At 37.5% G+C, this 54,288-nt stretch overlaps 2 protein-coding genes across 2 annotated transcripts; both read right to left on the minus strand.

The window, feature by feature from the left end:
• Positions 1-396: 396 nt before the first annotated feature.
• Positions 397-34,014, minus strand: LOC117983657 (homeobox protein aristaless-like). Its single transcript, XM_034970276.2, has 5 exons — positions 33,855-34,014; positions 11,337-11,583; positions 10,410-10,455; positions 2,231-2,421; positions 397-1,350 (listed from the first exon to the last, which is right to left on the minus strand). Exons 2-5 carry the CDS (start codon positions 11,537-11,539, stop codon positions 1,005-1,007), a joined length of 786 nt encoding a protein of 261 aa, XP_034826167.1. The 5' UTR covers positions 11,540-11,583; positions 33,855-34,014; the 3' UTR covers positions 397-1,004.
• On the minus strand, positions 18,273-22,747 carry LOC138402368 (uncharacterized). Its single transcript, XM_069498663.1, has one exon. It carries the CDS (start codon positions 22,732-22,734, stop codon positions 21,577-21,579), a length of 1,158 nt encoding a protein of 385 aa, XP_069354764.1. The 5' UTR covers positions 22,735-22,747; the 3' UTR covers positions 18,273-21,576.
• Positions 34,015-54,288: the final 20,274 nt, after the last annotated feature.

Raw genomic sequence — 54,288 nt, forward strand, 5'->3', positions numbered from 1 at the left:
GGCGTGAATCTCGCGATCATTGCTGTCAAACGTCCGGCTAGAGAGAGACAGCAATACCCATAAAGCAAAATAAGAAGAAGAGGAAGAGGACAGCAAATGAACTATCGTATTGCTACTGCTGTCGCGTTGCTATAAATTTTTGGTTTAAATTTTTATATTTGGTTTTAGTAATAGGTAGGTACAGTAGCCGGCAGGAAATATTGTACATCGACCTTTAGAAAGAGATAACGGTTTCGTAGAGATTTGTATCTGTCGTTGAGACCGATAAAACGTCACATAGGTATGAATAACAGACAACGAAGCCGAAATCTCTTTCTAAAGGTCAATGTACAATATTTCTTGCCGGCTACTGTTTGCTTGAATAATGATATATTAAAGAAAAGATTAATTATTTAAATAATTATTTTATTTATACAACCACTTACCCATACGTTTTACATTGGACGGAATTTATACATTTACAAACAATAGACGCAGTCGTAATTAACTAAGAACATAAATTAAACAAGGCATTTATTAACACAATATATAGGAATCATTGACAGAATAATTATTATGAATATGAATAATAATATATTACTAAATAGCTAAAGAACTTAGAAATAATATTTTATAAGTCTTCCCTTCACTAAACCTAATTAATTAAAATTATAAATAACACAAAAGTTGTTTATTTAAACAGACTGAATAGCTTATTTTTTAGGTACTGTAACTGTATTACAAAAACAAAAGATTTTATTGAGACATTCGTCAAAAACATACCTAAAGGTATGCCTAAAATTATACACTTAGCTAGTAAATAAAAGAAAATAAGTAACGCGTAGATAAACAGCTACTTAAAGAAGTAAACGGAAATAGAAAATCGTTACTCTTATGGAAGTCTTGCTAAAACGCATAAAGTTTTCAAAAGCTTAACAAATCAAATACCATGGAAAATAATAATAAAAATGGAATAGTAGATTTCTTAAAACTACCCTTAAAATAACGTATGTTTATCCAAATCATCAGCATATCAAATCTGCTCTTTGTCGCAACAACTCTAGTCTAAGTTCATGTTCCCTCGCCGCTAATCTTAACGCTGCTATACTAGAACTCCTGACATCCTCCGACGGTGGTAGAGTCTCACTCCCTGGTGATATTGGGGGGGAAATCGACGGGGCTGGCGATCGGGTGACTTCGGGCGATAGTCGGGAATGTTCGGGTGAATAACGAGGTAGTTCGGGCATGGGTAGGTTGGCGAACAGAGAGTGGAAGTGAGCGGGCGATGTAGCGTATAGTGGGGCCCCGAAAAGTGGCGGGCGAGAGAGCGACGGAAGGTACTGCGCTCCAAATAATGGGGAGTTGGCGTACCTGTTTAAAAAATAAACATAATATTAAAACAATAAGTATTAAGTAATAATTATTAATAAGTATTTACTCAAGTCAAACGTACCACAAGGATCGTCAGTATACGAGTATTAGGTATATTACAATAAAAATACATATTTGCCTTTGTAAATACAATAAAACATCTATGTGATAATTTTGTAATAAATATTCCAATTAAATGATTTATTAGGTATTATAATGACTTTTTATGATACATGTAATAATCACAACTAACGCCATTGTAGTCTTCAAGTAATTATTTTTTATCTTTTAATGAGATACAACATTCAGTTGGCCTTTGACTGTTGTATTATTTGTTATTCTAGGTCTATAAATAAGCCAATCGATCTATATCTCCATTTTCTACGACCTAAAACAATTAATATAGAAAAATTGTATTTATTTCAAAAGTTATGGCCCTTGAAAATCTCTATTTTAGGGCAATTTTTGAGGCAACTTCGTGCGTAAATAAACTATATAAGAAACTAAAAATTGGAAAATTAGCAACTTCATATCACACTTTACTTCATAATCATTTCAAATGTCGTTAGTTTATGTAAAAAAAAGTTTTCTTTTGCCAAAAATAGGCGTAATTCCAAACGTCTCGACGATTTGAAATTTTCACTTTCCGAATCTTAAAAATCTTGTATCTCAAGCAAAACTCATTCACCCGGCCTCTCTCGGGGAAAATGCGGTTAGAGGGTGCACGCATAGATAACTTTTTTCCGTCATCTATGGAAACAGCACTATTTTAGGCTCCATTCGCCAACAAGTCGCTGCGATGAAGCGGGCTCTCAAAGAAGATTGACTTCAACGACTTTAAAGGTTACGCGCACTCATGTTTTACTGGAATACAACATACCTGAAAGACGCTAAAGCTGTGTCAAATGGCTTCCTCAATCCGAAGCCAAGCTGACTCAATGAATGCGGCGGGACAGGCATATTGTTCGTCGGCAATGGCTGCCCGCTGCTCAAGTACCCGCTGTACGGATGCGCGTGTGGCCCCACCTTCTCTTGCTTACGCCACTTCGCCCGCCGGTTTTGGAACCACACCTGATAGACAAGGGAATGATCATTCAATAAAGTTTCACTTGATTTAATTAAATCTTGATACTGAGTCGTCGAGTTATGTGTGTTTCGCTCGGACTTACAGGTCGTAGCTAAGAGCGAGCGAAACAGACAGATAACTCGATGACTCAGTTTAAAATGCGTCGACTATAGCTCCGGAGTCGGGTTGCTCCCGTGTTACTTCTTTCAATTATGGCCTACTGTCGATGAGGTAAACTTAGGAAGGTGATGGGACTCATAATGGGGTATAGCCCACTAAACAAGCACCTTTTCGTTGAAGGTGTCACCAACAGTCCTCTGTGCAGGACCTTCTTGGAGGTTGATGAAACACCGACGCATGTGCTGTTAGAGTGCATGGGCGTGGCAGAACAACGCGAGCGCCATTTGGGAGTGAGGATTTCGGCAGGAAGGGGCAATGCTCGCACAACAGACGGAAACGTTTAAGTGCGGAAACCAACACAGAGAGAAGAAATAAAGAAAGACCTCTTGTCGGTGTCGTGCTGCATGCTGCCGTGAAACATACCGACCTATACTTGAGCCAAATTGGCTATGGAACCTACTAATGAAATTGCCAAGCAACCTATGGCAGCATAAAACCCTTGCAGGATGAATTAAGTAAAAGCCAGTTTGTTTTTCCCCAAACTAGGTACCTGCAGATTTTCGAAAAAGTAGTCACGGTGACTGTTTTGTCCGTTCTTTTGCATAATATGTACATTTTACACTTTACCCTTTTATACTTTGCCCTTCTCACTCTGAGAGGAGATGCGTGTGTTATATTACGATAAAATTGGATACATAATTATTATGCTAAAATTCATCTAATCATAAACTTGGGAGTCTGAAGTAAATGTTTGTTGTGATGTTTAAAACAGAATCGTTATTCCGTTTCCGGATACAATGTCAATGTTCCTAGTTTCTTACTGTCATCATACAATACAATAGTGTAAAACTATTATTGTTTATTCTTGTTTAATTTGGTATCTAGGAATATGAAAATATGAAAAATAATATTATATAAATTATCAATACATGTCACTAATTATTCATTGTAAATTAAATATTGTCAATATACTAAGAGTGACATTATATTAAGCTATTGTCAACATACAGTTGGCAATAGCTATTATGTGAAATAATAATGTTGTGTAAACTGACAATTTAAGTCGCTTATTATTATTGTAAATTATTAATACGTAGACCATCAATGTCACTGATTTTATTATTGTAAATTGGGTGTGTCAACATACCTTTTGTCAACAAACCTAAAATAAATAATGATTAATATTAAGATCATGTGATAGTCGATATCCGCCTTGTTTGCGATGGCAGTGTTATAAAAGTACCCTACCTCGACAGAGAGGGGACAGTCTTGTATCGACAGCCCAGAGCAAACACAGCGGACTTTACTGAAGTTAAGTATTCTTATATTGTATTATAATGTAATGTAATCATTTGCCTTTTATAGGTTACCTGTTGTAACTGTGTACCAAATATGTACCTACTACTTTACTCAACGTTCTAATGTTTTAAAAGATGTGTGTTATGGAGTTTTTTTGCCCTTTCTTCCCCATGACTAAACACCTTAGCGAAATGGGTGGTAGATTCATTTTAATATAAATAGATCAATGCTGAACAAATACAATTCAGTTATTATTCGACTTGGTTGGTTTTACTTCTGTATTTATCACCTACCCTCTTGTGCTGTTTATTTTATACATTGAGATAAAAGTAAACACTAGGTTGTTAGCTTCTAATTATTATAGAAGCCTGTTTAGATGATTAGGATTCTTACTTTGAAATAATACAGCAGATGCTTTGCTTGATTTTTAATTACTTAGTATTTGGCCTTACCTGACAAATAATTGATAAATGATAACTTTTATTAGTAATCATTGGATTTAATTTATCATCACTATTAAAGCCCACTGTCTTAACTTCTCTTTTTATACTAAATTTCACACGTGCTCTGTAGTGAGCCGGCGATGGGTTGATCATGATGATGATGATGATGATGATGATATATTTTATTACTTGATAGATACATCAATAAATAATGTCATCCTGGTACGGCGGTAACTACAGATTAGATTGTAAAGGCTACGCACGCATTAGTTTTAATGAGACCTCAGTTGACAGTGAACAGCTTGAATATGGACTGATTGATTGACATATTTGTGCTAATGATTTTAATCTCTTACTCTACCCTGGAATGTTAACAGTTTATTATTTTATTAATAGCGATAAAATTTTATTTCGATTAATAGCCTCATCTGGTGACAGAAGGGCTGGCTCATTTTTTGCGCAACGGATCAGCCTGGCTGTCCAGCGCGGAAATGCAGCCGTTTCTTTGGCACCATTCCACGTGGGCATGATTTGTATAGTAATTAGATACGGCAAGCTTTAAGTTATATTGTAATATTTTCAAAAAATTTTTTTTAATAATATATACATAGAGATACCTACTGGCATAATCAGCGAAGCACGGGTAAAACAGCCATGGCAATGTACCTTTATGTAATAACTATAGTGTGATGTCAAAATCTAAAGAGATAGCAGGCGGGTCATCTAATGCTAAGTGATTACCGCCGCCCATGAACATTTGCAGCACCCGAGGAACCGCCATTGCGTTGCCTGCCTTTCAGGAATTTGTTGGTCCGCGTCATTGAATAACCCCATGTTGTAATCTAGTGGGGAAATTGCCTTACCGTATTACTTATGCGTATACGCATAAGCATATATGCATATATATATATGCGTATATGCATGCGTACTTTAATAATAATGAGGCATAGTACCTACCTAGTAGGTCAAAAAAAGCTTTTTTCCGAATCAGAATCAAATTAATTTACAACGGGCAACCTTAATGCATAATTCAAGCGATTGTAAATAAAAATCTATTAGAATAAATGTATTTTTTTGATTTTATTAAAATAATGATCAGTGACACTCGGACAAACATCCTGGCAATCGAGTTAATTATACTATAATTTATACACACAATAATACGAACATAATAAAATATAATAACATAGGAATCAACGAAATGAACATTGAGCAACATGAGCGCGAGTGGTGTAATCAATGCAATGAATTTTAAAGTTACTACATTACAAATGCATTTTGTTAAATTAAGTCTGACTCACAGACCACGGGATTGTTCATCATGACTATCTATTCCACATAGTCATCTAAATATATAAAAGGAAAAGGTGACTGACTGACTGACTGACTGATCTATCAACGTACAGCCCAAACTACTGGACGCATCGGGCTGAAATTTGGCATGCAGATAGCTATTATGACGCAGGCATCCGCTAAGAAAGGATTTTTGAAAATTCAACCCCAAAGGGGGTGAAATAGGGGTTTGAAATTTGTGTAGTCCACGCGGACGAAGTCGCGAGCATAAGCTAGTTCATAATAAAATATTGGAAAATATTTGTCTGAGCATTAATTCAACAAACAATATAATAATTAATGTCTAAGTAGTTAAAGATTAAATTACCAAGAAAGAACCTGCAGCGCGCGTTTGGAACCCTCGTAGCCTTAGTTTTAAGTTCGCGTAATAATTATCACCATTATATCATCTTACAAATGCAACAACCAACCATAATGAATAATTATTTGTTTTTTTTATTTGACTATTTGATTTAATTTTGAATAAGTTATTTGACTTTGAATTTGAAAACCTGAACGTTTGGGCAATGTCCATCATGATCAACTTTTCTTCGGCCTACTACTTAATACGGTAGGGCGATTGTCTAAAACCTGCATCAATCATTATTACAATCTCAATTATTCCGATTGGCTGAATTTGAGTGATTCTTGTTGCAACAATGCATTGTAGCCAATAGTGAGCGAGCGTTAACCAATCAGAGATGATTGCAATCGTGACATTGTAGCTGTCATTCTCCCGCAATCGTGCAGCGGCAGGCCGATTGCGAATCGACTGCATCTATCATTTAATGACAGCATCAATGTCAAAATATGGTTTTCCTATCACGGTTCATTGAGACAGTCCACAAAGGATAGATGTGGACAAAAAAATGTTTTGACAGTTCATTTACACTATCGATAAAATTTATTGTATGAAAAATGCTATTGCGGACGCGTTTTGAAGTTTGATGTCATATAAGAATCTCGACAAATGTTACGTCAAATGAGGTTTTCATTGAATCAACTCGAGAGGTGTTTTTATCAGTGACATAAGCTATCCGCAAATCGTTTTACTACTCATATTAATTAAAATAAAGTTATTAAAGGGATTTAAAAAGGCTATAGTAATTCTTCTGCTAAATAAGAAATCAATTATTAATTTTCGAAGCTAGTATAATAGTATAAAAGCATTTTTAGATTAATATAAGTCTCATAAGTACTTTTAAAAGAATATGTGATGACTCTTTCATTAGTAGGTTTGATGCACAGAGTACATTAAATATAGAGGTATACTAACACTGAGAAATGAGAATCACAGAGTACTTTTTCACGCACCTATAACTTCTTGGAGTTATGTGCATTTTAAGTAAATAATTAAATATCATTGCTTTAACGGTGATGTAAAACATCGTGTGGAAACCTGCATGCCTGAGAGTTCTCCAAAATGTTATCAAAGGTGTGTGAAGTCTACCAATCCGCATTTGGCCAGCATGGTAGACTATGGCCAAAACTCTTCTCACACTCAAGAGACCCGTACTCTATAGTGAGCCAGCGACAGGCTGACCATAATAGTATACCTTTGACTCCTTTGAGAACAATATGGAGAACTCTCAGGCATGCAGATTTCCTCATGATGTTTCCTTCACCGCTAAATCAAGTTAAGTATAATTAATTGTTTAAAACGGACATAACTCTTAGAGATGCGTACCTAGGATTGAACCCCCAACCTACAATTATTCAGAGGTGGACATCCTAACCACTAGGCTCTTTGGGGGACTTCTTCTAAAATTATTCCCCAAAGTAATGTCCAAAAGTCGAATCATTTTCTGATTTAATTGATTTAGCTTTGGAAATTACTTTGGAATTTAAATTATTTAGGCAAATAAAACAACAGTTTGATGATTTTTTATGTTTTCTTTTATTAAAGTAGATTAGATTCTGACATTTTAATTATATCACCATCTGCTTCTCATAAATCTAATCTGGCACCGTTCATTATTTTATTTGTCTCTGCACGGGGTCCAAGAGCTCGAGTTCACAACATATCCCAATCCATATCTTTGTCAGGATGAAGAAATGAATGCAGCACTGTATCACCTTTGCCTGAAAAAAAATTATGATAACTGAGTAAGTGACCGCTGACTGTGTTGCTTAATCTATACCACTAGGCACTACCAGCTTCTGTTTAGGTATGACGTTGTCTGCGAAGACTTTAGAATCAGTGTATATGGTATCTTTGTTACTAATTTAGCTAATCCAAATTGTTTCTTTAAATATTTGTGGTGCGAAGGAGTAAGAAACATCCAAACTTTCATATGAAGAGCAACGTTTTAGGCAGCTCTAGATACATAAGGAAACATACTCGAGAAAGCACTTGTAGTGTGGAGGTACTTACTATGAAGTCATAACCACCAGTAGCAATGGACTCAATTTGTATAATAGGTACCTACTTTATGAAACGCTGTTAAAACACCTCTAACTTTTCGGAGTTTAATACCATTGTAACAACTAAATATCACTTGCTTAGCTGTGAAGGAAAAGGAAGATCGTGAGGAAACCCGCATGAGAGCCTTTACTTGTATTGAATGATAACGTTTGTTAACTTACGAGTTCTAACTTCTACCACACCTCGTCACACAACAACTTCTCGAAGCAGCCACAGTCCGTCAATAAGGGTCCCAATACTTAGGCAAATCAGTGCCCAGGCATTTGCGTATAAGTTCAGTGAGAAAAACTAAGTCTCCGGAGTCCGAGGAGCAAGCAAAGTTGCAGAATTAATCACAAAAAACCAACGGGTAAACTAAGGAAAATCAACAAAAAATTGTACTCTGTGGTCTGGGGTTCTAAATAGTTAGGTACCACAGACTAACTACTTATTTGTAATAAGTAACGTAGCCAAATTTAGGAGACTGTTATGTCCATGTAAATTGCTAGATTACCAAGTGATTACCATAGATATTCGATTTAGTCGGGTTATAAATAGGTCCGTGCTACCAATACGTCATCAAAATGTCGATAATGACCAATTGCGATATAGTGCATTAGTCGTCCGCGATAGCAAATTTATCAACTGTAACGATCACAATTCTTAAGGATATTTCTATTGAGATGTCACATGTCAGTTTACGGCAATCGGCCTGCGGGTCTCCTATCAGAATGAGAAAGACTTGGGCCATAGTCGCCACACTGCAACTGGCTCAGTACGGTTTGGTAGACTACACACACATTTAAGAACATATTTTATGGAGAACCGCAGTATGCAGGTTCCCTCACGATTTTGATTCTTCAAACCCGCAATGTATAGCGTGCAAAACTCGGGTCAATGCCCCACCTACGGGCTACGACGCAGCATTGACTCCGAGTGGCCTATAGACTACGTCTTACGCAACGTTCGTTGACCTCTAGCGTCAATCATCCATACCTACTAATATTATAAATGCGAAAGTGTGTCTGTCTGTCTGTCTGTCTGCTAGCTTTTCACGGCTCAACCGTTCAACCGATTTAGACGAAATTTGGTACAGTGATAGCGTACATTCCGGGGAAGGACAATTGAAGAGTTCTCATAGGAGTTTTAAACACTTAAATCCACGCGGACGAAGTCACGGGCATCATCTAGTTTGCAATATAATATCGTAAACCTTTACAAAATTATAGGATTTTTTATCATTTTTTGCGTTTTTTTTGTGGTATCATATCAGTAGGTAGATACGTGTCTTCGTTTTTGCCAGCGTTCTGGTTACACCCTGTAGATATAGATTCCGTGGGACGGTGGCATGACAAAAAGTTCTGCACCAAAGGCTCGCTAATGTACGCTCATATTGGATGAAGGATCCTATTAAAATTTTCAGTTATAATAACTTTATCATTAAGAGGAGCGCGTTCACCGGCACCTTTTGACATCCGCGCATACATCCGTCGCGCAATATTATTAATATCATTACGCCAGCTAATAAAGGAGTGGCCATTAAAAAACCCCATGACATGGCCCTACGTGAGCATATGCGGTCGTGTTAAGACGGCTCAATTACCGTTCATTATGGGTGCTACAAAAACTAATATTGCCCCTCTGATTCTTGGTTACCGAAGTCGCAAATCCTTTAGCCGTTTGGATTGAAACATCTTTTTTTAATGACAAACACAAAATCATAATGATATGCTTTGCTGTAGCACCCAAAAGTTCTTTTTTCCCTATCACAAGAATCACATACAAAGCCTGTTTGTTAGAAACATCATTAAGATCATTACATTTCGCTCAGACTTTCTTGATTCAATCTTTTATATCTAAAAAGGTATATAAAAGGAAAAGGTGACTGACTGACTGATCTATCGATGCGCATCTCAAACTACTGGACGGATCAGGCTGGAATTCGGCATGCAGATAGCTATTATGACATATAGGCATCCGCTAAGATTTTTGAAAATTTAAACCCCTTAGTGGGTGAAATGGGGGGTTGAAATTTGTGTAGACCACGCGGATGAAGTCGCGAGCATAAGCTAGTAAGTATATAAAAGAAAATGGTGACTGACTTACTGACTGATCTATCGATGCACAGCTCAAACTACTGGACGGATCAGGCTGAAATTCGGCATGCAGATAGCTATTATGGCATAGGCATCCGTTAAGAAAGGATTTTTGAAAATTCAACCCCTAAGGGGGTGAAATGGGGTGTTGAAATTTGTGTAGACCACGCGGATGAAGTCGCGAGCGTAAGCTTGTTAGTTATATATTACCTTTTATAATAGGTAGGAACCTACCTATATAACCCGATATAGAGATCGGGTATCTTAAGAAAGATCGATTACAAAATATTATATCTCACCTGTATTCTTGCTTCAGTGAGACCGATTTTTAAGGCGAGTTCCTCTCTATAACAAAAATTATTTGTTTTAATAAACAATTTCAATAATATATTTTCTGGCAGATAAAAGAAATACAAGAAAAATAGATCGGCTAATAATAATAAAAAGATAAATAATTTAAAAATTAACTCCTATAAGTCTAGTTTCCGAAAATGTTTTGGTCAAAGATTCTTAATTTGTGTGCTTATTATACCTACTTAGGTATTAATATGTGAACTAGCGATTATACTTATCAAAACACAAATAACATTTTTTTTTAATTTCTTGAAACACAAATTATCCCGAAGTAAGTCGTTTCTATTTCCACAATCATGATCTTAGTATGGTAAGTAGTAGATTGAATAGGCAACTATAATGGTTTTTTTACCAAGGGATTTTCAAAGACTTCTTTTATTCCAGAGCAACATGGTGCGACATTGCGGCATGCCGCAGGTCTGTATGGTGCAATAATTTTAAATGTAGCAAATTTCTGTCATACCGTTATATTCAATACGGTATTTGACAACTAGTCAAATCAGTAACTTTTTATCAAACGTCAAAATGCGACATTCTATGTGTGACGTTACAATCATTTGACGTCCTTTTTTTAGTTTAATCGATAATTTAAAATAGTTATTACACTTAAAACCAACAAAGGAAGTGGATTTTACGTATTTTGGAAGACCCTCTATTTAATAATCACTGAGAAATAATTTATTTTTGATGTAGTCAAATACCCAATTCTATAGCACGATATTTTTTCGGCATAAAATAGACTTCCGCATGCCGGCCGCGAATTTACTTAATGTTTCCATTTGAAGCATGCTGCATTGTCGCATGTTGTAGCTCTGGCGTAAAACATCCTTAAGAAGAGCTAAAAACAAAGAAAAAACGTTTTCTTTACATACCTAGTAAAGACATCTGGATAATGCGTCCTCCCAAAAGCCTTCTCCAGTTCATCAAGTTGGTAACTAGTAAAGGTGGTCCTGTACCGCCTTTGCTTCCTCCTGGGAATGTCCTCCTCGTCCACCCCACTGCCAGAACCAGGTCGCTCAGGATCGTGGGGAGGAAGGTCTGGAGTTGAGGAGCAGTTGGGTTCTGATACTCCCATTATGCTTGAGAATGTGGGGAAGGTTGGGTTATAGATTATTGTACCTAAAACAATATAATTTTTTGGTTAATAATTATTATGAATGGATCCTACCTGATCCTACCCATGACTTTGATAGAGAGGCAGGAATTAGGTAGATACCACAGAGTAGGGAATTACCTATTTACTAAAACATTGGTAGTTAAATATACGAGAATAATCCATCAAGTACATACTTATTTTTTTAAACAAAAAACATGTTAAACATGACTAAAATAATATCGTTATAAATACCAAATCCAATGGATTTCCCCGCGAATAAAAAGCTTATTCCGGCGCCTATTCTTGGTTAGGTAGGTGTTAAGGTAGCTAGCGCAGTACTTATTATGCTGTATATTATCTACTCGTGTGATCATATGTGTAGGTATATAGGTAGGTATAGATTTCAGTTCGTTGCATGACAGTTGTTTCTTCATTTTATACCTAAACTAGCGCTTGGCTGCAATCACACCTGCTGGCAAATGATGATATAGCCTAAGATGGAGCAGCGCGCTTGCCCAGAAAACTGATGCCGGAAGAACGGTCCGTTAATAATTATTGAGCTTTTGAGGCTTCTTGTATTGTTGAAACAACCTATTACCATTTACCACCTCTCTATAACTACAGTCGCAATATAATTACAAAAAGTCAATTTAGTAAACTAAAAATTATATCAACTGTAAAATATAATTGAACATTCATTGAAACCCGCAATGCTTTGACCGATAGCGATCGATCATTATATCAGAATGTTATTGTGTGTTTGTCAGTTGATATTAATAAACACAATTACTCCTAAACCCGTCAGGCGCAATTAAACCCTGTATCGCATTGGCGCATCTAAATTGCAATATGCACGTCCGCTTTCTTTCACCCCTCCCTATTTTATAACCGCGCCGCGCCATACACGCATATCAATCATATCAACATTGTGAAATCAAAATCGAATCATTCAAACATACCTACCTGTCTAATTTTACTAGCCGCTATCCTTATTCAGCTGTTAAGCTGTGATAGCCTAGTGGTTAGGACGTCTGCCTTCTAATCGGAGGTCGGGGGTTCGATCCCGGGCACGCACCTCTAACTTTTCGGAGGTATGTGCGTTTTAATTAATTAAATATCATTTGCTTTAACGGTAAAGGAAAACATCGTGAGGAAACCTGCATGCCTGAGAGTTCTCCATAATGTTCTCAAAGTTGTGTGAAGTCTACCAATCCGCACATGGCCAGCGTGGTAGACTATGGCCAAAAACCCTTCTCACTCTGAGAGGAGACCCGCGCTCTGTAGTGAGCCGGTGATGGGTTGATCATGATGATGATGATGATGATGATGATGATGATCCTTATCCATCCTCTGGAATTACGTATTCTTAAAATCCCGTAGGAAATCCTCCATTTTCCAAGATGGAAAGTAGCCTATGTGTTGAGATGCAAGCTATTTTATTAAAAGTTTAACGGATGAGCTGAGAAAAGGCAACAGACAGACAGACAAACAGATACAGATATAACATATTGAACTCAGAATCTTGAGAAACGAATGGCGTTGGGCCCATAGAGCAGAAATGGTTGGGCCCGTTTGGCAACATGTAATTTTTTTTATTCTTTACTAGCTGACACACGCATTCATTATAAAATGCAATTATTACTAATCTCAAAATCTTCATGACTACTGAACTGCGACAGAGATCTAATTACCTGAGTGTTAATTACATTTGAGCCAATTTAATGGTGCATTTATTACATTACAAATGCCTACTTCTTACCGGCTAACTCGGATGGATTCGGAGAAATTGGGTATATTTCTAATCGGTAATTAATCAACTGTTACTAGACAGTGTTTAACTCTATTAGTTCTGTTTTTCGATGATTCGTTTTTAGGGTTCCGTAACTCGAAGTAAATGAACAGACAACATTTTTGGGACGGGCGCAAATAGATGATGCCCGCGATTTCGTCAGCGTGAGGTATTTTTACAAATCCTGCGGAAACACTGATTTTCCGGGATAAACCCGGGCCTTTGTGTTAATTCAGGGTATACTTAAGTAATTAGTTATCTCCATTCAGAAAATTACTGAAATTATTATGGTTTGCACGGAAAATACTTTGCTTAAACTATTGATGCATTTCTACAATAATTACCCAAGTCTCATGTCCTACAAATCCATTGAAAACTTACTTATTCAACATGATATATTATTTTACCTAATCACAATATTATATTAAGGTATAGCTAAAAGGTCACACTCACAACATGGGTTTTTCCCCTTTGTTAGTTCGGAGTTCGGATGCTTTATTTAAATTGACTAAGGTAATCAAAATCTATACTAATATTATAAAGAGGTTTGTAAGTTTGTTTGTAGGAACTAATCTCTGGAACTACTGAACCAATTTTGAAAATTCTTCCACCAGTACATTATTCCTAATTTTATTTTCAAAAAAAATCAGAGATCCCTGCGAAAAATGTAATAAGCTACCCGTGCGAAGTTGGGGCAGGTCACTAGTCCATACTAATATTATAAATGCGAAAGTGTGTATGTCTGTCTGTCTGCTAGCTTTTCACGGCCCAACAGTTTAACCGATTTTGATGAAATTTGGTACAGAGTTAGCTCACCCTTTTTATCTCGGAAAATTAAAGACTTCCCACGGGATTTTTAAAAACCTAAATCCACGCAGATGAAATCGCGGACATTATCTAGTATGAAAATAAAGCGTATATCTCTAAGAAGCTATAGTAGCACTGTTTAACAGCTTTTTCCCGACAAATTACGAATCCAGATAGTGTAAAGCTATGAAGCGTGACGCGGTGATCACCTGCCGTCGCATCTGCCGCACGCGCCGCCGCCGGTAACAACGCTACCGCAAACTATATACCTAGGTACATAAAATGTAAATACAGTAGGTACGTCATCAACATCATCAAGCTGTGATAGCCTAATGGTAAGGACGTCCACCTCCTAATCGGAGGTCAGGGTTCGATTCCGGGCACGCACCTCTAACTTTTCGGAGTTAGGTATGTGCGTTTTTAAGTAATTAAAAATATCACTTCCTTTAACGGTGAAGGAAAACATCGTGAGAAAACCTGCATGCCTTAGAGTTCTCCATAATGGTCTCAAAGATGTGTGTAGTCTTCCAATCCGCAATTGGCCAGCGTGGTAGATTTTGGCCAAACCCTTCTCACTCTGAGAAGAGTGTGTACTCTGTAGTGAGCCAGCGATGTGTTGATCATGATGAGGTACATCTTGATCAACCCATCGCCAGCGCACTACAGAGTATGGGTCTCCTCTCAGAAAGGGCTTTGGCCATAGTCTACCCGCTGGCCAAGTGCGAATTGGCAAACTTCACACACCTTTGACTAGTTTCGTAGTCTTAAACGCGACGCGTGCGCGAATTGACCCCCTTGATAAAGGACCCCGGATGGGTTCGAAACTAGTCGGGCTAACGTCGACTGGATACGTGAGTATATAGCTGTAGAATTATACTATATATAATGGAAATCACTCACGATAGTTTAAACGCTAAAATACTTAATAAAATAAAAATAATGACGTAAACTGAAAGAAACTAATTAAATCGATCAAATAACAAAAAAGTTATAAGCATTTAAATATTTCTGATTAGACAGAGATAGCGATATAGCATTTTGACGTCACACCTTACTAATGCTATAGTAGCTTCGTGCGGTTTCATACAAATTTTCATTTTGCGAGAAAGGGATAGAAGACCCTCCCACTCCAAAATTAAAATGCCTGTAACTTTGTAAATCTTTGTTGGATTTTAATATTATTTTCAGCGAATGTTATATTTTTATCCTAGTTTATAATAAAGTAATACTTAATATTTATCAAATTCAAAAGTAGGAAAATACCCAATTCATGAGTTTATAGCGCGCGTAAAGCTTTTGTAATTTTAAGAGATACCTACGACTATTTCTTATAGTGCTATAAAAAGGTTTGTTTAAAAGTCCAGTTGAAACGTTTAAAGTTATAGTTACGCAATGGGCTCAGTAAACATGATTTTTAATTTAAATTGACTGTCTACAAGTGTTATATAAATATTTCCTAATCACAAAAAACTGATGGATTCGAAAAAAATGATTAAATTAAATAAAGCAATCAGGCATTGGAAAGAGACGGTCCAGTGGTTTCGTTAGATACTGGAATATTTTGGCATTGATCATTTTTTAGGGTTCCGTACTAAAACAAGGAACCCTTATAGTGTCGTCTAGCCTATCTGTCCGTCTGTCTGTGTATCACAGACATTATAAAAACTTACAAGGTAAAATTAAGGTAAAAACTATCGTTTATGAAATAATAACCGTCAAAGTGTTTAGCAACTAGCGCTACGGGCCCCAGATCTGAGCAATAGAGACCAGATAGATTATTATTATTGAATAAGCTTTAGCATGTAAAAGTTCATAAAAGAAAATTTGAATAGGCAAATAATGTCAATGTTTTTCAAAATAAATATAGGTAGGTACCTACGTATATAGGTGAAAAGAAGCATTGTATCGTCAATTGACAATTCAATCCGGAAAAGAGGTTTTCGAAGAGCTTTACTTTATTTATTTACGGAACCTACAGTGTCGAAGTCCATTTCGCACTTGCCCGTATAACTTTTTATTGCCAAGTATCGCATTGACAGATTTTTGTACAAGTAGGGGTTTTTATTGGGTTCGTTTTCCCCTATGTTGCCTGTGTTCCTAGTACGAGTGTTGTAGTATCAAAAAGTTTTATGGTTTTTGTAAATATCGATTTTGTTTGAGTAAACAGCTCTTTACCAATTTTACAATCGTTTATTTTACACAAGAGGACCTGACAGTAGCTAGATGTACCTACCTATAGTTCACGACAGGTCGAAATGGCACCCATGGGGGTAGTGTCAGTGTGCGGAGCGTCCCCACCCCGATTCTCATGTCGACCTGTCGCGAACAATAATTTGTATAGAGAAACTTATTATTTTTCGTCGAAAACTATGAAAAACCTGTACTAGGAGTAGGTACTGTAGATATTCTAATGAACTGCTCTATTACTTTAGAAAACTTTCATTTCGCGAAATCAATCATTATGGCTTATACAAAAAATGTCTTGAGTACAAAAACTAAACAGAAGTAACGAATTTGTTTTTAAGCTGTGTATAAATAATTTGAACGGTTAATGGTACCTACCTACTACCTACTTAGGTGCGTTTCATGGCTGAGTAATCAATTTTTATTTACTTTTTCCAAAATATTCTCTTTCTGAGACTAGGTATTAGACTACCTACTATATACCTACAGCGTTATTTACCTATTTAAAAAAAAATCGTTCTAATTAAAAAACTAACCGAACTAAAAGTGCGTTAACAATAATAACTGTTTTAATTTACACAGTACAGGTATAGTCTGCGACAGGTTGAGATGGCAATCGGGGTATGAGGTGGGGGGACGCCACGCACACCCATACGTCACCCGCCCTCGCCTGCACGTCACCCACGCTCGCCCGCACGTCACCCGCGCCCGCCCGCACGTCACCCGCGCTCGCCCGCACTGGGTTAGCGCGGGGGCAGTGCGGGTGTGTGGGGGCCGATAAGTAAGTTAGCAACGTAGCTATTTTTCAAAAATTGTACGGTAATTTTTGACAAACAACAACATTGATGGATATATTAGATTGCTTACCTAAGTATTTGTAGGCGCGCTAGACACGTACATCAGAAATAGGAAGGAGAATGACCGATAATTATTATTATTAATCCTCAGCCGACATCAGAACATATCAGAACGTAGTAATTAACCACTAGGTACTTTAATCAATGATCTTTACAATTAGTTCTCAGCACTTTAAACAACCTATTGGATGAGTCGGGATTTACTTTCTTAAAAGGAACCAGGCCGCATATGTGAACTAACGATATTCTTGTGTTATCAAATTACATGGACTATCCTCAATTATTATCATGGAAACTCTCACGTATAGCACAGGGAAACTATCAACGCAAGGTAACGAGGTAAACCTAACCTAACCCTACCTAGGTCGCCTCCAACCACCCCTCACAGCGACCCCTCACCTCACTCTAACCTAATCTCAACATCATCATCATCATCATCATCATAGCATCATCATAGCATCATCGCATCATGTGATTAGGGCACAATTGCTATTGCAACCTCTGAATCAAATCACTAGCCATTTCTTTATCTGATCATCTAAAGACAATCTACCACTGGTTCGGAATGCTACAGCCTACCGCGAGAAGAGCCAGCAAGAAACTCGCGTGGCGACTAGCTCAATCATCAATCTCAACTTCATGAACACTCTTAAAATAATCATTGCATTGACACTCACTATCTAAACCAGATCATATTATTGAAAGAAAGAAAGAAAGAAAAACGTTTATTTTTTAAGGCTGTACCACACATTACCATTATTAGGTTAGGTTATCCCGGCGCCTCTTATACTTGAGTAGTAAAGTCAAAAGACCTCAAGTAGAAGAAGCGCCGGAATAAACCATGTCATGTGTGGCACAACCCGAAAAAAAAGGTCCCTACTCAGCATAAATGCCATATGTCTTGCACAAGTACAAAAACATACAGCGCTGGTTTTCAGTAGGAACCCTGATTCGGGTGGCGCCACGGAATTATTTCAATTGTACTTATATTCTAATCTATCTATTCTATATGTTAATAATATATACAAATTCACACATATTATACTTACTTATATATATATATATATATATATATATATATATATAATTGGACACATCTATGCACATGTATAAGGTATGGCTATGATGTAACCTAAATCTTGTTACAAAAAGGAGTACTCCGCCACATGATCCTGAAATTCTACCTGTTTCTCCAAAAGGAATTTTTTCAATTTAGTTTTGAATGAAAATTTACTTTTTAAATTCCTTATTGGAGGGGGGATATTATTCCAACATTTAGTGGCGGAGTACGTAAATGAACCTCTAAATGCGGCAGTGCGATGGAATGGAATACGAAGTTGATGGCGACAGCTTCGCAAACGGTCAGATTCACCATCGCCTACCCAATGAAGTTTATCGGCTAGGTACGTGGGCTTGCTCAGTTTAACCACACCAAAAAGTAAACCAGCAAGATGTAACTTCCTCCTTGATCTCATCTTCAACAACTTATGATTGTTCAGAAAAGGGGTAATATGACTGCGCGGAGGAACCTCAAAACTGAAACGTGCACATGCGTTCTGCACACGTTGAACGAGACGTTTTGTTCTGCATAACAACCGTGGCCCATATATAGTGTCTGCATAGTTCAGCTTTGAAAGCACCAGAGCCTCTACCAACTGGATACGCAGTTCTTGAGAAAGATAGTTACGAACTTTGTAAAGTATCTTCAGTCGATAGAAGCAATTGCGAACTTTCTCGGCTATATGATTTTCAAATCTCAGGTCTGAGTCCATAAGCAGGCCCAAATTACGCGCCTGAAAAACTCTCTCCAAAGCTTCACCTCTTATATTTATATTAGCACTACTGACGTCGATTTTATCTCGCTGTTTCTTAGTTCCAAACAATATAAACTTAGACTTTACGGGATTAAGGACAAGTGAGTTAGAATCTGACCATTCCGCAATGCGATTAAGGTCATCGTTGATTAGATTTACTGCAGTTTGGAACTCCTCTGGTTTAAATGCATAATATAGCTGCAAGTCATCTGCATATATGTGATATTTACAACTTTTAATTTGCTGGATAATATCAGCACTGTATAGAATGAAAAGAAGCGGACCTAACACAGAACCCTGCGGAACACCCCTAGGAACAGGGGCGATCGCTGAGCTGCACTTTCTGCCATCCTCATGTACTATCTCTACGAATTGTGTCCGGTTAGAAAGGTAGCTATCGAACCATTTGACAGCATCAATACGAAATCCGTAATAAGATAGTTTAGATAACAATAGTGCAATATTGATGCTGTCAAAAGCCCGAGAAAAATCGAGGAGTACCAGCAATGTACACATCCCAGAATCCTGCGCTGTTAGTATGTTATCCGTAACATCCAAAAGTGCTGTCACGGTACCACGACCTGCCCTAAATCCGGACTGATATTCAGGCAATATCTGATTTTTTTCAAGATAGGCTGACACTTGTGAATATACAGTTTTTTCTAATATTTTAGAAAAACACGACAAAATGCTAATTGGCCTAAGATCCTTTGGCGAGACAGGATCGGGAATTTTAGGAAGAGGACGGACTAAAGCAACCTTCCATACACTTGGGAAAACAGATGTTACTATTGAAGTGTTGATGATTCCTTTTACAGTTTCTAAGCTTTGAGGAAGTGTCATCAAGAGCATGTCGAGGGTTATTTTATCCGTCCCCTCAGCGTTCGAATGTAATTGCTTAATTATTTTTAATATTTCAGTGTTAGTAATAGTTTTAAGTGAAAAAACAGTATCATATAATTTATTGAACTCGAAATATGTAAGTTGTGAGAAAGTTACATTTTTCGACCCAGGAACTTTAAGAAAGTGTGAATTAATTGCCTCCGCATCTGTAAAGTGTGCCGGTAATTGATCTAACTTTTTTGGTAGGACAGTATGCTTTAAGTTTTTCCACAGAACTTTGGGGTGTTTAATTTTACTGTTAATATCATATTTAAAGTACGCGCGTTTTTCATTATGGATAGCTGTAATAACCAATTTCTTATACTGCTTATAAAGTAACTTGTTTGACTCTGATTTATCATTACGCCACTGAGCATGCGCATCGTTCCGTAGGCTCATCATAAATTTTACATTACACGTTAGCCACGGAGTAAAGCGCTCTTTAACTACTATAGCTTTCTTAGGAGCATGTTTATCAAAAATTTCCATCACACATCTGTTAAAAGACGAGACCAAATGATTAACACATCCTGAAGTCAAAAGATCGTCCCAGGGTATAGCACAAAGATCCTCATTGAATCTATCCAAGCAAACGCTCTTTAGCGGCCTGTACACAACATATTTAGATGGAATTTTTCCCTTCTTAACACTCAGTACGCAATCGAGGAAAGCATGATTACTCAAAGAAGCAATTGGTGTCACATTTACATTTTTAACGGGCAGGTTGGTAGAAATGGTATCAATTAAAGTTTCGCTGCTTTCAGTGAAATGTGTAGCAGAAGTAATTATCTGAGTTAATTGTAAATAATTAAAGAAAGCTTCAAGTTTAATCGTTTTTGAGTCAGTTTTGTGTAGTAAATTTACATTGAAATCCCCCATTAAAATGATGTGATCATAATTCGATAGCGCTTGAACACTATCTGTTAGAGCATCTAAGAAAAGATCAGTATTTAGCCACGGGGGTCTATAGGCGGTACCGATGGCAATTTTAAGGGAGTTGATATTTAGACCAATCCAAATTTGCTCAACTGTCTCGTGTTTAGGAAATGCGCAGGCCCTAGTTTTGAGTCCTCTCCTAATGTAAAAAGCAACACCTCCGCCGCGACCTCTACGTACAGTGTCTGGGCGTGGGATGTGCTGAAGCCTATAACCAGGAACAGAAGGCGCTCGACCTTCTTCACCAGCACGCAACCAGGTTTCATTAATCGCCATGACATCAACTTGAAATCTATCCATAGCCAACAAGAATTCATCGTGCCTTGTACCTAGAGAGCCAGCATTGAGAAATCCAATTTTTAAAAATTTGTTAGCTTTGTATTGTATAATAATATAATATACAGATAAAGAGTTTACAAATAATTATAATATAGTTTACTATTTGGTTAATTGTGATTAATGTAACAATAACTGACACACACTGTTTATAATAGGTACAAAACAAGTCTAGTACTCTACGTGTAATAATATGAATTTTTAACAATAACACTAGCTTTGATTGTATGAGATATATATATAACAACGATTTTAAACCTCTATATTTAATTATCTTTAACATTAGATTACTTAGTAAAAATACATAAAACAACAATTGTCCAATCTTAGTGGCTCCTCCAAAGTATCTCTTAAAACTTAACAAAAAAATACAACGTAAATGATCCGAAATTTGAATCAAATTCCTATTCTTTAAAAAGAATCATTTAAAAAAACTTTTCTTATATCAGTTTCAGATCGTATACGATGTACGGGTCCTGTAACAGTCTTTCGTGCATAAATACGCCCTCCCTTGGTCCAGACAAATCTCCAATTTTTACTGCGACTTTCCTCGCGCGCTTTATAGAACAGCTGCCTGTTAGTACGCGTAAGGTGTTCGTTGACATAGAATCGACGAGGCTCTGCGTCAGTTATTATGCCCGATGAATCAGCACCGCGGCGCACACGGGCAGCACGCAACAGGTTGTCGCGTACTGCGCGCCGCGCGAGGCGCACAACGATAGGACGCGGCCGCGGCTGGCGCGCCCGCACTTCACCGTCATCGCTCGCCGAGAGCGTGCGTCGCGGGCCCGACCGCTCGGCGGTGACGACATCGCGATCGTCTAACTCCACTCCTAACTTCTTCGCTAGCAGACAGGTAATACTAATGAGGTTTTCGCTTGAGGATTCCTGAAGTCCTGATATTTCAACGTCATTCATGAGAAGGTCCTGATCGCGGTCATTTATTTGATTTTGCAGCTGGGAGATAGTAGCTTGCATGCTTTCGTTTGCACTCGAATTCCGGACGAGGTCCTGATGGTCTCGTGCAATTAGGTTCTCTTTGAGTTGTGCAATTGTGTCCTCCAGCTTGTCAATCGCAGCGCATCGACTGGATGAAACTTTGAATTGCTTCTCAAGGTCTGCCAGTCGACCATCGTATTCATCTATACGTAGGTTGCAGTGAGCAATTGCACCCCGTACGTCGCACAGCTCCGCACGAAATTCCTTAATTTCGGTCCTCAAATGTCGGATCTCCTCACGGAAGAGGCGTATCTCGAGGCTCAGGTCGGATGACTGACTGGTGCCTGGGGACTGGGACTCACAGAGGATGGTATCCTTTTCAACACTCTCCGGTTTCTCCGCGCTTGAGCCTTCGCTCTCTATGTTGGATGGTTCGGTGCCCTTCACAGGGGTGTTGACGTTGCCTAATTTTGGCTTTTTTGCCATACACTCCGGGCACTTCCACTGTTTAGGAGATCGCCCATTCTCCGGGAGTCCGACACACACCCTATGGTATAAACCTGGACAAAGTGTACAGCTAGCGGCCCCTACTAGTGATAAGAAGCGACCGCAAGCACTGCACTTCACCATATTGAGAACTTTATTGATCGGTACCTCCTAGTACAAACGTTCCCCGCTAGGTGGCAGTAATGAAGAGTGCCTGTGCAGCTAATTCTGTCGTCCCTTACGTTGTCTCAGCACCAACAAAATATTATAATTTGAAGGTAAGTATAAAAATTGTGATGACAACTTCGTGTCGAATAGTAAATAGTTTTCAAGTTTACGCACCCTTCCCGGCGTAATCCGTAAATTCTTAATGCTTTTTCCGACTCACTGCGACTTTTTGCTCCGCCAGAAATGGCACTTAACGGTGAAACACACAGATTTTAATTATAAAAACATAAAAATGTGGACGAGACGTAACTGCCCCGTCTGCGTCCGTGACGTCACCTAATTGACTCCTCTTTACTAACTCGCAATATCACAATAGCTCTACCTTATCCACTCTATGCGCGTCTACATACCGAATGCCATAGCATCGTGCGCTACGGCGCCTCGAACACTATTCATCCAGGCATGCAATCGCCACACTATACCTACCTACGCGAATCCCACTCAAGGGATCGCCAGCTTGTGCCCGGTTTCCTCGAAACCACCAGAATGCAAGCTATTCGATCTAATGGGAAACTCATTGTCTGATTACCCTACCTCTTGTGTAGGGTAGTGTCTACCCTACACAAGAGTCATCAATGATTCTTAACCAAACGGGTTATACGTTTCTAAAGCGGGTACTATCAAAGTTAACTGCAAATTACTATCACACTAAACTATCACTTTAAACTAATTATTATCTCAACTGCCGGTATATCTCCAATTACACTCTAAATTACTAGCGTTTGCAGAAATAACCTTAACGGATGTCATTATAATAATCTATCCACTGAGCCAACCGTTAACTCACGAATTACTCTAATATTCACCAATATAATTAATATTCCATATTCGTCTAACAACTACCCGAACATTATTAATAGTGCTTTGCAGACAAAGTCACCGGATAGCATTAAAGGTTAGAATTACTTTAAGGTTACGATTTAACACAAACATTCTACATTATCACAATCACAGAATTAAATATCACGATCATTATTATTCACGCTAAAAGCTACCTATCTCGAATTACCTAAGCTAATCTGTTCTAATAAAAAGGCTAGAGTGAATTCTGAATCAGACAACCTACGCGTGTCTGTCAAAATCCAACTCTGCCGGCTAATCCAAGATGGCTTCTTTTCACAGAGTAAAGCTTCCTTCATGCAACGTTTCTTTTCACGGAATCTATGACAGTAAAACCTATTATAACATTGACACGCCTACACGGCCATTCTGACATGCGACCGTCCACGGGAGCTAGTAAGTATCAAGCACAAACAATTTCCAATCGTCAGAACATCCGCTCGTCCATCCTGACGATCAGCACAAGCACAAAAACTACATATTATAAAGCATGCATAACACAACCAAAGCATGTCACAACCAAATTACTTCGCAACCATAGCATGTCGCAACCATAACATGTCACCAACGCATGTCACAACAAAAGCGTGCAACCTGGACAAGACGAGCACATCTCTTCAAGCAACCCATAAGAATCTGGCACGGACGACACTGTCCATTCATCCAACACATCTGGAGCAAGCGCGTGCATCCCTTCAACCGACCTCTTCAGGTGCGGCCCGAACCATACACCTCAACCAGGGTCGAACATCATCTGGACTGAGCGAGTGCATCCCTCCAGCCAGGCTAGACTCCACAACATCTGGAAGAAGTGTGTCCCCTCAACCAACTCTTGCGAGTCTGGCCCGGACGACACTCTCTTACCAGGATAGACTCCACAACATCTGGAAGAAGTGTGTCCCCTCAACCAACTCTTGCGAGTCTGGCCCGGACGACACTCTCTTACCAGGATAGACTCCACATCTGGAAGAAGTGTGTCCCCTCAACCAACTCTTGCGAGTCTGGCCCGGACGACACTCTCTTACCAGGATAGACTCACAACATCTGGAAGGACACTTCCTTACCAGGATAGACTCACAACATCTGGAAGGACACTTCCTTACCAGGATAGACACAGGGACTTACTAAAACATAACATCTGCAAGCAGTGTGTTCCTTCAACCAAGTCCCACAACACACAAGCACATACATGGACCGAGAGTCCCTGATGTTTCACAACTTAAAGGTCATCCATTTAGTCATGATCTCAATGTCACATCTGTCCATTACGTCAACTAACAACATACTGAAGCGGACCGGACACATCCCGTCAGCGTCTCATCCATCAGTGTGGAATGTCGTAAGTTCACACGCTGCCACAAACGAAGTGATCTACAAGATCAATTCAGATTATTTCATTGATAATATGAAGTGAAACTGAAACATTTTCTGGGTAATAAATTAAGTAATTGCCATCAATACTTTCCAAAGTCCCATGGCTTAGGAGTGCAGCACTCTTGCAGCGTCAGGATTAAATAGTTGGATCCAAACATTTTTATGGTAACGACTCGCGAACTTCCTCTACTAATTAAAAAAAACTATGCAAATCGGTCAGAAACCTCGGAGAAATCGGTTTACAAAAACGCGCCGAATTGAGTACCTTCTCCTTTTGGAAAGCCGGTTAAAATTGCAAAACAAAAATGGCGGTGCAAGCTATCAGCTGTGAACTCGCTGTGAAGTCAAGTCGAATCCAAAATACTGTCGACAGTTATAGGTCCAGGTAGAGAAATCGTCTGTCACTGTCACACACAGCATTCAGTTCGTTCGCTGACTCTCTCTTTTCACTTTTTAATCAAGGGGCAGCCACACGTGCACGCTTTCATCTCGAAGTAAGGCTGGCATTGTTAAATCCATGTAGCTCCATATTTATTAATAACGTTGTTAATACTACGTTGGTCCTGGAAGTAACTAGTCCAAGTGTAGCTTAGGATAATGCTTGAAGTAAGCATTTTTTATTAATAAGGGTGTTAGAGTTTAGACTATACACTTGCCACCCAGTTCACCATCAAAGTCATAATCATTGTCATAGTCAAACTGTAGTTTGATCCGGAACATCGACCCGCATAGGCCAGTCCCTCAATCAACTACACCACAGTCAACATTGTCATAGTCAAACCGTAGTCTGATTCAGAACATTGACTCGCATAGGCCAGTCCTGCGATCAACTACACCACACTTACCAGTATTCCATACCAGATAGATACCAACATGCACTGCATCACGGGGTTTACACAAAGCATCATTTCACACACCATTTACTACTCTTCACGTTCAGAGGCAGTGAGAGTCCAATCCGAAATATTAAGGATCTTTTAACTCTCAGATAAAACCCCGAAATCTTTTTCTGCAATTTTTTACAACAAAGCCTAATTGTGGGTATTAAAATTGGAAAACTTTTCTTCTTCTTTAAACAAATTAATATAATCTTTTCTCGTAACTTTATCCTTTTATAAACCAGGCTAATGTGGGCATTATTTGCAAAACTGTGGGCATAACTTTCAAAAATGTGGGCATGTGCTCATCCCACTTCTGATGTAGGCGCGCTAGACACGTACATCAGAAATAGGAAGGAGAATGACCGATAATTATTATTATTAATCCTCAGCCGACATCAGAACATATCAGAACGTAGTAATTAACCACTAGGTACTTTAATCAATGATCTTTACAATTAGTTCTCAGCACTTTAAACAACCTATTGGATGAGTCGGGATTTACTTTCTTAAAAGGAACCAGGCCGCATATGTGAACTAACGATATTCTTGTGTTATCAAATTACATGGACTATCCTCAATTATTATCATGGAAACTCTCACGTATAGCACAGGGAAACTATCAACGCAAGGTAACGAGGTAAACCTAACCTAACCCTACCTAGGTCGCCTCCAACCACCCCTCACAGCGACCCCTCACCTCACTCTAACCTAATCTCAACATCATCATCATCATCATCATCATAGCATCATCATAGCATCATCGCATCATGTGATTAGGGCACAATTGCTATTGCAACCTCTGAATCAAATCACTAGCCATTTCTTTATCTGATCATCTAAAGACAATCTACCACTGGTTCGGAATGCTACAGCCTACCGCGAGAAGAGCCAGCAAGAAACTCGCGTGGCGACTAGCTCAATCATCAATCTCAACTTCATGAACACTCTTAAAATAATCATTGCATTGACACTCACTATCTAAACCAGATCATATTATTGACTCCTCTTTACTAACTCGCAATATCACAATAGCTCTACCTTATCCACTCTATGCGCGTCTACATACCGAATGCCATAGCATCGTGCGCTACGGCGCCTCGAACACTATTCATCCAGGCATGCAATCGCCACACTATACCTACCTACGCGAATCCCACTCAAGGGATCGCCAGCTTGTGCCCGGTTTCCTCGAAACCACCAGAATGCAAGCTATTCGATCTAATGGGAAACTCATTGTCTGATTACCCTACCTCTTGTGTAGGGTAGTGTCTACCCTACACAAGAGTCATCAATGATTCTTAACCAAACGGGTTATACGTTTCTAAAGCGGGTACTATCAAAGTTAACTGCAAATTACTATCACACTAAACTATCACTTTAAACTAATTATTATCTCAACTGCCGGTATATCTCCAATTACACTCTAAATTACTAGCGTTTGCAGAAATAACCTTAACGGATGTCATTATAATAATCTATCCACTGAGCCAACCGTTAACTCACGAATTACTCTAATATTCACCAATATAATTAATATTCCATATTCGTCTAACAACTACCCGAACATTATTAATAGTGCTTTGCAGACAAAGTCACCGGATAGCATTAAAGGTTAGAATTACTTTAAGGTTACGATTTAACACAAACATTCTACATTATCACAATCACAGAATTAAATATCACGATCATTATTATTCACGCTAAAAGCTACCTATCTCGAATTACCTAAGCTAATCTGAATTCTAATAAAAAGGCTAGAGTGAATTCTGAATCAGACAACCTACGCGTGTCTGTCAAAATCCAACTCTGCCGGCTAATCCAAGATGGCTTCTTTTCACAGAGTAAAGCTTCCTTCATGCAACGTTTCTTTTCACGGAATCTATGACAGTAAAACCTATTATAACATTGACACGCCTACATATTTATTGATTTCGGCCGTAAATCGATAAATTAAAACATTATTCTGACAATTGCATTTACGATAGGTACTGCTATACGCCATCACCGCAGGCCATCGATATAAATGACAAGATATGCCCAAGCGAACAAAAAATTTCACGGTTTTGGAACCAAATAAATCAGCGCCACCTCTTAGATACCTACTAATGAACGACCCGTTTGAAATCCAGACGTCACTGAGATTGCATTGGTGCTAAAGCACCACTGAGTCGGTGCCATTTTGCTTGTTCAATGGCCCTGTCCTTACGAAGTAATAATATATACTTAAGTCAATGCCGCAGGCTTATTTTATTTTAAACCAGACCCCCAATTGTGTAAGAATAACCATTTCATGGCTATCGCAATCGTCAAGAAATTCTGCCATTTGATTGGTTGATTCGCTGTTTACATTTTTTCACAGCCAATCAAAGGGCAGAATTTTTGACGATTGCAATAGCCATAAAATGGTTATTCTTACACAATTGGGGGGCAGATTTATATTCTGGTTCTCCTTTTACCAACTTGTTTTATCAATTCTTCAGTCAAAATATGTGTGTTGAAATTACGACATTAATACATATAAGTATTGTCAAGCCGTCACCAACTTCTAATCTTGAAATCGGCTTTTCTGAACTGGGTTCATGTTTTGATGCTTCTATAACGTCTCTCTTTTCTTTAGTCAAAGGTGTTATTAACTGTTAACTTATTCTTTCCTAAGATAGTATTAACGCGTAGGTTAGTATTTTCTCATTAATTTATTGTTCAATTAATGGGCTAACGTCGGTTACGGCGGCTGTTTCAATTAATTCGCCCGCAATAAATATTGGTGAACATCGGCTTCATTTTATGCGCCAATGCGTATAAGGCTGAGCGCACACCGGCTAAATAGCACAGAAAACATTAAAGTTTCACAGAGCATAAGCGATGTTCTGTAAAATATAGGTTGTGGTACCTACCTACTGGCTAATAGCAGGTACAAACTGCAATGCAGCGCCAAACAGTTGCAATGCTAGTTTCTTTATAAAAATCTATTATGATTTAATGTTCTAAATTGGATTCGGTTTTAGTGTAGGTAGTTGACGTAACTGCTTCGTACCTGCCGATTAACTGCGCAGGCCGCGCAGAGGCGTAGGTAAGTAGCAGTCGACGTGCAGGCAGTTTTTCTTCTTCACTCTGGTTTTTCTTTGTCAGCAGATGTCTATTAGGTAAGCTATAGTACGCGACAGGTCGAGATGGCAATCGGTGTGATACTCTCATACCCCGATCTCGACCTGTCGCAAACTATAGTTTATTCTGACATCAGTAAAAAATCGGTACCTAAGTACCTAACTTTGAAAAAATAATGAACATTTCCGATTTTTTTTTTCACTCATACACGAGTAGGTAAGTTTCTTTTACTTTTCCCAGCAGTAACTACCTACCTACCTGTATCTTAATACATCCTGTTTTAAACGTAAAGATCAGTGAAGTACAAAAGGAATAATCTCGTAAAAATAAGTTGTTAATTACTTTTTGATTGTCACCAAGCGTGCCAAGCCAAATCTTTACATATAATATACTTACCTACATAAATCTTTTCTGAGCAGAGGATGTATTGGATTAAAACATAATAGGATGAGTGTAGATAGGGCAGGCGCCTCTGGGTTTTGTGCTTTGTTTGCCCCATTACACTAATCTGTGGACAGTGGACCTGTCCTTCGACACTTCTAAATACTACTTTGGTGGTGCTACTTAGGTGCTAAAATGGAAAGTGTTATGTTACCTTATTTTGTACTTAATAGATAGTTATCTACTGATGCTAATTCTGTTCTACACAATCACTAAATTGAAATGACTATGCAATGCTATCCTTTTTTTCTTTTCCGCAAAGAAAATTGTGTTAGTGCTAACTATTTTAAAGCCTATTAATTTACTTTAGATATTGCGTATAAAAAGTAGGTAAAGAAAATGAAAAAGGACTCAAAAATATCTAGGGTAAAAGTATAGATACATGCCCCTTTTTGGACAAACGTTCTAATTACCAAGATTTTATGGTTTGAATTTTAAAATAATATGAGTTTAGATAAAGTAGTGCATGAAACTCTACATAATTAGGTATTAAAACACTTGTGTAATCTAAATATATAAAAGGAAAAGGTGACTGACTGACTGACTGACTGATCGACTGATCTATCAACGCACAGCTCAAACTACTGGACGGATCGGGCTGAAATTTGGCATGCAGATAGTTATTACGACGTAGGCATCCGCTAAGAAAGGATTTTTGAGAATTCAACCCCTAAGGGGGTGAAATAGGGGTTTGAAATCTGTGTAGTCCACGCGGACGAAGTCGCGAGCATAAGCTAGTACTAATAGAAAACTCTCACAACTCGTGTTTTAATGCCACCCATTACAGGTACAACCGTTTCATAAACTAGATATAATTTTATGCGCCCTTAGGTAGATATATAGGTACCTACTCATCTATCTACCTACCTAAAAATATATATCCACGCTTCCAAATCTAAGTAACATTATACAAAGGATAGTCCGGAACCTAACCATTTTGCAATCCATAATATGTATTATCCTCCAGACAGTGGATTACAGTTTTTGTCCATTAGGCTTACCTAAGTATTAATGTGTCCCGGATTATAACCTCTAAACCTGATAACAGTCGAAAGTGTCTGAGTCACCCTTGACTGATGTCTGTCTGCTACCTGATAACCCACACCTCCTAAACTCACCCACATAAAGTTCCTATTTCCCCGGCAAAAGTATAGGAATGTTTTATTTATTACCGGGGATAAAAATATAGTGGTGATGGACTTGAAGCATAGAGAATGTAGTCAATGTTAAAACTGTTTTTACTTGAGACAATCTTCTTTTTCTCCTATATAAAAATGAATCGCTAAATCTGTTGCTGATCGCAAATTTCAAGTACAGCTGAACCGACTTCTTTTTTCATAATATTCCTTGAAGTACGAGGATGGTTCGACTGTTTGGCGGTACGAAGTTCGCCAGGGCAGCTAGTAACGAATAAAAAATTATACCCAATTTACCTATAGTAAAAATTAATAAAGGAATTTTCTCCAAAAAAATACAAGTGTTCTTTATTTATTTATATTCAGATAGGTACAAGTTAGCCTTTTGACTGCAATCTCAAGTGTGACATAAAAAGAAATTAAGTAGATAGCAGGCAGCTATTTCTGACCTTCACCTTACCTTATCATCAATCCAAGCCGGCTCACTAATGAGCACGGGTCTCCTCAGAATGAAAAGGGTTTGGCCATAGTCAACCACGTTGGCCAAGTGCGGATTGGCAGACTTCAAAAACCTTTGAGAACATTACTGAAAACTCTATGACGAAGTCTCAGGCATACCTAACTTCTTACAGGTTTTCTCACGATGCGATGTTTTCCTTCCCAGTTGAAGCGAGTGATAGGTAGGTTTATTAAACTATTAAATTCAGTAGGTAGGTAGGTAACCAAAATATCCATTCTACATTTGCATAATTAGATCAAACCCCAAATAATAATTACATCAGATAATTCGATCAAAACGAAAAACATACCTCGGGCTCTACATTACCACTAATCGTTACAATCAATCTCAGTTTTAGTCTAATTTCATCACCGTACCCACAATAATGAAACAAAAAATATCTGATTACAAAAAAACCGTAGATATGATCTTCGGGAATCGACTTTCCTATTACACACGCCGCTGGTAGCTCGAGTAGCGTGTAATGAGAAAAATCAGAATGTTAATTAAGATCTAATTAAGTCTATTACATTCAATGCTGCTCGCGTTTCGGAGGCATCCGCAAGTCATGGTGAGGGCTTTATCTAGACTGGCGAACAGAGATCTCTGACCTTCGGACAAAAACCTCCCGTGGAACGAACTTCATTAACGACCAAGGGCAGACTGTGGGGCTATTAAAACTGGCAATGTTAATCGAATTGAGATCGGCCAACCCTTTAGTAAAAAATTTGGAAGCACTCATTCGAGAAGGCATTGTGATGTGAGAACTCAATTTAGTGAACACTGGGCCAGTACGTGAGGCAACTTAATAGCTCAATGAAGATATCTAGCTGAACAATTATAAGGTTGTGATCATGTTGATATATATTTACCTAGGTATCAAACAGTAGACACAGTAGATACAGTAGATACCTACCTATAGAGCCTAGAATATAGGTAGGTACCTATCTGTAAATTCTAATTAAACTATGTAATAATTCAAAGCCGAAATTAGGAAGTTAGAGATATTAATTACAGCCGTGGTAACGGGCACTGATAACTGGGAACTCTACAACAGAACAGGTAGGTAAGTTAAGTAGGTACTTAGAGGACATCAATCAGAATAACTGGTGGGTAGGGGAAAGTGGGATAATGGGGAACACCTAACTTGAAACGCTTTAAAATAATAAAGTAGTCACAAATGTTTTCTCGCAACATTAACGGTAGGTACTTATCAAGCTACAAAAAAATAAAATCAAAATTCTTGTAACTAAACTTTGTAATCAAAAAATTTAAGAAAATAAAAAACACTGTCGATATATTATTTACCCGATACCGTATGGCCTATGGGCATATACCGCATAAGACTGTAGTTTGGAAGTTTCTACAAGAGGCATAATAGGTATGTCCAGTAATGGACGACGGACGTCTATCAGTAGGTAACGAAGGCGACGAAGATGACGGTTTACATCAAAAATTTCATTCGATTCCCAAAAACATTCCACAATACTGACGCTATACCATATAATGCTAAGTTCATATTTCAAATTATACTAAACGACAGTAATGAAAGACATAAAAGTAATGCTAAAGGAATAAAAAGATGTAGTGTGATTCAAATGACAGTAGGAGGTATTCTAATAGAAAATCGAATTAATAAAAGTGAAATATAACTCGAAAAAATGTCACATCAAATCTCCCAACCACGACAATAAGAAGTTTTACAGGTTTATAAATAGAATTAATGGTGTTCTCAATGTCGCGCCGCGCCCTATAAAATCTGTATAAAAGTAATATAAAAATGAGATCAATAACACAAACGCAGCATTGTTGTCCTCCCATACAGTATCTAATGACGTTTATAGAGTTTGAGATATGGGAATAAAATTCAAAGATGACCATAATACAACCTATAAACAAAATTAACAACACAAGGACCCCCGCTGGTTTCAATTTTGAGCCTGACATCGGCCCTAATTCAATAAAGCAATAAAATTCACCTAATTATGCAAATGCTTTTAAAAATATCAAACGTTATGCCTTTTTGAGTCGAGAAATATGACGGGTGCCGTCAGAATACCTTGTTGTGAACTTTGATTAATGGCTACCGCTATTGTGCAGTTGCTCTATGCTCTAGAAATAATTAATTGTAAAATGTATTAAGTAATTAGCGACGCAACGGGGGGCAAATGTTACATATTTTGATAGTAAGTAATTATTTCTATAATTAATATCCGGTAAGTAAATTTCTAATGGGAGTCTTGTTCTTATTTTCTTCGTCCGTTGTGACTAGATGTTTAGATAGATAATATGAGAATATTGCTTCCATTTTGAAAGTAAGTAGGTAGGTAGCTATACCTATTAAGTAATCAAAAATAATATGTTTCTTATTTTTATTTTTATTTGTACCAAAACATTTACAATGAAGAGAAAAATAGAGTAAAAGTGGACAGGGAAGCACTTAACTCTATGGGAAATATCTACCAGTAGGTACTCATACCGGTATATACCTACCACTTAGGTAAGTAGATTTTTTTTACCAAAAAGACAATAGGTACCTACTTAGTTGTAACAAAATTAAAAGATACTTAAGTAAGTATCTTTAATAAATAGCTTATTACAATAAATTTAATATTGATGGATAGTGAAATAAAATTCCAAAACGTACAAAAATAAAATATTTCAAAAATCAAAAAATATTAAAATTAAGTATTGAGATTAACTTATAAACAAAACATGAAAGTCTAATTTGTAAACACATAACTGAAAATCAAAACTTACCAAATGAAACCACTACAAACAGCAATGAACTCCTAAATTCAACAAAGTCCTTAAAGTCACACTTCAAATTAAGAGGAAACGATTTACTACCAAACGTCACAAATGACACGCTATATTACGAACACAACAGTAATAAACTACAACACACCGACGCCTTCAATCGACTGGTAAAGAATAACGGACGGGCCGTGATCACCTACGCACCGATCAAAAAAGCATAATAAAAAATATAGCGGTCCCAAGCTCCGCCCCTGTAGAACGCCAAGCCAATGGCATCGCTTTGATACGGCGACAGGCGCGAGGGTGGGCCCGGATCAGATGATACGGGTCCCTACTTCGATACCGCTAATTGACTTTATCAACAAACTGACTTTACTGGCCCGAGTCACGATATACGCGTACGTGAACGTTCATCCACAGCGTCAAAAGCCTAACTGGTGCCAACTAGCGTCCTAATTAAGTAATGGGTGATATTTTGATCTCTTGGAAGTTGTTCACATATTTTTTGAATATCGAACACGTATCCAAATTGGCGTATAGATTGGCACTTGGCAGATATTGGTGATTTTGATGGCGACTATAAATATTACCTACTCATTAGCTGATTAATGAACCAATAAATAATTTACCTACACGTTTTAAACTTTCCTCATAAATAAAACATACTTAATTGCTATTAAAAGTTTTAAAATCAAAGCTTTAAAATTAAATCCAAAGATTGACGTCTTTGATCTATAAGTAAAAGGATCTCTTCGCGACATATTGTTGCTTCAGCAACTTATTTATCTACTGGTAGGTACTTACTTAGTTACTTAGGTAGTTTGTAGTAATTGTTAAGACTCAGATTTTTTTCTCGCTGTATTAGGTATTTAATTTTATCTCTGACTTTTATAACAAAATAATTATATTTACTTTTACCTACTATTTTTTATTTCAAAACTGTTCAGTTTTAGATAAGTATGTCTATTTACTTATTGCTTCTTTTTGTAAGTTGACTCGAAATTAGATACAATGTTTTAATTTCTCTCCGTAACATTTTATAATAGGATAGTGTTCTCATACTTATAATACATAGTACTTAGTAGGTACCTAGACTACCTAGTAGGGAGGTATGTAATTATAATTTAATATTCAAAATATTTTAATTTACTTTTGCTATTAAACCTACAGCAATCACAATATACTCCCTTTATTATCCGATTTAAACAGCGATCATGTATTGTACCAATGTATTGGTCAATTTTAAATACTTGTAGGTACATATCTATGTTATTACCTAAGTAGATACCTACCTATCATAGTCAACCTCAGTCATACTTTAGTAATCATAATAGCTAATATAAATGAGTAGCTACCTAATTATCTCAAAATCAAATAGGTACAAAATAATAAAACCCACTTTGTTGCAGTGACTGTAATGACTGCTATCTGACTCGAAATTATTAGTGCACGCCAGGTAATTAAAACTATTAAAATGACATTTGTTTTAAAACTTATAGCCTTGCTTTTCCGTTGTTACTTAGGTACAACTGTTTTAATCGCTTTAATATTGATAATTACAACTGCACATTTTAATTAAGTAGGAAAAATTGAGTTTTAATAATTTAATGCTGCTATTAATCAGGTTCGGATATAAGGGCTTTTTGCGCTGCAGCCCAGAGCCCCTTGGATATAAAGGCCCCCAGCTTCCACTAAAGACAAAATGAATAAATTATTGTATTAAAAAAAATCTAAAATTTAAAAATCGTATCATAAGATTGGCAACGCTGAGATCAAATTTTTAACCGTGTGCACGCCTATCAAATGAAAATATGGGGAATTCCTCGTCGCTGGTTTTGGTTGTATTTTCTCGCGTCTAGGTATGAAGGTAGTCCCCACCACTAATTTTATTTTCGGTGTAGGTAAGTATTTTTTCACAAATCCAGTCATTCACAGTCGAACAGGCGTCAATATCAACTACTGACATCATAATCGATTTTTTAAACAAAATAGCAATTAGTCGATTAATTAGGCAGGCCCCCATAGATTTAGCTAATATTAGCCCCGGGCTCCACACACTCACGGTCCGTCCCTGTATTAATTATTATCTAAGCTGACTTATTATTTTTTCTTACTTATATCTATAACATTTCGAAATCATACTTAATAGGTACCTGGATTACCTAAACTTAAAATTCTAGCAACACATAGGTAGATAGTAGATACCCTACTACATAGTGCATTTGATAAAAATTTCTAATCAAGGTAGCTAGGTAAGTAGGTAGGTAAGTATAAAAGGTAACTTCCACGATATTTTACTAGACTTCACTTCACCGATATTGATGAAATTGCTGCTGCTTAGTTTATAAATCTGAAGCTCTTAGGAAGATAAGTACTATAGGAAGATAACTACTAATAGAATTCGATACTGCTTATGATTGTTTAGTCATGGTTAAGGCACACGAGTAGATATTTAGGTAGGTACCTCTACCTACTTACTTTTTCTACCCGTCAAATGTAGAGCGTATTTTTTTGCACATATACCTAGTTAGGTATATATAATATGTAAGTTACAACATTTTAATCAAAACAAATATAATCAAATGTTATATAAATAGGTACCTACCTACTCGAAATTTATGAACAATTTGAATCCATTAAAGTATAACTTAATTCTCGAATGCGCAATAATCAGAATACGCAATTTGCAGGGAATTACATTGTGTTAAAACATTGTCCTCGCCCGTAATGTAAATAATGAACACAATGATCAACACAATCCGCGCATTAGAACACAAATTACAAAATAACAAGGATTTCCTCCCGCGTAATTACACAAACGACACAAATTGCTCAAGTAATAACACATGAATAATAAACCGGCGATAACAAACTTACTTTGGCCATTTAAGCTTAGTATACACAGGGAGGGAGACTATCAGCCGCACTCAGAGTCGCTTAATCGTTACTTAAGTTTAGTTAAAACGAGACAGAGCTATATTTCTCACATAAATCTGTCTCGTTTTAACTCAATTCTAATTAACGATTAGCGACTCTGACTGCGGCATTTATGAAAGTGCTTGTGCTATATTTATCTAAGTATATCTATACTACTAACCTGAATAAAATTGAAGTGTCTATCTGTAATTTCGAAATAACTTCCTCTTATTATTAAGCTCATAATAATATAGTTATTTGAACTGTATAGGTACCATAATACCCTATCTTAAAACAATCTTGTTTAAAATATTTTTTATTGAACATTCTTGTTTCAGTTTTTACTCTTCTTTTCTAATTGTCAGGTAAAGATTTTATAAAAAAAATCTAACACGAAGCCTTAGATAATATAGGTAGAGTAATTAGGTAGGTAGGTAGGTATATTATATCTATTATCTAAGAACGAAAAATTTTCATCTCCCATCTAATCGTCATGACCACGAGTCATGCAACAAGGTCGAAATATCGACAAATCAAAATCGTCAAAGGTCGAGATGTCATCGGGGTATGAGGCGGTGGGGGACGCCCCGCACACCCGCACGTCACTCGCGCTATCCCGCTCCAGGTTAGCACGGGGGCTGTGCGGGTGTACGGGGTATTCACCCATCTCGACCTGTCGCGTACTATAGGTACCTATGTACCTACCCGTTATCTAATTACATTATACTTAATAATATTTTTATCTCCGTTTCTTCTCGAGCCTTATACTAATGTGTGTGCTCTCAACTTTAAGCGGACAAATAACACGATCATGTAATTCCCGCGGCCGGTGAATTAGCCCATATTTAATTTTGGGAAAATGTAAAAATAAACGTTTTTATTTGTGTAAATAATACAATAAAACCGTCGCCATTACGCCGCGGCGGAGTTTGTGCACCAAATTACACCGATACGATCTGTGTCGTCGTAATTGTTATTTGAGTCGTTAGTGAGGTGCGCCCCTGCATCAAATTCAGTTAGGCAGACGGCAGTAGAGGTACTATAGCGCAGTATATTAGTGCACTTTAAAGTCATTGGAAAACCTTTCTCATCTCTCAAGGTGGTCCAAACCTTCAGCATGCGCCGCCACACGCGCCACGTTCTTTCGCTGCTAGAATCCAGCGACTCCCTGTCACTCGTTTGATGTCGTTTGTCTGTGTCGTTTGTTCACCTAGGTCTTCCAACGTTGCCCTTTCCGGTGCGAGGTGGCCATTCTAGCACCTTGGGACCCCAACGTCTATCTTTTTCGAACTATGTGCCCTGCCATTGCCACTTCAGCTTCGCAACCTATTGATCTACCTATGTCGGTCACTCTGGTTCTCATACTACAAGTACAAGTTCCAATACTACTTACTACTACACTTAGAAACTACAAGCATAGCTCTCTCCATCGCTCGCTGAGTGACTCTGAGCTTTCTTATGGGCCCATAGTTGGCGACCATGTCTCGTCCAAACCTTACTTTGATTTTATCTTAATTGCCTGTGAACTACTAAGTTTTTCAAACTTTTTTACTATCTATACTGATATATGTAATTTTATAATTATTATTTGTTAAAACAATAGCACACAATTAATTATATCATTGAGTTGACATTTAATAGGTAAAGTCATAAGTACATGTACTTACCTATTAAATGACAAATGACATCACGGAACCCGCATCCCTATCAGACACTTACCGGTCATTTCGATAAAACAGGAAACAGACGCGTTAAAAAAATTACTTACATCCGCCCTTTTACAACTTTCGCAACTACTGCAATTATTATAATAATTAGCTTATGAGGTGTCAATACAATGTAGGTAATTTTTAGGTTAATAATTCTATCATGAATATTATAACCAGCTATTTATTTAGTCTTCCTATGTCCATGTAGTATGCCTATGTCCAGCAGTGGACTCAGACGGGCTTAAGAAAAATATAAACGAAATAATACCTATAGGTAGGTTAGGTACTTGAAATACCTAATTCCTTGTTTATAACGACTAATAAAGTTTTCTGAATCAGGAACTTCTAAATTTTTTTCGGGCTCACATGAACTAGGTACAAATGGTATAGTAGGTACGCGGCCGAAAGTAATGTACATCGGCCTTTAGAATAACATTTTAGCTTTATAGAGCGTTGTCTCTGTCACTCATACCAATATGACGCTTTGTCGGTCTCTATGACTAAATCTGCTATCTACTTCTAAAGATGTGATTACCTATCATCAATACTTATAATAAAACTGTAACAGGTCAAATTCTGTACATTGAAGATATTTTGAAATTTTTTTTTCGAGGGCACTCTATAATCGATACTGAACCCAAAACTGTAATTTTTTTCATTTTTGTCTGTCTGTCTGTCTGTCTATCTGTCTGTCTGTCTGTCTGTCTGTCTGTATCACGGCCGCGCATCACGCTGAAACTACTGAATGGATTCCAATGAAACTTGGTACGATTTGAGGTCATACTATGAGGAAGAATATAGGATACTTTTTATCCCGAAATTCAGCATGGTTCCCGTAGGAGAGGGGATGAAAGTTAAAATGTATACCGAGTTGTAATTCATTAACGCGTAGTCCGATTTCATTCATTCTTTTTTTGTTAGAAAGGGGATATTTTAAAAATTGTTCCGTAAATATTTCAAGGTCATTGGTTTTTAACCGACTGTCAAAAAGGAGGTGGTTCTTTTTTCTACATCGATTTTTTCGAGGTTTCTGGACCGATTTGCAAATTTTTTTTTAAATCAACAAAAAAAGTTTTCGTGGTGGTCACATAAATTTTTTTGGATTCAACTCCTTAATCCTGATGCTGCAGGGGTACTGCCCGCCTGAGTTATCAAGATTCAGGAAGTGTTCATAGTGAATTCATATTGTAGGTACCAAGCAACGACTTTATTCTCAGACTTCAAGTCTCAACTCCTCAACCCTGATGATGTAGGGTACAGCACTCCTAAACTATATTGTTTCAGGAACTGCGGATGATGCAAAATTATTTTAGGTACCAAGCATAGGCTACATCATTGAACTTCGGATCCTAACTCCTCAATCCTGATGCTGCAAAGTACTGAAGTCCTAAATCGTGGGGATTTTAGAATTTCTGATAGTGAATTGATATTTTAAAAAAAATTAAAAAATTTGAATCGACTGTTAGGCGGAACGAAGTTCGCAGGGTCAGCTAGTAGGGGAAAGCAGGTAGGATTCGTACACTTTTTACTCTAGGTCATGTAAAAACAAAACTAATAAATATTTCAAAATAATTTCAACGCTGCTGGATTACCTAGTTATCTGGCTTTAATTATAGTGTAGTTCAGTGTTGATGCAAAGTAAGATGACAAAGCTATGATGAATTTCCCAAAAAATGGAAATCGTACGAAAGCACCCCACACGCGAGGTAGCTTCGTACATCGACTAGGGTACATTCGTACATAGTGGGGAGCTTTCGTACACAGGAATTAAAAAGGCTATTTTATATGAAATTAAACATTTATTGATATCAAAATTAACACAGAATCAACCTTAAATATAGTAATAATTAACAATATGGTGTTTACAAACAATTTATTACAATTTAAGTCATTCATTAATCAACATTCTAATTTACCGTTATAGTAACTCGCGTTTCATCTCTTTAGCCTTCTGTTTTCTCTCTTGTTCTCCTTTTTTCATCTTTTTTGCTCTTTCCTTTTCTATCAGTCTATTTTTTTTCGGGATTATATGTTATATCCTTAATTTTTCTAATACTTTTCCTTTCTTTGTGTCTTTTTAGGTGCATTCTCATTCACTTTAGGCTAAGGTAAAAGGTTGCATAATTTCTGGCGTCATCATCCCACAGTTGATGTAGATGGTGATGGAGGTGGCAATCTTGATGATAGATCTTGTTGAGTAAGAGCTATTTCTTTGGGAGTTGAATTGGGATAGCGCCTATGTCAAAAATAAACGATTTCTTAGTAATTATTATTAAACAGAGGGTCTTCCAAATTTCGTGAAATCCACGTCCATTGTAAGTTTTAACCATTTAAAACTGATTCTAAAGTTGTTGATTTAAATATAAAGAGTAGGTACGTCAAATGTTTATGACGTCATATCTATGTATATCTTTTATACAAGCTGCCATAGGTACTAAGCCAGCGTTTTGACGTTTGATAAGAAGTTGCTAATTTGACTTATAGCGCAGCTCACGACAGGCATGAAACTTCGAAGAAAGAAAACATCGAGGTTTCACCCACACTGGCAGGCGTCAAATGTCGCCTATATTTGACGCTCGGTAGGCTATGAAACTACTAGGTATTTTTGATTTAACGACACCCCTAGCCTAATATTTAGCAGATGTCGATTTCAGGATCAAACCGAAAGTTTCTTCACTCTAGTTCTACTCTGCTAGTCTAGGCACCACCACTATTTGTTGCATGTTATCATCTGGGAGTGGTTTAGAATTGGAATCCCATAACCCAGTTAGTGCAAAAACGATCTGAACTCACGCGGGGTGCATTCGTAAAGTACGAATCCACCTCACTCCTAACTGCACGAAGGTACCCCAAACAAAAAAATCAAACAATAAATTTAAAATAAAAATAACAGTAAAGGTTATCCCAAAATTAATGTTTACACATGAATCTAAGGCACTTATCCAAAGACTATTATATGTTACTTTAACAATTTGAGCCAAGCTTATTACGAATTAATGTCGTCAAAGATGAGTCGAAAAATTATTTTCGCGGTGAGAAAACACGTTTTGACTTATTCTAAAAAAACGGACTGTTTTACAGCCACTGCACTTAGCTGTGAGCCTATGAATATGAGCGGGCCTCACATATACAAAAACACAAACGCGTCACTATGTAGCATAGTGTAGATATGACTGTTGTACGAATGCTCCCTCTGTACGAATCCTACCTGCTTTCCCCTACTAACTAAATTCAATAAAGTATCTAACTTTTAAAGTAATCAAAGATATATCTACCTACGAGGGCATAAAAACATGGGCGAGGTTCTGGACACAATTTAATTTCAAATCAAACAAAAAATATAACTACAGAGTTGTGAATCAAAGTCCGGTTGTCACATCCGGTGGCGAGTGATGTTAAAAAACAATAACGTAACTCTAATGATTGATTCTGCGACCACTAGCACACTTTGATGCCCCGGTAGATAGTTTTTAGTAGTTTTGTAAAAAGAAAACTATAAAATGGTGACTACTGATGACGACTACATTTGAGACTAATTTTACTCGATTGGTGAATAACTAATTCAATAATGTTTTAGTACCTACCTAAAACCTTTCCTACCTACCTAAAATTTCATCGTCCAACTGTCAACTGTCTGTCGGTCTATGTGTTTTTCGTGACGAAAGGCACATCCTGGAGATGGACATAGCCATAGGATAGGTAGGTAATTTAAAATTTTAATCGTGGAATATCAAAATCTTACGGGATTTTTAAAATACCTGAATTCACGGGGACGAAGACGAATCGTGGGCATCAGCGAGAATCTAAAAACTTTATCTGTGCAATTTTTTATTAGGTATCATAAGCATGATATCATCCAATACAGGCAAACTTGTAGGTACTACTGCTAACTATATCTACTTACTTATAGTATCTACCTTCAATTATTTACCTAGCGTCTTTTTATCATCACCATGGAGCACAGTTGCAAACCACACTTTTTACAGGAAAATTTCAAGTTATCACGATCTCGAATCGACAAAAATATTTACCTCGAAATTCATCTGACAAAAACTTTTAAGTGGATCTAAGTTAGGTTAATAAACTTTAGGGAATACCACCAACAGTGTTTCGAAAAGCGTCAACCACGACCGCTGCATATTCGCCTCTCCGAGACTAACCTGTAACTCAATATTTGCTTTAATCATGCCAAGTAATTGATCTGCCACGCTATAGAATCGTGGAGCCAAGCTCCGAAAATCTCCGAAAGTCATGGGGTTCTCAAGGAGCACAACACCACAGCATTAAACACACTAACAAAATTTATTTACCTTTGTGACGAGGGTACAAAAAGCAAATCGAGTTACAGGCCAAAACGGACAAATCGACAAACAAATACCATTACCACGGCCATTTTCGAGTGGTATCCGCTCGTGATGACGACGTTTTTCAGCCATCCGCTGGTATTACAAAATCACTGATTAAACCAACTAAACAGTGAGTTTCAAATCCATTGCTTTGCCACTTGGAACACAATTTTTATAGTTGGTTTTAGTTTAGCAATGGATGTTGAACAATGTAAGAAGTTTATTATAACTTGGTTGTCTGGTATTAGTGAGCGCGGGTTTCAATTCAGTACTCATCTTTTTATTCGGATTCGATCGAGCTAAACAAACTGTGCGTCGTTGGACGTTGGACGTCGAATCGATTGGTCTCGGTTGATCTCAAAGAGTGCAGACATGACACTATTCGATACGTTCAAAGAGATAATTATCTAAGGATAGAGCGACTAATAGGGACATTTCTTTACCAAATCTTTGTTGATAAGTCCGTCAGTACTGACACTAAGGCTGAGATCTATAGAGCCGAACTTTGAATTTGCTCAGACTTAACATACCTACTATCGCTGACATAAATATGTCTCCTTTTAACTGAAATTAAGTCAGACCAAAGTCGAAGTAAGCTCTATAGATCTCAGCCTAAGTCTTCAGTAAGGTTTAGTGTCAATGCTGACGAACTGCAAGCTAACCTCAAAATTGCAGTTTAGACCCAGTGTTATTGTAGTTGACGTAGTTACTGCATAGACACAACTGACAGGCTGCGCCGTTCGCATGCAGTTGTGTGCCAGTCATTGTGTCTGGATTGCGCAGTTTCGATAAAGTTATATCGATTAGGCAGAGGCGGATTTGCAGTCTTGGCCGCTCTAGGCCCCAGGCCAGAGCCGCCCCTTTCCCAGCTCTCATCATATTAAAGACTAACTTATGCTCGCGACTTCATCCGCGTGGACCACACGAATTTCAAAGCCCTATTTCACCCCCTTAGGGGTTAAACTTTCAAAAATCCTTTCTTAGCGGATGCCTACGTAATAATAGCTATCTGCATTCCAAATTTCAGCCCGATCCTTCCAGTAGTTTGAGCTGTGCGTTGATAGATCAGTCAGTCAGTCAGTCACCTTTTCCTTTTATATATTTAGACTACACAGTACTTAATGAATTTACTTTATTGTCAATTTTCATCGAAATCGATTCAGAAATTTCGTTAACATAGCTGGTACCTAGTTTGCAATATTTTTCGACCTTTCAGAGATATTTGCATATTTAAATAAAACATTTAAAACGGTTATCTGTATATATAAAAAAGTCCTGACAGACTGATCTATCAACATACAGTTCAAACTTACGGACGGATCGGGCTGAGATTTGGCATGCAGTTATCTATTATATGACGTAGGCATCCGCTAAGACAGGATTTTTGAAAATTTAACCCTAAGAGGATGAAATAGGGGTTCGAAAAAGTCCACGCGGATGAAGTCGCGAGCATAAGCTAGTTTAAATATATATTAAAAGACTTGTTCTGACTGACAAACTGCCCCCCAATTGTGTAAGAATAACCATTTCATGGCTATCGCAATCGTCAAGATATTCTGCCCTTTGATTGGTTGATTCACTGTTTACCTTTTTTCACAGCCAATCAAAGGGCAGAATTCTTGACGATTGCGATAGCCATGAAATGGTTATTCTTACACAATTGGGGGGCTGTCCCCCATGGTCGTATATCCCAAAATTTATTGTTTTTTTTTTCTATTTTTGTGTGAAAATCTTAATGCGGTTCACAGAATACATCTACTTACCAAGTTTCAAAAGTACCTATAGCTCTTATAGTTTCGGAAAAAAGTGGCTGTGACATACGGACGGACATACAGACAGACAGACAGACAGACAGACAGACATGACATTATACATTTATAAGGGTTCCGTTTTTTGCTATTTGGCTACGGAACCCTAAAAAATCTATAGCATCCATTAGCATCTTTAAAATTCATCGGCGCCGTAATAATCGTTTTTTTTTTATATCACGTAGGTATAAGTTTTGTAGTGATCGCTCTTTATATGTTTTCTCAAGGATTTACTTTATTAATCGCGATTTTTCAAACAGAAATTATTTAAATCACACAAACACACGGACATACACCCTATACCCTACCCTATACCCTATCTGTATTGTTTTGCCAAAATGTATCGCGTAAAGTTTTATGGTCTCGTTTTGGTGGTGTCGTCCGTCCCTCCTGTTGTTTATGAATAGGTTTTCTGTACCATGTGCGTTCGAACGCAACATGAGACCTCATAGTAACATTTGTGAATATGGGTTGTAAGTGTTTACGCTTTTGCCTTTCTCGATCCTTGGCCTATTGTTTCGTTCACGTAAAAACAATGATCTATTGTCCTTTTATTGGTTGCTTACGCACTTTCTATTCCTGATTTCTCTTGAACTTATTGATTATTTATAAAAGTTCAAGTTCGTTATAAGTATTAATACGATGCATTGCAGAGCGGCCGCCCCTAATATGTGGCCGCTCTAGGCGCGGGCCTATTGTGCCTAAGGGCAAATCCGCCACTGCGATTAGGTGATTGCTGTTCAGATGCAACAAAACAGCAATTTGACAGTCAGTCTGCTTCGATACTGAGACTAGAGTGAAAAAGAGAGAGTTAGTAAAGTAGAAGCTTTTTCTTGACTTTCGATATGATCTTTGTCCTTTCTGTCACTATATAAAGTTTGAATTATTTATCTTTTGATATAATATTCGATTTTTCACGAGAGGTGAGGTGAGGTGTAAAGAGTAACTAATCGCCCTCTGAAATTGGATCTATTTCAAATTAAATTTTCAATCAGTAGGTACTATCTACCAAAAATATGATTTAGCAGGTTATATTACAATATTTTCTTGGAATCGTGTTGACGATCGTGATCTCGAAGTTTATACCTACTTAGATTATATTACCGCGACCGAAATCACGCCGATCCGTTCCTCCGTTGTGAAGTGATTGAAGGACAAACCGATATCCAAAACTTTTTGCATTCATAATATGGGTAGTGATAAAATGATAAGCCAGAAGGATTTTAATAAATTAATTAGCGTGGGATAAGGTGAGGAAGAAGAAGAAGGTATGTCCTCGTACCTAAATAAAGTACCTATCTAGAGGATGTCTCGAACTCAGTATTATAGATAAACCTAGCTAGGTACTTAAGTGGTGTATGAAAAATATTTTGAGCGATTGTTTAACATAGTTTTTAAATGTAAATATTTTAATCACCATCTAGGTAGGTACCTACTACGTGCTACTACTACTTTGTTGGTTTGTGGGTTTGTCCTTCAATCACGTCGCAACGGTGCAACGGATTGACGTGATTTTTTGCAAGGGACTTGAAGGGTTAAAGACCTGGAGAATGACATAGGCTACTTTTTATCTCGGGAAATCAAAGAGTTCCCAAGGGATTTTTAAAATATAAACCCACGCTTACGAAGTCGCGGGCATCAGCTAGTAAGTAAATGATAAGTATCAATTGTAAAATTACACGTAAAATTAAACACGTAGGTATCTACAAATGAGAACGACTTCCTTGACCGTCCAACCTACACATAAACCTCTTACCACTATCTAGAGAGGATTGAAGGCACTTAAGCAACGATTAGGTACTTATATACTTATCCGAACACTGCCACGGTGCCGGTGTAATCTGAGGCTAGAAGAGTTTACTACAATTGTGTGATTAATAGCTAACTTCACGTCTAAGTAACTACTTAGTAATGCTCAAATTTTTCAAATTCCCCATTTAAGCTATCCGATTAAGAGGTAAATTTTAGGCTTTTTTCTCTCTTTTCTCTCGAATTCTCCTTATTATACTCAAAGGTGTGTGAAGTATTAATTCCATACTCAAACAGCGTGGTAGATTATGCCCTAAGCCTTTCTCATTCTGAATGGGAACCCGTATACTCAACAGTGGGCTGGCCCGGCGATGATGTTGAGGATGACCTAAATTTCAAGTAAGTATTCTAAATACATCCACTCTTTTGTTTTATACGCTAAAATAGCTTATTATCGTGACTTCGTCCGCGTAGACTACATTTTCAGACTCCTATAAGGGTTGAATTTTTAAACATCCTTTTTTAGCGGATGCCTACGTCATAATAACTATCTCAAAGCCAAATTTCAGACCGATCCGTCCAGTAGTTTGAGCTGTGAGTTGATAGATCAGTGACAGCTTTTCCTTTTAAATATATAGAAGAAGAACATAATGTATGTACTTAGTTATCTACGCTCATTTCTTGATTTATATATTGCTTTAGGTACCTACAGCTAGCAAGTAATGATTTCAAATGAATTTCGATAAGGTTGCGGTTAACTCAAAAGCTTAAGAAACCAAAGCCCTTAAACCGATTCCTTATTAATTTAAAGTTTATAGGTACTTACCTAGTAAAATTACATCACAGAATTTTACAACTCCCCAATACATTGTAACGAAACGAGTGCTAAATGAAGTTATAGTATACAGCGTCTACGTTTTACTGGGCTGTAAAATCATGATCACGGAATGGCGGTTAAAATATTGTGTAAAGGAGATATATTTTATAGCTTCATTAAGACTTATGGGTGAACGATACAGTGTAGAGTTTGGTATCTGGTAGGTTCTAAAAACATTGTCTAAATTCTTATGAAACTAAACCCTAAAGACCTAAGTATACAAATTACAGCTGAAATTTTAATCTTGGTGGTTGACAGAGATTTAATAAAAAAACATCCTGATGGTCAAAGTGTTATGGTTATGATTATGATAGCTAAATAATTTGAATTCGATCAAAGTAGGAATTCAAAGTCTCACACCTTCTACCTAGCTTTGCTGTAGGTATACCTACATTACTTCTTCCTTTAAAATCTTTCCCACTGCCACGGGTCACTGGTAGAGATCTCTACTCTGTCCACTTTGTGTTTCCCTTAGTTTGTACAGTTTGTACAGTTCTTTTAGAACAAATAGGTAAGTAAATGAATAAAAAATCCCACAGTTGAAAAAAACCGGCCAAGTGCGAGTCAGGCTCGCGCAATGAGCGTTCCGTACTACAGTCTTATTTTTTCGACATTTTGCACGATAATTCAAAAACTATGATGCATAAAAATAAATAAAAATCTGTTTTAGAATGTACAAGTGAAGACCTTTCATATGATACCCCACTTGATATAGTCACTCACTTCGAAAGTTGAAAATACTAATTATTAGTTCATAACCACAATTTAATTTTTTTTGTGTGATCTAACCCTAAATTCACGGTTTTCAGATTTTTCCCCAAATGTCAGCTATAAGATCTACCCACCTGCCAAATTGCATGATTCTAGGTCAACGGGAAGTACCCTGTAGGTTTCTTGACAGACAGACGGACAGACGGACAGACAGACAGACAGACAGACAGACAACAAAGTGATCCTATAAGGGTTCCGTTTTTCCTTTTAAGGTACGGAACCCTAAAAAATATCGACAGGACAACCAAATTGAGTTAATCAAATATTGAGACGGACCTTTTACAATCGATTTCATCCTGCCACGTCCCGGGATAATTTCGGAGTAAATCTTTCCACTTGACCGCACCGCCAACCAAAACTGGATACCTACTTAGGTAGGGGAGTTTCAAAGTGGTCACGATAAAATTAATTTTTGTAGTTACTTTCTTCCTGCATCATTTCCTCAACTATGAGGATGGTGGCTTACTTTAAATAACACACTTTTCCTGGTGTTCCTTCATTTACCCCTATTTGCAGCCTGGCATCGCAGATACTCGTAACTGTGTTGACCATTTACAATAAAAAAAATCATGCAGGACAACCAGTGTCTCTTATGCTACGTCTAGGGGCCACTTCGGGCTAAGAGCTAGCGCGCACCACGGTGCGGTGAGTTGCGGTGCTTTTTAAGGCGAGTCACCGAGGCGGGCAGCGCGGCTTTGAAGTAAACCGCTTGGCAACGTTCAAATTCTGTGTTTCAAACGTTAAATTTGAATGTAATAAATTATAGCAGTCCTGTTGAAAACCAAAATTTAGCAGGTTCTCTGTAGTACTTAAAGACAAATATTTCCATGTAAAAATTATTTGCCAAGTCGGAAATTTTAGTATTAAATAATTCGTTTTAGACTTTTATTTCGGCTTATTTCAAGATTTTATTTGATCGAGTGAAGTACTTCCTATTGTGTATCAAAGTAGCACATTCTTTAGACAATGTCTCTAGGTATATTGTATATTTTTAGCAAGGCCATTATTTAATAGTAAATATCTAAAACATTTGATCTAGCAAACCAGTTTTTTCCGCTTAGCCTCGGTGACTCGCCTTAAAATCCGCGAATTTTAATCTATCGAAATCCGGTGCGGAATCAATTCCGCAGTGCGCGCACTTTTAAGTTCTATAGTTTTTGCGGGAAGAAAATGTACGGAAATTTTCCGTACTTCCGTACTCTAGTCTACCATCTCGGTTCGAAAAGCAGATTCAACTGAGAAGGGCTGACAAGAAACTCAGCAGTTGCTCTTTTCAAATCATAAAAAGTTATACCTACCTAATAATATTATCAATGTAACAATTCACTACACCATAATATTTGTAGACAACTAAAAACTCAGGAAGTTGCTTCCATTAAATTTTGTCATTAAGGAATTCATTAATAGTAATTAATTGTATACCTAATAGCCTCGACTTAATAATGTGTGTGTGTTTAGTGTTTTTACACACTGTTTTTTGAGTAATTTTATCTCATCTGGTAAGCCCAACAACTCGATCTACATGCGTCCAAGACCAAGAGTTTCCTCCTTGTCAATTATTTTCATGGGTACCTACTATAAACGAACTAATTAGGTACAAACCTACCGCAACATCCAATTTGGTAATTTTATTATGCCATTTGACTTTATTTACCCAAACCGCGGGATTCTCCCAGAATCCGTGTGAATTCTGTTGTTTACACCTCTACGTCACCACAACGTAAAACATAGTAGGTAAGTATATAGATAGGTACGTCATGTCTATCAAGACACAGGGGTACCCATAATATTATCCTATTATGCCAGATACCAGAGTAATTATACCGAACCAAGTTAAAGTTAGAATGCTTTAAATAGGTAGGTACCTATATACTTTAAAGAAAATAAAATGTCTTCAGGTAGGTATATACCAAATTCAAATCAGAAATGAGGAGATCCGTAGGAGAACTAGAGTAACCGACATAAGTACTTAGCTCGACGGGTTGCTAAGCTGAAGTGGAAATGGGCACGTTGGGGTCCCAAGGTGCTGGAATGGCGACCTCACACTGGAAGACGCAGCGTTGGAAGACCCCCCACTAGGTGGACGGACGACATCAGACGAGTCTCAGGGAGCCGCTGGATTTAGGCGGCGCAAGACCGTGGCGTGTGGAAGTCCCTAAAATGCCTTGTGCGTATAACCATTAATCATCATCATCATCATCTACATAGACGTCGTTGCTGTACCTACTGTAAGGGTGGTAAATTGGGCGGAATAGAAATATACCCGGATACGGAATAATCTACCACCTTACAAAGATTAGAGGAAAAAAAAATAATTTACTTGATCTATCTACCTAGTAAAGAATAGAAGCTAGCCGTCGACTCCCTTGTAATGTATATGAGGTGTTATAAATGAAATTTGCTAGATGTTAGGCAAAATTGTTTTTAATGTAACTTTTACCGGGGTCGCTTAATACATAGTGATGGCTAATAATGCTTAGTTATTCTAGCTTAATGCCAAGACTTAATTTAGATACATTAGAATGCCTTAGGTAGATAGTACATAAAATCTATGTTTTAAATTTAAGATGCCATTGGCATGGAATAGACAATGACACAGTAAAATTCATAAAATTGTTTCAAAATAAAAGCTCAGTAGTAAAGACAGGGTTCTTACTGTACACATACACTAAGAAGGTTCACTAAACTGTTCCAGGATACAAACATTTGCTTACTTGTAGGTGCGAAGACTGCAATGTAGCTGGACGGCATCGGCCAAGATCCAAAACTCAATTTAACTTGATTCTTCACAACCGAAATGTTTCATTACAAAGATTTTCACCAAATCTATTCCATAGAATTAAGTTGCCAACGTGAATGTGCAAAAGAAATAAATACGGAAAACGAAAGCGAAAAACGGAAAACCGAAAACTAAAAACGGAAACGCAAACGGAAACCCTGCAACAAAGAAAAACAAGATTATAATTTGTGCTGTGTGAAAATTTCGACACGTGGAATTTTCCCGATCAAACACAACTCACCTATTTTCTTGTTTTTCTTTGTTGCAGGGTTTCCGTTTGCGTTTCCGTGCGAATTCAGATCCTGTAAATTGGGACCCATTGTCCACAATCACAGTCTCTGGAACACTATGGTTCAAAAATACAAAATTCTCTAGCGCTTTAACAACAGCGGCACCTGTGGCACGCCGTAACGGAAACAACATTGTATATTTCGAAAAACAACACGTCACCACCAAAAGAAATGTAAATCCTGATTTAGACCTAGGCAAAGGTCCGACTAAATCAGCCGAAATGACCTGAAAAGGTCTCTCGCAGACTTTAGGCTTCCCAAGCAGACCTGGAGTGGCTGATGTCGTGTGTTTATACGCAGAGCAAGTATCACAATTCTTAACGTACTCAACCACGTCCTTATACATACCACGCCAAAAATATCTGAGGGATAATCTGCGATGAGTTTTGAACACACCAAAATGACCTGCAGTTGCATCTGCATGGTTTTGTTGCATAATTCTAAGGATGTCGTTCTTGTGGACTACCTCTTTCCAGTCGAACTCACTGAGAAGCTGGTATTTACATTTACTGTAACGATATAGTTTATCGTTCAAAATACAAAAATTCGGAAAATTTGCTGGATTGATTTTACAGCCATTAAATGTTTTGTCATACCAGTCATCTACCAAAACTTGTTGACTAGAGTTATCATCACGATCACCAACTACATCTACGTGTATGAGTCTCGACAAGGTATCCGGAACTACATTATCACAACCCTTCCTATGTTCGATAACAAAATTATACTGTGATAATCTACAACCCCATCTGGCGAGTCGTCCTGAGGGATTTTCTAAATTTAAGAACCACTTTAGGGATGCATGGTCTGTGATAATTGTGACTGGCTTGGAACCAAAATAAGCCTGAAATTTCTCCACTGCAAAAATCACAGCTAGAGCCTCGCGTTCCGTCGCGCTGTAATTCCTTTCGTTTTTATTTAGGCTCCTACTGACATACGCAATGGGATGATCGCAACCATCGGTTTCTTGCGTTAGCATACCGCCAACACCATATGCAGAAGCATCACAATGTATTTTGAATGGTTTTTCAAAATTCGGTACCGCAAGAACAGGTGCGGTTACCAACGCATTCTTCAATGTATTAAATGCTACCTCTGCCTGTTCGCTCCACTCAAATTTAGGTGCGTTCTTTCCTTTACTCGTTAGTCTATTGAGTGGTGCAGCGATGGTTGAAAAATTCCTAATAAAGCGCCTGTACCAAGAACAAGTGCCTAGGAAAATCTTTACCTCCTGTGCAGTTTTTGGGGTCGGAAAGTTCAAAACTGCGGCAACTTTTCCAGGATCTGTGCGTAAACCAAATTCATCCACTATATACCCTAAATATTTCAAAGAGTTTCTAAAAAAATTACATTTATCAAAATTTATGGATAGTTGAGCCATTTTTAGTTTATCCAGAACTCTGTTTAATAAAATTAAATGGGTTTCAAAATCAGCAGAACAAATAACAATATCATCTATATAACAAAATACTATTCCATTTTCAATATCACTACAAAAATTTTGATTAAATAACTGGTCCATTAACCTCTGCTGTCGTGCTGGTGCACCGCATAGGCCAAACGGCATGACTTTAAATTTGAATAACCCTCTACCAGGAACTGTAAAACTGGTTTTTTTCCTGAGAGTCGTTAGCTAATGGAATTTGCCAGAAACTTGAACTTAAATCAATCGATGATAAAAACCTTGCCTCTTTCAAGCCATCTAGAATTTGTGGAATGTACGGTATTGAGTATGAATCCCCCTTTGTCACTGAATTTAATTTCCTGCAATCTAGGCAAAATCTCCAGTCTCCATTTGCCTTTTTCACTAAAATTGCTGGGTTATTCCAAGGGCTTTCACTCGGAGTAACTACGTCCATTTCCAGCATCCTATCTAACTCTTTACTTAAAGCTTCCTTCTTTTCGGGAGAAAGTGGATATTGTTTTATTTTTATTGGCAAGGCATCACCGGTGTCAATAACATGTTCAATTAATTTTGTTCTACCCAATCCAATTTTCTCTGAAGAAATATCTAAAAATTTATTTACTACAGACTGGGCTAATTCTTTCTGTTGAGATGATAAGTTTTCAAAAGAAGTGATGGTATGAATTTGTTTATTATCAATTGCACAAATATTGTAAAATTGAGAAGGTGCCTTAATGAATTCTAAATTATCAAAAATGCCAGGGGCTAACTGAAATGTTTTCCAAAAGTCACAGCCAAAAATAACATCCGCTATTATAGAGGGTACTACAAAAAATTTTATTATGTGAGTTACGGAATTATAAGTAATCGGAATAAACATATAACCCATGCAATCAAGTTTGTCTCCATTTGCCACTGAAAATGTGGTATCAATACTGCTATGCAATTTATAACCGAATCTCAAAAAAACCTTGTGCGCCTGGTTACCCAAAATTGACGCGCAAGCACCGGAATCTAGTAAACCTGTAATCTCAAAACCGTCAACAAAAACCTTTAAATATGGCCTAAAGTCTCGTTTATCCACTGAATACAGAACTGTGTCAGGTAAAAGGGATGTTTTGTTGTTAATGACCAAGTTATTTACTTGTGTCTCTGCACAGTTCTTACTAATTAGTTTTTTGAATTTTTGTCCGGAGCGGGTTTACTAATCGCCTTTTTACTACAACTTGGACATGTCTTTACTGTAAAGTTCTGACGTCCACACGAAAAACATCTAATAAATTTCGGAACTGTCCTGCAAAATTTAAAGGAATGGTTACCCTTGCCGCACTTGTAACATAGTTGTTTATTTGTTTTCGTAAAATCAGTGCCTTTACTTGTATCAACCTTAGGTGCAGGTGTGACTGAAAGTGTGTTTATCTGTTTTGTCACTTGTTTGTAAGCAAACTCTGAACTTAAAGTTGCCTTACTGTTAGTAGGCTCAGAAAATAAGGCGGAACGCTGCCTCGCAGCCTCTAGTTTGCGACACTTTTCCTTCAACATTGCGACAGACTTAATGTCAACAAGAGCTAATTGTTCTGAGTAAAAAGGGCGAATATTATGTAATAAAATTTGTAACTTTTGTTCTTCGGAAAGTGGTGTTGACAACCTTGAAAACATGCCAAACATTACAGCGAAATAGATAGACACAGGTTCTTCAGAGCCTTGTGTTCTTGCTCGAATTTCACCTAGCAACCTGTAGTCATAATCTACTGCATCAAATTCCTCTAAAAATAAAGTTTTCA

Source organism: Maniola hyperantus, chromosome 1, assembly GCF_902806685.2.
Source record: "Maniola hyperantus chromosome 1, iAphHyp1.2, whole genome shotgun sequence".
Taxonomy (NCBI): Eukaryota; Metazoa; Arthropoda; class Insecta; order Lepidoptera; family Nymphalidae; genus Maniola; species Maniola hyperantus.

Bases quoted from the DNA above. Each gene is read 5' to 3' on its own strand.
- LOC117983657 (XM_034970276.2), bottom strand. From the start codon at position 11,539: ATGGGAGTATCAGAACCCAACTGCTCCTCAACTCCAGACCTTCCTCCC. The intron at 2,422-10,409 runs GTGAGATATAAT...CTTGTCTATCAG, and splicing joins TCACTGAAGCAAGAATACAG to GTGTGGTTCCAAAACCGGCG. The intron at 1,351-2,230 runs GTATGTTGTATT...TTTTTTAAACAG, and splicing joins ACAGCTTTAGCGTCTTTCAG to GTACGCCAACTCCCCATTAT.
- LOC138402368 (XM_069498663.1), bottom strand. From the start codon at position 22,734: ATGGTGAAGTGCAGTGCTTGCGGTCGCTTCTTATCACTAGTAGGGGCC.